This window comes from Vitis riparia, chromosome 16, assembly GCF_004353265.1.
Source record: "Vitis riparia cultivar Riparia Gloire de Montpellier isolate 1030 chromosome 16, EGFV_Vit.rip_1.0, whole genome shotgun sequence".
Classification (NCBI taxonomy): domain Eukaryota; kingdom Viridiplantae; phylum Streptophyta; class Magnoliopsida; order Vitales; family Vitaceae; genus Vitis; species Vitis riparia.
Window position 1 is genome coordinate 21,035,870 of NC_048446.1, and position 59,275 is coordinate 21,095,144.

General features: G+C 34.8%; 1 protein-coding gene and 1 pseudogene across 1 annotated transcript; both read right to left on the reverse strand.

Moving 5' to 3' along the window:
- Positions 1-13,003: 13,003 nt before the first annotated feature.
- On the reverse strand, positions 13,004-44,928 carry LOC117933693 (ubiquitin carboxyl-terminal hydrolase 25). The gene is made up of 10 exons (XM_034855180.1): positions 44,424-44,928; positions 43,881-44,343; positions 43,713-43,788; positions 43,518-43,610; positions 33,746-33,832; positions 32,865-33,628; positions 31,008-31,136; positions 13,724-13,855; positions 13,514-13,612; positions 13,004-13,413 (listed from the first exon to the last, which is right to left on the reverse strand). Exons 1-8 carry the CDS (start codon positions 44,596-44,598, stop codon positions 13,735-13,737), a joined length of 1,908 nt encoding a protein of 635 aa, XP_034711071.1. The 5' UTR covers positions 44,599-44,928; the 3' UTR covers positions 13,004-13,413; positions 13,514-13,612; positions 13,724-13,734.
- A 9,925-nt stretch (positions 44,929-54,853) lies between these two features.
- LOC117933402 lies at positions 54,854-56,622 on the reverse strand (annotated as a pseudogene).
- Positions 56,623-59,275: the final 2,653 nt, after the last annotated feature.

Below are 59,275 nucleotides of genomic sequence, written 5' to 3' on the forward strand. Positions count from 1 at the left end.
TCTGATAACCAAGCATACCAAATTGATGTTGTATTTTCTACAAAACTCAACCAAGAAATTATTTGAAAAATATTTTAAAAATGAAGAAAAAGAAGAATAAAAAGGAAAATTGTGTACCCTCACCCGATCCACCGACCGGCGCGACTCGCTATTTTAAAAAGTAAAAGGGAAAGCTGATTTTCGAGTTTTGAAAAATTTGTCCCAGTAAGGAACGGTTTTGTTTGGAGTCGCCACTTACTTCTTATTTTTATTTTTAAATGGGGAAAACTTAAGTAAGAACAAAAACCCCAGCATGACTCCAATCAGGAAAAAGCGGTCTGCGAAAACTAGATTCTGGGTCTGGGGATCAAGTTACCTATTGGGAAGGTACCTCATGCGAGGTAGCACCCCTCTAGGCCTGGAACTCGGTCTCTATTGATGAACTGGGTATATGGGAGCATATGGGTCAAAGATCAAACAAGCCTTGGACTAAACAAATGACATGAATCATACAATCCAAGCTAGTATTCGGCATGCATAGGAAATCAACAATCAGAACAATAATGCATGCCTATTCTAATTCAGTCCAGATCCCATTTAAAACTCTAAAGGAGGCCCACAAGTGCCTTGGAGCCTAAGGGCTCAAGCCATAACAAAAATACGGGTCAAAACATGCTAAAACGGGGCTGGTCATGCAGGGGCTGTTGAACCGGTTCTCGACTGGTTCAACCAGTTGAGAAAAAGTCTGAAATTTTAACAGAATATTCCTCAATGAATAAGGAATCCAACAAAAGAAACGGCGCTCAATTTCGAGCTCGGATGAGGGAGAACCGGCCGAAACAAGGCAACGTGTTTATAAAACGGGGCTGGTCATGCAAGACCGGTTGAACCGGTTCCCACATGGTTCAACCGGTTGAAAAAAATTCTAAATTTTAACAGAAGATTTCCCAAAGAATAAGGAATCCAACAAAGGAAATGGGGCTCAATTCCGAGCCCGGATGAGGGAGAACCGGCTGAAACAATGTAACATGTTTATAAAACGGGGCTGGTCATGCAGAACCGGTTGAACCGGTTCCCAACTAGTTCAACCGGTTGAGGAAAATTCTAAAATTTTAACAGCAGATTTCCCAAAGAATAAAGAACCCAACAAAGGAAACAGCGCTCAATTCTGAGCCTAGATGAGGGAGAACCAGCTGAAACAATGTAACGTGTTTATAAAACGGGAGAATAATTCAAAACAGATTTTTAACATGAACAAAATCAAACAGGATCAATGACATCAATTGAATGAAGATCATGGCAAACACACAAAGAAACAATTTCAAAATAAAAATTTGTGGCCCTTTTCGTCCACACCAATCAATAAAGCATCAAGCATTCTGAAACGACCAGAAAGAGGAACCGAGTGCAAGCAAGAATTCTGTGAGTAACCAGAAACGTACCTGAAGAACCAGCCTTTGAGAGGTGCTCCTTAGCTTCAAGTGAGATTGATTCTTCTTCTACAAAATCCGCCCAAGATCGGTGATCACGATTTCCTTTCCTCCTTTCCAAAGCAGACAAAAATTCCTCTCTTCTCTTTTTTTTCTCAAGATCTTTTTTTTCTTTCATTTCTCGTTATCTCTGTTTTTCTTTAAAAACCTTCCCCATTTTTTCCCTCAGACCTCTCTTTTTTCCTTCTTCCTCTTTTCCTCCAGGTCACCCAAACCCTCAGAGACTCTTAGGAATTTTCCCCCCACATTTTTCTTAATTCCCCTTTTACAGTGTCTCTTCTTAGGATCTCTTTTTTCTTTTCCCTCTTCCTTTTTCTTCCTTTTCAAAAACCTCTTAGACTTCCCTTCTCAGCATCTGCACCACACCATTTTCCTTCCCCTTTTGCTCTAGAAATCCACCCTTTCAGCTTTGGAACCCCCCAACACATTTAGTTTTCCTTTTCCCAAGGTGGGCAGCTGCCCCTCATAACTTTAACATGCCTTACTCACCAAGAATCCACATGGGTTCAACATGGGTTACAATCTCTCCACAAAATGGCCCAAATCGGACCTAAAACTATTCCCCAAACCTATCTGGAGCACCCAGGCTCAAACCAACTAGAAACAGGGCATCAAAAGAGCCAAAAATAGTGCCTTTTACCAACAGCCCTGACGAACTGGTCGACCGGTTGGCAACCAGACAACTACCACAAAAAAAAAAAAAAAAAAAAAAAAAAATTGTCAAATCGGTCAACCATCCAATTGACCGGTTGATCGACCGGTTGAGAAAAATTCTCAAATTTTGATACAATATTCCTTGAAGAATAAGAAATCCAACAAAAAAAACGGTACGCAATTCTGAGTTCGAATGAGGGAGATATGATCAAAACAAGCCCAGGTGCTCCATATTCAAACCTACTCCTACGAACTCCAACTGAACTGAAGTTTTGGGAGAGACCTCACTTCCTTTCTTTAGCATGATGTGAACAACTAAGGAGTTGGCCATGATAGCACTCCAAAATGAACCACACACTCGCACTACATTGGACCGTAGATGAACCTACACAAGGTTCAAAAATCGATCAAGCCCAAAATGGAGGCCATGACGATGCCATACGAAGAGATTGGGTGCATGTGACACCCTTAAGATAAATGCAAGTGTCAAAGGACAAAATTGAGGGTCTACATAAACCCCAAGACCAAAAATAAAACATGAAAAGAAATCTTCCCCTAATTTTCTTAGCAACCAAATAGAGGTGCGTACAAAACACAACAACAATAAATTTAGGCTTGCAAATTTCAATAAAATAGATAGAGGTGTGTAGAAACACCACAACAATAAATTTTAGGGTTACAGATTTCAACAACTTTTCCCCCTACATTTTCTAGGGAACCAAATAGAAAAAACAAAATACAAAATGAAAAAAAAAATTATAAAAACAAGAAAAATTTTTATTCATAACTCTGAAAATCTCCTTCGTAACTCTAAAAATATCCTTCTCCATGACCTAAATGAATTAAAACCTATGCAAAAAATTTGAATTCCAAACACCAATATAAAATGAAGTCTCCTTGTATATGGAGGTAAAAAAAGTGAATAGAAAGAGAGAAAAAAGAAGTGTGTTTGATTTGATTTTGTTTGAGTGAGGCTTTGAGAATCATAAAAATGGGTGATGATATGATTGGGATGTGGGAAATGGAAAACTAATGCAGAAATGATCAAAACTAGGGAGAGAATGGTAGTTAAGGGATAAAATAATCATTTTATGAAAATGGAGTAATTGTTCCATTTTATGTTATGTGGATAGTGGACATACATTATATAATCAAATATATTGTAATAGAAAATAATTTATTAAAAAACATAATTTTATAAATTTGAAGTATTTGCATTTAAACTTTTTATTTTAAAACAAGATTTTTTTTATGATGGTTAAATCAAAGAAACATTATGGATTGCACATAGACAACTCCATCTTGGATTTTTATTTTTTTAACTATTAATTATATAATAACAATTATAGTTTATCATACTATTTATTTATTTTTATTATTTAATAATAGATAAATAAAGATAAGTTTGTATTATTATTTTCTATTAGTCTTTCACCAATCAACTATTGACCTAGATAGAAGAGGTTGTTCTTTCATCGAACTTGATGCTTCTATTGATCTTCAAATTCAATACTACTTCTTTGAATTTATTTTATTTTTTTTAAATTAAGAATAAGTTCACTTTGAATTATTATAGTAAGTGTCATAAGATTGAGTCTACCTTTTTGTTTGTATTATAAATACTCTTACTTTCATGCCTAGCTTTAATACCTTTTTTTATATATAAAAAATTATTATTGAAAAAATAAAGGCTAAACTTATTTAGGAAAACACCCAAGAGGAGGGGTGAATTGGGTTTAAAAAATTTTTCTTTAAACACAATAAATTCAAGCAAAAGAAACACAAATATAAAGAGATAGGGTTAGAGAAAACAAACTCAGATTTTATAGTGGTTTGACACCCCTTGCCTACATCCACTTTCTTCAAGCTCCTAACCAAGTGAGGGTTCCACTATACTTGAAGCTTCAACCAAGTTTCCAACTCTTTTACACTTGGATTTTGGCTCCAATGGGCTTTTGCACAATCCCTTCAAGTCTCTATTCACTTGAAGCTTCTAACACTTAAATAACAAATTGAAATCTCTTAACTTAGTTCAACAACAACTCAAACACAACTCAAATGCTAGGATGAATAACAAGGGTGCACTAAAGAATACGCAAGTGAGGATTTTAATGCACCAAGGAAAGGATGAGAGATTTTAAGTTAAGACAGATAGATAAACAAATAAATGCAGGTCTTATTATGCTCATAAACGAAGTAGGGCTCTCAATTTATAGGTTTCTAACCTTGGGAGCTAAAATGCCAAAACGTAGCCTTGATCGATCGAGTTGGGGGTTGACTGGTTGACTAGTCATTAGACAATAAATGCATGGTAGGTAATCGTTAGGCATCGAATGGACCTCTACCGAGAAGGCATAACCATCAACTTGGAATGCAAGGCTACTGGAAGAGAAATAAGATTTTTGCATCTATCGACCAACCTTCAATCAAGAAATCAAAACTGACCAATCGATACCTTAACCGGTTGAATCGGTTGACCATTGCCTTGACCAATTCACCATTTTTAGCCTAAAAACCTATCTTTTTCTATTCCTTTCACATCTAACACTTAGGCAAGGTCTTTAGGTAATTGAAATTTCCTAAGTTTGAAGTGATTTTCCTAAGTTTCATATATTAAAACTCAAGTTTTAATTGAAATTTAACTTTAATACATAAACTAAGTTTCCTATGGTTAAGAGGTTTTCCATTTGTCTTGATCTTGCATCCATTAGGTCCTTCGATGAATTTCTCAAATATTCTTTTGAATTTTCAAACTGAAACCTGAAATTCTTTTCAATTCAAAATGATTAACAACTTGACCATTATTTGTTATCATCCAAACATAATTAGGAGAATCCTTGGGCTAACAAGCTCCCCCTTTTTTATGATGACAAACTTTGGTTATCTAGAAGGAACCAATCATGGATTATCAATAAATATTTAAGATTTTAAAACAAGATGATCAAGCATGTTTGAGAGTATTATGACAAGAGACATCCAATGTAAGTCATCAAATATATAGGCATATCATATATCATATGTCAGTAGTATCAGTCAATGCATCATTTGTCCAAGATGCTAAAGTATCACTATCTAAGGATAAACAGTATATGATCTAAAAAAATGTATATCACAAAAAAGATATGCGTGCATGAGTCTCCTATATCTAGCCTCCTAGATCCTAAAATATCTCCCTCTTTGGCAACATAAAAAATGGACAAGAAATTGGGGGAGGGCGGTGTCTCCAACTAATGATCAAAGCTGATGAGGAGGTGGTGGAAACACGAAATGTAGTAGGTCATCATCTCCTCATATTGACACTCCATGCGATCCTTAATATAATCAATCCTTTATTAGAGTTACTCAAACTAAGAAGTGAACCCAATCTGATACTGGTCCATCCTATCCTCCATGGAATAAAAGTGTGTCATTGACCACTGCAAGCTTCTTCATGCAGGTACCAAGAGAACTTATCTTAATTGAAAAATCCATCCAAGGAGTGTGATTATGATCAAAGAGGTGCCTGAGGCGGTAGTACATCAGTATAGGTGGGCTCGGTGTAAGTTGGTCTAGAGAAAGTAGGCTCAGCCTATAATGGTTGAGTAGATGGTCCCTCTGTAAAACCAAACTCAGTCATCATCGACTCAATCTAAAGATATCAAGCTCAGGCTCACTCGATTGGCCACTTTGAGGGTCTAAGGCACCTTGAGGGTCTACCCCACCCTCCATCTACTGAATCTCTACCTTCTCATTTCTAGGGTGTACATGTCCCTATCGCTATCCCTGTGATTGTGCTTTCTCTGCTTTTCTAATCCAAGAACTATCTGGAGCCTTCTCAAATTTCATCATCCCCATAGACTGATCATCGTGTGTCATATATATTAGGGGCCTCAAAGTTCGTCTCTCTACTAAGGTTAATGTTGACATCCTTGAATACTCTAGAAAGGAAGCAACCATAGGGGAATACACGAGTCGTGCTAACATGCAATCATGTGCATCATCATCATACATCCCAAATGAATCTATCTCCTAGTCAAAATAGAATCTATAAGGAATCCCTCATAATAGGAGACCTTATCTCAATGCCCACCCCACGGTAGGAAAATGAAACACAACATATGATGTAGCACTCTATTGATGAATGTCAAGCTGTGTGATGAGGGTTTGCCCATCTCATGGGCATTTGGTAGTCCACAAATCCTTTTAATAGCCTCCCTAGGCTCAAATCCCGACATAATGGGCCACATCTTGGACTTGCATACTCTGAGACCAATAAGAGCAACATTAAAGATGCGAAAAATACTCTCCGAGTCCATGCAAATCTCAACTCCTTTGATAGTGGATGTGATCGGGCCACCCATACTATAAGTCGCCCTCGAGTAGAATGCTCGTACTAGTGTTGAAAAAATTGTCTCAGAAATTGTAATAGCCAACAACTAGCCCATCCTAGTAAACTATCCCTCAAATCCAAAGTACTGAAGCTAAGCAAAGTTGATGTTTCTCCCTGAAACTACACGTTTGTGAGTAAAGTGTTGTTTGTATCATTGGTACTCCTCCACACTACTAAATAAGGTGGTGTCAAAATGCGCCTTTCGACGAGCCTCTAGCTATGAAGTCTCAGTAGGGCGCTTTCCCTAAGCCCTAGCAGCAGTTGACTCTCGTCCAGGATCCATGGAAGTCGAAAAGAAAGAAGGGAAAACAAAATGAAGCTCGGGTGGAGAGAGTAGGTACCTAAAAACCAGAACCCTAACCTCCAAATTAACCTTAGACTCGCAAATATGTGTCCTAGATGGCTCTATCAACAAGAAATAGCCTCAAACCCTCTTCCAAACCCTAATTGCGGCAAAACCCCTTGAAGAATAGTGGAGAAAAATATAGAAAATCAAAAGCGAGAGGCTCTTAAAATTCCCATCCAAAACTTTGCGCACATTTTCATTTCTTAATCCTCCCCCTAGCTTTGTCAATTGAATTCCCCAATTTTTTTATGCCCAATCCAAGGGGATTTTCATTTTTGGTCAAAAAATGACACTTCTATATGATGCATATGACATGAAATTCAAGTAATCAAAAGGCATAGACATCAAGCATTCATAATCAAGCATTAGATCATAATGAAATTACCCCTTCTTGTCTTCTAATATCAATAAATTGTTTTCACTTAGAGGTTTTGTAAAGATATTGGCAAAATTGATCTTTAGTGCTTACAATTCAAGTGTTATGTCACCCTTTTATGCATGATCTCTAAGAAAGTGATGTCTAATTTCTATATGCTTAGCCCTAGAGTGTTGCACGAGATTTTTTTTATATGCTTATGGTACTAGTATTATCACATTTAATAGGAACGTGCTCAAAAGATAAACCAAAATCACTAAGTGTTTGTTTCATCCAAAGATTTTGTGCACAACATAAACTGGCTACTATGTATTCGGCTTCCGTCATTGAAAAAACTACTGAACTTTGCTTCTTACTATGCCATGAAACAAGTGAGTGTCCTAAGAAATGATATGTGTCACTAGTGTTTTTTCTTTCAACCTTACAACTAGCAAAATCGGCATCCGAAAAGCTAATTAATTCAAAATTATCACTCTTAGGATATAATAAGCCTATGTCCATTGTTCGTTTAAAATATTTAAGAATTCTTTTCACGACACTAAAATGAGATTCTCTAGGATAAGATTGAAATCTAGCATACAAGCATACACTATACATAATGTCGAGTCTATTAGTAGTCATATATAGCAAAGAACCTATCATGCATCTATACATAGTAAGGTCAATAGATTTACCTTTCTCATCCTTATCAAGCTTGATGGATCAGGTCATTGGAGTCTTCATTGTCTTGGTTTCCTCTATGTTGAACCTTTTGAGAAGATTTCTAATATACTTTGTTTGATTGATGAAGGTTTCTTCCTTTAGTTGCTTGATTTGAAGTTCAAGAAAGAAGTTGAGCTCTCTCATCATGCTCACTTCATACTCACTATGCATGCAATTAGCAAATCCTTCACAAAGAGAGACATTAGTAGCACCAAAAATGATATCGTCAACATTTATTTAAACTAAGAATATATCATTTTCTTTGGTTTTTATGAAAAAAGTTGTGTCAATTTTACCCATTTTAAAACCATTTTCTAAAAGAAATTTGCTCAATCTTTCATACCATGTTCTAGGTGTTTGTTTCAAACCATAAAGTGTCTTTTTCAGTTTAAAAATATGATTCAAAAAATTAAAACTTTCAAAACCGGATGATTGTTCAACATACACCTCTTCACTTATAAAACCATTTAAAAAAGTACTTTTCACATCCATTTGATATAAAACAAAGTATTTAAAACATGCAAGGAGCATCCTAATGGCTTCCAACCTAGCTACGGAGGCAAAGGTTTTTTCATAATCTATACCTTCTTCTTGATTAAACCCTTGGTCTACTAACCTTGCTTTGTTTCTAACAATTATGTCATTTTCATCCATTTTATATCAAAAGACCCATCTAGTTCTAATAACACTTTGATTTGGAGGTCTTGGTACTAATTCCCTTACTTCACTTCTTTCAAATTGATTTAGCTTCTTTTGCATCGTAATCATCCAATTTTCATCATCTAAAGCATCATGTATATTTTTAGGCTCAATTTGCGAAATAAAAGCTAGATTATTGAGGATCTAGTTCTTACCCCACTAAATGGATTACCTATGATTTGATACTATGGGTGATTGATGAAAAACTTTCATTTTTTAGGAAGGTTTTAGCTTGATTCACGTTGCACTTGTTGAGAAGGGAGTAGTGCTAATCGTGATCTTTCTTCCTTGGGATTCACTTCTTTCTCTTCTTATTATCTTCTATCTTTAATTTGCAATCTTCCCATGTAGGTCTCCAAACCTAAATCATTATCAACACTCTCTCTTTCTTATAGAGAATTGTTAGATTCATAAAAAAATAACATGAATGGACTTCTCTACAACCATGGTTCTTTTGTTGAAAACTCTAAAAGCTTTACTTGAAGTTGAGTGATCAGGGAAAATTCCAACATTTGATTTTGCATCAAATTTTCCAAATTTATATTTGATGTTTAAAATAAAACATTTGCATTCAAAGACTTTGAAATAACTAATGTTGGGTTTTTTGTTTTTTCAAAGCTCATAGGAAATTTTCTTAAGTATGGGCCTTAATAAAACTCTATTTAAAACATAACAAGAGGTGTTAATCGCTTCCACCCAAAAATATTTTGGTAGGTTGTTTTCATTCAACATGGTTCTTGTCATCTTTTGAATAGTTATATTTTTTTCTTTCAATTACCCCATTTTGTTGAGTTATAAGAGTCGAAAAATTGTAGTCAATTCCATGCTCATTGCAATAATTTTCAAAATCAACATTTTCAAATTCTCTCCCATGATCATTTCTAATACAAGTAATTGCAAAACTTTTTTTTTATTTTAAACCTTATTGCAAAAACTTTGAAAATTCATAAAAGGCTTTATTCTTTTGGCTTAAAAACAAGACTCGTGTGTATCTAAAGAATTCATCCACAATAACACAAGCATAAGATTTTCCTTCAAGACTTGGTGTCCTAGAGAGACTAAATAAATTCATATGCAACAACTCAAGTGGCCTAGTTGTGGAAATGAATTTTTTGTTTTTAAAACAGTTTTTTATTTGCTTTCCCACTTAACAAGATTCACAAACTTTATTTTTTTGAAAAATTATTTTGAGAAGGCCTCTAACAAGTTCATCTTTGTTGAGTTGTAAAATAAGGTCCATGTTAGCATGTCCCAACCTCCTATGTCACAACCAACTTTGATCATGCATGTTTGAAAAACATCTACCATGGCTATCATATTTTGAAATATTTATAGTGTAAAATATTGTCACATCTATAGCCCATGAAGATAATTTTATCATTTTAAATATCCTTAATAATGTAATGAAATGCTTCAAAAATCACTTAAAAACCTTTGTCACAAAATTGACTAATGCTTAAAAGATTATGTTTTAAACCATCTACTAATAAAACATTTTCAATGAGGGAGGATGTGTCATTACCAATGTTGCCTTGACTAATGATTTTTCTTTTTGCATTGTTTCAAAATGTAACATATCCTCCATTTTTCTTTTTAAGAAAATCAAAATTGGATTCATCTCCGATCATGTGTCTTGAGCATCCACTATCCAAGAACCACTTGTCTTTCTTTAAACCCTACAAGACATAACTCAAGTTGATTTAGGTACCCATATTTTTTTGGGTCCTTGAGGGTTAATGACTTTAGATTTTTCAACCCAAATCTTCTTAGCTTTTGCATTTAAATTCTTTTGAGAACTATTTCTTAGAGAGCACGTACTACTAATGTGTCCTCTTCTACAAAAGTTGCAAGTAATGGAAGGACTTGCACTTGTGGATTCTTTTACAAAATAGTTCTTAAAATACTTTTCATTCTTTGAGGATTTGAATCCTTGCCCTTATTTTTCAAAGATACATTTTTTTTCTAGCTAAGATCATTTCAAAAGATTTTTGTCCACAAAAAAAAAAAAAAAAATGAAATAGAGAAGGTTAACCATTCATTTTTCTTTCTTAAAATGTCTTTTTTTTCAAGATAAGTTTTAGAATCTTCAACATTTGAAAATTTTTCTTTTACTTATCCAAGGTCTTTTTCAAATTGTTGAACTTTCTTTTTGAGAAAAACATTTTTCAAAATCCTCATACAACTCTTCAAAAGCATCATGTATATCTTCATAGCTAATGTTAGAGTTTACCTCATCAAGTTCGTCTATTTCCATGAAGCACATGTTTGTCACTTCTTTCTTCTTTTCTTCTTCGGAGGATTCATCTTCATATCACTCCAAGTTGTCATCATTATCTTTTCTTTCTCATCTTGGCTTCACTTTTGTAGAGGACAATCATATTTAATATGTCAATTTCTTGCACTGGAGATAGTGGTCGACCGATTGACTAGCTATTGGGTAATAAATGCATGAGAGGTGACTATTAGGCCTCGACCAAACCTCGATCAAGAATGTAAGGCTACTAGGAGAAAGAAGATTTTTTCATTTCTTGATCGACCATCTACCGAGACATCAAAACTGGTCAACCAAGACCCTAATTGGTTGAATCAATTGAGCAATGCTTTGAGTGGTTCACCATCTTTGGCCTGAAAATCTATCTTTTTCTATTCTTTACATTTCTAACACTTAAGCAAGGTCTTTAGGTAAATGAATATGTCAATTTTGAAGTGATTTTCTTGAGGTTCATATATTAAAACTTGGGTTTTAATCAAAATTTAACTTTAATGCATAAACTGAGTTTTTAAAGATGCATGAAAAGATATGAAAATTCTAAGTACACCCATGCATTCAACTTACATATGTTTCTTATGATTAAAGAGTTTTCCATTTATCTTGATCTTGCATCCATGGGTCCTTTGATGAATTTCTCTAATATCCTTTTGAATTTTCCAACTAAAACTTGAAATTATTTTCAATTCAAAACAATTAACAATTTGATCATGGTTTGTTATCATCAAAACACAATTAAGAGAATCATTGGGCTAACAATTATGATTGAAGTATAATTTCTTTTCATTCTAATTTGACAAGAGTTGGAAATCTCTCCTAAATAAGATTATTATTTTACATTTTTCAAAATTTAGAAAATATTATGTGATTAATATTTTATTATTTTTTAAAATTTTTGAAAAAATCTTATCAGACAAATCCTATTTAATTATATCATACTCATCAACACAAACTTCGAAAAATAATAACATATGCTTGTTTATTAAATAATATAAAAATTAATTAGATATAATTGTATTAGTTATAATTAATCAATTTAACTAAAAAATAATTAATTACTCTTTATTTGATATCTAGATTTTTATTAAAAGAATAATTATGTGCACTAAGTTGTGATGATACTACAATATATTTTAAACCCGAATATTTAAGAGTTTACAAGTTTTATTTCGCTTAAATTTTTATTAAATAAACACATTTGAGTTGTGGTTGTAAAGGAAATAATGAGGTAGAAAAGAAACCAAAAGTAAAGTCAAAGGCTATTTTTGGGGTATAAAAGACCAAAAGGCGTGGACCCAAAAATCACACCAATTATGAGTATATGAGTATACCCATGATTTCAACAAACTCCTAAGAAATAGGGCTTTCTAAAGAATTTTCTTTAAAGGGTTTAAACTTTCATAGATCAACTGTAAGAAGTTGTGGAGTCAAAATTATTTTGAATTCTACCACCACTCGTGCAATTATCTCATTCCTTGTATCAAGAGTTCTCCTTGAAAGATAATAATAAAATTATAGAAATTTTATCCAACTATTTTTTTTCTTTTTTTTTTCTATAAGTAACTCATTTATTTGCATAGAATTATGAATGAAGATAAATTAAGGTAACACTTATAAATACCAATAAAAATATAATCTCTTTATTTTAATGTAATAACAATTAGATTTTTTTCATGTCAAGAAAAACAATTAAAAATATATATAATGGAAACTATCATTGGTTTAATTCTTTAAAAAACCCTTGAATGTTTTTCATACTTCATTTATTAGGTGGTTTCAAAATATTGAACTTGTACAAGTTGGCGTCTTTATTATTCTCTTTGTGCGGTTTCCTTCCTACGCAAGCAGAGAGAAATTTAAAGACAATTAACAATACATATAATGGAAATTATCATTGGTTTAATTCTTTGAAGCCAACCTTCAAATGTTTTTCACACTTCCAATAGCTTTTGAATTTATTAGGATGGTTTCAGACTATTGAACTTGTAACAAGTTATGAGGTGTCTTTATTCTTTGTGTGGTTTCCTTTCCTACGCTAGCAGAGAGAACTATAAACAATTAAAAAAACATATAATGGAAACCATCATTGGTTTAATTCTTTAAAACCAACCTTTAAATGTTTTGCAGACTTTGAATAGCTTTTGAAGTTATTGGGTAGTTTTAAAATACTGAACTTCTACAAGTTATGTAGTCTTTATTTGGTAAGCGGAGGAGAGAGAGAGAGAGAGAGAGAGAGAGAGAGAGAGAGAGAGAGAGAGAGAGAGTGAGTGAGAGTGAGGAGTTACTTGAGATGGAAAAACTAAGGAAGGCATATGACTGTCGAGATCCTACCAGGCCACATTCTGCAGGAAAATTTGGCGATGTACTCATAAAATTGGGATAAATGCTAAAAATACTGCCAAAAAGGATATATCATACAAATGAATAAAATTCATTTGGACTTTTTCTCTGCCAAAACCAACTGCAAAGGAAAATTTCTGGCAAGATTTGGACTCAGCTTTTGATCTCAATTCCTGGCTGGTAAAGCACCTACAAGTAAAGCAATATTACCATACCAAAGGATTAAATGATGCAGAAACAATCTCCTGTCACAGCCAGCATTTGCTTGAAGATACAGGATATAACATACCCAGAGTTACTGTTCCATGGAAGATATCGCCGTCACTGAAACATCTACTAGTAATACAGATTATATACCAAGCTCCTGGCAGCAACAAATGTCAAGAGTCTGCAAAAATTACCAATGATAATAATGTTATAAAACTAGCTTCCTAATCTGAACTGTTTGGGTTCCAAATTTGAAATTCTGAAAATTAACAGAGGTTACTTCCACAAGTACCATGCTCTTGTTCAAGGACCTGAAACTTGTTTCTCCTGGCTGAATGATTTTAGACGTTCAATCAGCTTCTCTTTCAGTGACTCAGGAATTTGTGAGATGAAAGATTGTTTTGCATCAGCAATAAATGACTTCCTGCATTACAAAGATAGCAAAGAGATGAGTTAGAGTTTCTAATGTATGCAAGTACAAAAAATACAGTTAGAATCTTGTAGTTGTTGATAATAAACAATCCATGAAGCAAAACATTTTTTACAAACAAAAATAGAATTTGAACCTCCAAAAATCAATAAATCAACAAATAAATATCAAGCCATATGATAATATTAAATCAGATCCCATGTTGATTTGAATGGTTTCTCCCTCAACCTCTATTTCTAAGAATTTTCAGAAGAAAAGGAAAAGGGAAAAAAGAATACGACTCCCAACATTTATTTTTGTAACTAGACACTAGTGTCTTCCTTTCTAGAGTCAAATCCCATGTGTTACATTCCAAGTGTCTTGCATGCATCCTTCGAGCATCTAATAAAGGAATGGCAATATTAGAATACACTGGAAAATGCATAATATGAAGAGAATATTGTATTAACAGTTGATGCTTATTTTTATACTCATTCATTTGAACATGATAAAACCATTTACTAAACAAAAGGGTTTGCTTAGGCCTGCTAAGTTCTTTATCTGAAACAACCTGTATTACAATATCAAAGATGCATCAACATGTAAAACATATTTTTCAACAGATTCAATGGATTATTGATGGGCAAAAAAGCAAAACGGGAAAACTGTGAAATTGTTTAAATGCCCCAAATTTGGGGTGCAAACAGAGTAAGATTGTAAACTCAAAAGTGTTAGGTCATTCACGTCTTTTGATTAGTTGATGCTAGGAAAAACCTTGTATGATATGCATTTGCAAGGCTATGAGGCCATTGCAAAGAGTATTTGAGGATGAAGATAAATAAACTTTTTGACATTTGTAAAAAGTTTGAAATCTGTAAAAATGATGTCCATTCCAGACAAAAGTAGAACTTTCACTTTTTATTCAGACAAAATTGTCTTAAAAATGTACTGAGTTTAGAAACAAAGACTAGTAAACAATCTGAAGTCTAAAATAAAATTCAAACTTAAGTTCAAAAAAAAAAAGAGCTTAGTGTAATCGAGCCTTCAGAGGAAAATAAAATACAAGTCACTAAGGCCACCAGCACTATCTCCCTGGAAGACATAGATGAAAGAAATGAAAGGTTGGTTGGAGGAACAAAGATAGAGAATCTGCAGAATCTGCAAGAATAGAGGAGGCAAGCCTAGATACTAAAATATATATCAAGATGTACTTGTGGGCAACCAGAAATGGCTTCTATCACTTGGTACTATCCTACATCACCAAATCTAGTTGATGGAAAGAATTTTGGAAGAAAGATGAGTAAACTGTGGACCTCAAAATTTTCAACTTCTGATTTGCTCAAACATTGGGGCATCCACTTGAATTTGTAAAGCCAAGATATACCCACAGCATCAAAGTGACATGAGAAGAACTCAACTCCACTTAGGAACAAGAATCAAGATTAACTCTTTTTAAACTGAAACTCCTTGCAAAAGATAAGATCCTATCATCTACTTCAACTTTAATATCTAGCAAGTCATCTGCTGGCTTCAATCCGACCTGGGCAATTTCCAACTAAAATGTACATGCAATACTTTTGCCAATAATTCATTATAACTAGTACAAGCCTATGAATTTCACTAGTAAGATATAAGGTGCTAGAAATATCCTTGGAAGATTTACAAGTAGGGAAAGGCTGGTTCAAATGCCCAAGACTTGATTTGGACACCAATGATGATTTAAGTTACTCTTGGAACTTACATAATTTTATGTTAAGCTAAGCCTTTGTTAAGTTTTATTTTGTGAAGTTTCTATTTCTTTTAGTCTTCATATTATATTTGGAAAATTTTTATTTCTTTTCATTTCTAAATGATATTCCATTCCTTTATTTAAGCTAAGCCTTAGTTAAGTTTCATTTTGTGAACTTTTTTATTCCTTTAGTTTCTATTTCTTTAGAACCATTCAAATGACTCCCAGAATTCCCCTCTCAGATCAAAAGTTTATCTACAATCAGCCTGCTCAGGATCTACAGCCAACCTTATTCATTACAAAATCATTCTGTTGTGTAAACTATCCATGAGAATCTTTAGCTCCCCTCCCCCTTTAGGCTCTTAGCTCTTACAACTTATAAGTGCATACTCTTCAACATTGGCAATTAAAACTCATCCATTACTCACTTATGTGCTAGGCATATTAGTTAATTTGAAGATCAGGAATACCCACTCATATAACTTATCCGAATTCGTAAGCAAGAACTCCATAAAGAGAACCTTTTCTAGAGTAATTGTCTTTTAGGAATTAACTTGCTTCATAGGATGTGGCAGAATGAAATTAGGGAAGTTGTGATTTTGTAAAAGAGAATTAGGTAATCCTGTGATCAAAGGGATTTGTTATATTGAGCTAGGAAAGTTTCTGATTTAGGTGTTAGGATTTTTTGTATGTATATATGTCTTTGTAGAAAATTTTAATTAAAAAAAAAAAGAATTTTTCATCCTTTTCTTCCGTCTCTCTTCTACATGGTATCAAAGCCCTAGGCTCATGAAATTGGAAGAAGAATTTTCTTCAGCCTTCATTGTCGAGTTCAATGTCGACCTTCATTGTTGACTTTCAAAGGTTTGTTTTACTTAAATCACGGCCCCTTCTGCAACAAGTGTATCGAAGCGAAACACGGGTCTTTTTCAGTGCCGCTACCCTCGTCTTTGCCTCGCCTCACCATTGTGCCACTAAGGTCGCACCGTTGCCTTCACGCCATCACAACAAGCACAGGTTGAACAGCCTCAGCCTTAGCATCTCATAGTGCCTTCATCTTTGCATCATCCAAAAGTCGTCAATCTCCTTGCGTCGGCGAAAAACCATTGTCGTCGTCATTGATCGCAAAACAGACCCTCACCATTGCTGCAAACAAAGATCACGAACACGTTGTAAGCGCAACAGAGCCCTCATCAAGACTTCAGTCGTTCCTATGTTGTCAATATCATCGAAAATCATGGCCCGATGTTGCTTCTGTGGTCGCCAAGAGAGTCAAACCTCCAACACGTTGTTGTGGCTGTCTCCATCTCACATCCATAAGCTCTACAAGAGGTTTTTGTAGGTTACCCCCCACCTAAGAGCCTTTTATATTTCCAGTAACAAGTTTTTTTTTAAGTTACCCTCTTCTTAGATTTTATATTCCCAAAAGAAAAGAAAAGAAGAAAAAAAAAAAGTTTGAGATAGCAAAGACTACCCCTATCACCACTCAATCTGAAGGAGTGATTACTAGTCACAACACAGGAAAATTGTAGAATATTCTAGCAACATACAAGCTTAATGGAAAAAATTATTTAAAATGGTCACAACTTGTTCAGACCTTTTTGAAAGGAAAAGGAAAATTAAGTCATCTCCTGAGAACTAAACCAAGAAGAGGAGACCCTTGACTTGATGCTTGGGGTGAGCAAGACTCAATGATTATGGCATGGTTGTGGAACTCAATGACGCTTGAAATTAGTGACACTTGTATGTTCTTAACAACTATTAGAGACATCTGGGATACAGTTCACCAGACATACTCTTAAGGCATTAGATTCAACACAAGTGTACAAAATTAAAGTCAAGACTAGAGCAACGAAACAGGGAAACAAGACAGTCATGGAGTCTGCTAATATGTTAAAAAAACCTACGGCAATAACTTGATCAATATTGATGCATTGAGACAAAATGTCATGAGGATGCTGCAATCCTAAAGAATTATATCGAAAAAAATCAAGTCATGAGTTCTTAGTTGGTTTCAATGTTGAGTTTGATCAAATTAGAGTTCAAATTCTAAGCAAAGAGCTTCCAACTTTGAATGAAACTATCTCTATTATTCGAGCAGAAGAAAGTAGGAGAAGTGTCATACTTGAACCCCGAATATGGTAGGCTTGGCTATGATTGCTAACAAAGGGAGTGATCAAAAAGGCTAGCATTGTTGATAACAAAAAGACTGATCGATCAAGAGCTTCAAACCATGAAAACAAGGATAACTTATAGTGCACTTACTGCCAGAAGCCTAGACATACACAGGAGAAATTTTTTTGGAAACTTCATGGCAAGCCAACCACATCTAGTAAAGAGTGGGGTTACAATGGAGGGCAACAAAGGGATATAGGCAAACCAACTTGTCCTTTGTGTAACCAATTGAAGAAAAACCCCTAGAACAAGGTGGATTCAATCAGGAAGAGAATGAAAAATTAAGAGCTTTGTTGGGAACCCTTAAGAAACCTTCAAGAAATAAATCTTCAAATACCTACTCATTGGCACTTTCAGATAAGTTTCTTATTTCCATTGGATTAAAAGTCTTCGATGAAACCTTTGCCAATTCTTGGGTTTTAGATTCAAGTGCCACAAATCACATGACTCATTCATCACACCGATTTAACAACTATAACCCTTGTCCAAGTAGTAGGAAAAAAGCCACAGTCAATGGTTCATTAACCACTATCGCAGGTGTAGGAGATGTCCACATTAGTCCTACACTCACACTTAGAAATGTGCTTCATATTCCCAAGTTGTCCACTAATCTTGTCTCTATACAAAAGCTTACACAAGATTTAGGTTGCAATGTAACTTTTTACCCTACTCACTGTGTATTTCAAGACCAAGACTTGGAGAAGATGATTGGACTTGCTGAGGAACGAATCCGACTATATTACCTTGAAATATCAAGTGAGTCATCTTAATCTTTTCTTTCTGAGCACGATCTTGTCAATAAAGAAAAAATCTAGCTTCATCATCGTAGACTTGGACATCCATTATTTAGAACTCTTAAAATTGTGTTTCCTTCTTTATTTAGGAAATTAGATGTTGAGAGTTTCCATTGTGATGTATGTGAACTTGCCAAACACAAGCATTCAACCTTCCCCACCAATAATAATAAAAAAAGTTCATAGCCATTTCATCTAATTCATAGTGATATTTGGGGTTGTGAGTGTTCAGCTAAGTTGGCAATTCCAAACAAAATTCCTAAGTGTCCCCTAACTCGGCTTTCTTATTCCTATTCGGACTACTTGACTTTGAAGACTAAGACTTTACTAAGAGGTCGAGGTATGTAGCCGAGTGTGGAGTGATTGGATGTGAATCAACCCAGTTTTTAATCTTTAAATGTGTTAGAAAGTTGGGAAAAATGGTTTTTGGTGCAAGGCTTTCATTTCCCTATTTCTGGATCGATCCAGGTGCAGGGGTGGATCGATCCAACTAATGTTTTTTTGATCAAATCTCAACCATTAGATTAAGGGCTTCTTTTTACACTTTAAAAACCAATCTTCTCTCATTTTCTGGAGAGAGAGACTGCAGAAAACGTGGGGAGAGCAGCCACACTCCTAGTGTTCTTCATTTTCTCATTTTTGTTTTCCTAATTTGGGGTTTTTGATTGCAAAGAAAATCCACTTCTCTTAATGTTTTCCAAACTAGTTTTTAATGGATTTTCTTGAGCAATAAATGGGTTGATTCATTCCTTCATTCACATCTCAATCTCTCATTCTATTTGGGCTTGGGTACATACCCATTTTCTTCTTGTGTGGATTCAAGAAGACGCCGGGATTGAGCTTGGTGCGGACTCCAAGTGTGCTCTAAAAGAAGAAGGGAGAAGCTGAAAATGAAGGTACTAGTCAAATAGTCCGAGAAGGATTGGTTGGCTTGAGCTAGGTAAAACTTTGTACTTAGTTTTTATTCTTCATAGTGGAGTTTTTCAATCGGTGATAGGCCCGTGGTTTTTGATCTCTTTGGAGGTTTTCCACGTTAAAATCCGGTGTTCATTGTCTCTTTCTCTCACTCTACATTTTGATTTATTTTTTAGGAGTGTTGAAGCATTTGCATGTGTTTTGCATTGATAAATTGTTGGGAGAGTGTTGATGCATACATTCTTGCTTGTGGATGTTATGATTTGTTGAAAAGTTGTTGGAAGAAAAGTTTCTTGACATTAAGATAGTCTAAGGTTAGGTAATATTTGTTGGGAGAATTTCAAAATTGTTATAAAACACCTATTCACCCCCCCCCCCTCTAGGTGTATTCCATTATTGAGATTCACATTTTCAAGGGCCCTTCCCTTGTTCCTAACGTAATTGGGGCACGTTGGTCTGTGTATTTTATCGATGATTGTACTAGGGTCTCTTGGATTTTCTTACTCAAACAAATATCTTATGTGAGTTCGGTTCTTCCAAACTTTCATAACATGGTAAAAAACCAGTTTGGTGTCACTATCAAGAGGTTTCAGTTCGACAATGCTAGAGATTATTTCAATCAAATCCTAACCTCATACTTTCAACATGAGGGAATAATTCACGAGTCATCATGTGTCAACACCCCATAGCAAAATGGAGTTGTTGAGAGGAAAAATGACCACCTTCTTAATACAACACAAACTTTTTTATTTCAAAAACATGTGCCTAAATCTTATTTGGGGGAAGTCATCTTAACCACCACACCTCATAAACCGATTACCTTCTAGAGTCTTAGGTTTCAAAAGTTCTATGATATACTTTCATCATTTTATCCTAATATGAGGACCATAAACCATCTCATTCCTAAGATATTTGATGTGTCCTTTGTGCATGTTCACAGTCCAAACAAGGGAAAAATGGATCTAAGAGCAGTCAAATGTATTTTTATAGGATATTCCTCAACTCAAAAGAGGTATAAGTGTTACCATCCACCATCCAAAAAAAATTTTGTCTCAACAAATGTTACATTCAACGAGAGTGAGTCCTATTTTCCCGCTCCTTATCTTCAAGGGGGGTACTTCCATCAAGGAAGACAAGGATCAAGATTCCTATCTCATTGAGCCTCCTACAATCTCTGATCCAATACCTATACTCGTAGCCCAATTCTCTGAACCTCTAGTATCTAGACCAATCAGGATCAAGATTCTTATCTAATCGATCCCTTTCTCATTGACCTTCCTACAATCTCTGGTCTAATGTCTGATCCAATATCCATACCCGTACCCTAGTTCTCCGAACCTCTAGTATCCGTACCCCACTTCTCTAAACCCGAGTCGTCACCACTTGAGCCTACTCCTAAGAATCGAATGATTGGCAAAGTGTACTCAAGGAAGAAAGTTGCAATTCCTACACTTATACAAATCTAAGGATCTAAACCAGTTTTTGGAAATGAAACAATTTCTCATCCTTCCTCACAAACCGAGTCAGTCTGAAAAATCTATTGATCAAAATCTCTCCATTGCCATCAAGAAGAGAACGAAGGAATGCACTAAACACCCTTTGTAACCATTTTCCCATGTGTCATTCGAAAAGTTGTCTTCATCCCATAGAAGTTTTCTCACAAATTTGAACAATATTCATATTCTTACCACTCTATCTGAGGCTTTATCTAATGAAAATTGGAGACAAGCCATAAATGTAGAAATGGATGCCTTGGAGAAGCATAAAACTTTGGAGATGGTAGATTTGCTTGCAGGAAAAAAACCAATGGGATGTAAATGGGTTTATATTGTTAAGTATAGAGCATATGGGACATTAGAAAGGTACAAGGCAAGACTGATGACTAAAGGATACACTTAGACATATGGTGTGGACCATTTAGAGACATTTGCGCCGATTGCCAAAATGAACACAGTCAAAATTTTGTTATCCCTAACAACAAATTAAAACCGAATATACAACAATTCAATATCAAAAATGCATTTTTGAAGGGAAATCTAGAAAAAGAGATTTATATGGAAGTCCTTCCTAGATTTAGCAGTGACCCAACCACAAAAAAGGTGTGTAAACTGAAGAAATCTTTATACAGATTGAAACAGTCTCCAAGGGTATCGTTTGGAAGGTTTGCAAAAATGATGAAAAACATGGGATACAAACAAAGTCAGAGAGATCATACGTTGTTTATCAAGCATTCACATTCAAGGGGAGTTACGGCTCTTTTGGTATACGTAGACGACATCATCATGATGGGAACCAATGAACTAGAGAGGCAAACTTTGAGACAATGCTTGACTAAGGAATTTGAGAATAAAGAACTAGGAAGGTTAAAATACTTCCTAGGAATTGAGGTTGCGCATACTAAGCAGGGAATTTTTATTTCTCAACAGAAATATGTAACATACCTTCTCAAGGAAACAAGGAAGTTGGCACGGAAGTTGGCGTGTCAACCAGTAAACACACCAATAGACCCTAATCATAAGCTTGGAGACACTAAGGAAGATATTGTGCTGGATAGAGAGATGTATCAATGTTTGGTAGGAAGACTCACTTATTTCTCTCACACAAGATCAGAGCATATGTGGTGAGTGTGATTAGTCTATTCATGCACAATATAAAAAAGGTTCATCTGCAAGCTGCTAACCGAGTACTACATTATCTTAAAGGGTCTCCAGGAAAGGGCCTCCAGGAAAGGGGCATCATATTTAAACGAAACTCAAGATTAGTACTTGAAGCATACATAGATGCAGATTATGTTGGATCTGTAGTTGATAGAAGATCAACTACTGGGTATTGCACCTTTCTTGGTGGAAATTTGGCAATATGGAGAAGAAATAGCTTGGTAGCAAGGTATAGTGCAGAAATAGAATTTCGAGCAATGGCCTAAGGAGTTTGTGAACTACTATAGTTGAAGATTATTTTGAAAGATTTGAACATTGAATGGGATAGTTCAATGAGACTTTACCATGACAATAAATCTGCAATTAGTATTGCACATAATCTAGTACAACGTGATTGAATGAAACACATAAATTGACAGGCATTTTATCAAAGAGAAACTAGATAGTGGATTGATATGTACTCCTTATACATCTATTGATCGTCAACTAGCAAATATACTCACAAAAGGTTTAGACAGTACAAAGTTTCAAGTAGGTGTATCCAAGCTAGGAATGGAAAATATCTAATCACTAGCTTGAGAGGGAGTGTGGAAGAATAGAATTAGGGAAGTTGTGATTTTGTAGAAGAGAATTAGGTAATCCCGTGATCAAAGGGATTTGTTGTAATTGATTTCATGATAAGTTGGATAAGGAAGCAGATCCTACAATTTTCTCAAAGAAAGTGGCTACCACCAAGGATAAGGCTCAAAGATGAGTGGAAAACTTTTGAAACAAGGAATGGCCTTTATAAGTGGATATTTATGTCCATTTGGTCTCTTTGAAGCATAGAGCACCATTATGAGGGCCATACCACAAGTACTCTTAAACCTTCATTAGTCAATTTCTTGCTGTTTATTTTGATGATATACTATTGCATTTCACACATACCACAAGCAATGGTAGGGAAAAGTAGTTCAACACTTTAAAAAGAAAAGTTTGTTTATGACTCATGTTATATTTTTTAGCTTTGTTATTAGGGTATGGAAACTGATCCTTCAAAGGCCCCAACCTTCAAAATTTGCATGAAGCTTGTAGTTTCCATTTTCTATAGTAGATTATTAGAAATTTCAGCATAATTACAGCTCCAATAACTGCTTGTATGAAGAAAGGCATCTCTTCCTACACTGGCAGCAAGCAAAGCCTTTAAAGAAGTGAAACAAAGGATGAGATGGAAACACTTGTATGTCACCTATTCTAAAGTTTTTGAAATAGCAACAAATGCTTTTAATGTGAGAATTAGAGGGGTTCTCAGGGAAGAGGGACATATAACTGCATCCATGAGGTTCTCTTCAAAGGAACTCGGTTGTGTTTGCATAACGCTTCCCTTAGAGAACAAATGGTACAAGAACTACACATGTAAGGGGTAGAAGGTCATTTTGGGCATCATAAAATAATCACCATGTTGGAAGTTCCTTTCTATTGGCCTAGCTTAAAACGAGATATTGCAAGGATCATCTGTCATTATCGTAATTGCCAACTCTTCTCAATACTTTTTCCTATTCTGCATGCCCCTTAGGAAGACCTTAGTATAAACTATGTCCTAGGCTACCATAGACCTTTAGAGGTCATGATGTCATATTCATGATGTTGATCGACAATCAAAGATGGTTTTCATTCCTTGTTCAAAGACATCAGATACTGGCAAACTTGCTAAAATATTTTTTTCGAGAAGCCATTAGCTTATATTGTTTGTCTAAGACTATTGTTTCAAATAAGGATATAAAGTCTATGAGCTATTTTTGGAAAATTCTATGGGGGTGGCCTAATACCAAACTAAATCTCTCTTCATCATTCCAAACCTAAACAAATAGGCAAATTGAAGTTCTTAATTGTAACCTTGATGATCGTTAACATAGATTGTGACCATACTAAGCATTGGGACCAATTACTTACCATGGGAGAATTTGCTTATGACAGTTCAATAAAATGGGCAATGGAGTGCAGTCCTTTTGAACTTGTAACTAGCTTGAAGCCTCCAAGCCCATTTGTTTACTTCCTTTGCCGCCAAATGCAAGATTGATAGCAGAAAGTGGAAGCTGTTGCAAGTCACATGAGGGAAGTTTCATGCTGAAGTACAAATTTGCACTAAACAATCAAAATACAAGGTTCATGTTGATTTTAGGAGATGTTTTGTTGAACTCAAGGAAGGGGATATGGGCTGATTCATATAAGATTCAATGACAAAGCTAGGAAACTAGTCCAAGGGGGTGAAAAATCCAAAACTCCTTTTGTAACTTAGGAGATAACTGTAGAATCCCTGCAGAATTGTTGGGAAGGGGATCAAATCCCTAATTGTGCAAAATTTCTTTTTAAATTTTAGGAATTGCAAGATCCTACATCAAAGTCAGTCTCATGTAAATACATGGTACTTTGGGGACAAAACAACATGGTATCAAAACATTGGGAAAAGAATTACCTCTACAAAGACACAAGCATACAGAAGTGAATTCAGAAAAGCACAAAGAAACCCTCCTCCCTCACCAAAAGCCAAATCCTTGGTATAAGGATTCAATAATCTTCAAGTTCTTGAGGCCTATTTCAAGTGATAAGGGGTTGGGAAGGATTGAGGGAAGTTCCATTAAGTATATATATTATTATTATAACAATAATAATAAGGGTCAAATCCCAGAATTTTATTCTTTGAATAAGGGTCTTATTATTATTATTATTGTTAAAAAAATCTCATTTTTCTATATTAACTTAATTCAAGTAAACATATTTATAAATATTTTTTTCTTTTTTATTTTATAATGAGTAATATAAAACATAAATCTCAATGGACAAGGTTCAGGAATAAAGCTGAATGATGAAGAAAACAATAAATATGTAAAGACATTATTTGCGGACAACAATTTTGGATAGTTTGGAAAGAAAGGAACATGATTGTTCTTGATAATGTGGAGCTTTTGATCCGAAGGATGAAAAACTCTTTTATTTGTAATTTGTGGTCTTGGTCTAGGGTGTTTGTGGATGAGGGCTTGTTGTCTCTAATTAGCTCTATTGATTGGCTAGGATTTAAATGAGGGCAGGTGATGTTTTTTGTTTTCTTCCCCTCTCTATTGGTTGTGCCTCTTGGTGGGCAATGTATACTTCTTGTATACTTCGGGACACTTATTTGGTGCCTCCTTTTTATATATGCTATTTGTTTTTACCTATAAAAAATTTTAAATAAAACATTTAATTCTTTGAAAATCACTTTAAAAAGGCTACATTTTACGTACTTCTCAAAACTGGTGCCAAAGTGACTCGGATTCTTTAACAATCATTTTTATTTATTTTACCTTTTTTTTATTTAGGTAAATGTTATGATAATAAATTTTTTTTTTTTTCATTTTTCTTGTAGGTTTCAAGCATGGTTTCATTTTTATTTATTTTACTAAACACATTAGTCATAAAAATTATGCAAAAGTGATTTTGAGGTACTCAATATAAATAAATGCAATCATCACCTAAATATTGGCACCATAAGAGTTATACATCTTGAAATATCAAACTCTTAAGACCTAGTACCAACTTTAGCATAACTAACTTGAGCCAAAAATATAAAATAAAAGTAATGTCAGATATCACAATCAGTTTAATAACTTACAAGAAAAGCAAGCTTGATTTTCAAGGGTGGACATAGGTTTAAGTGTACAATATTACAACCATAGTCCTCAAAGGTAAGAAATGGAGGTAAAAACTCTTTCCCCCCTCATGAGGCATAAAATTTAGGAATAAACTATAATGATTAAATCAAGACACAGAAATAAAACTACAATAGAGGAAATACAAATAAAATAAAATAAAGATTAACTTAAAAATGAGAAATAAAATTACAGTAAAAGATCATAGAAGAAGTGCAAAAAATAAAATAAAAGAAAATAAAGATTAATTTCATTGCATGACATAGAAGAGTAAACACAAGCTTAGAATAAGATTACCCTTCTTGGATTGTGGTTCTTAGAACTTTTTTATACCACTCAATGTTTACTGTCAATTAACCACATTTCTGGATTATAACCAAGTATGCAAAGTTAGGAGCATCTCTTTTTATAGACCAAGGGTCTAGATAAGTACATTATAACAATGTTTAATGATATATATATATATATATATATATATATATATATATATATATATATATATATATATATATATATATATATATAGCATTACAAATCCCAAATGTCCTAAATGACATCTAAGTTTAATTGAACAAACATTACAAGATTTCTAACTCTGAAAAAGGGAGGTTCTCTATCCTAATTATATGATGCAATAGCTTTATGTTTAATAGGCACATATAGGATATATATATATATATATTGATAGGTAAATGTAGATTATATTAAAATTAAAAAGTGCACACATACACAATGCAACTAAAAAACCAGAAGTTGTGAATACACAAACACGAGCAACCCCACCCTATGAAGAGTCTAACCAATTCACAAAATCTAATAGAGACAGAACATCCTCAATATACAATCTAATCCAATCCCAAAAAAGATACAAAAAAAAACTTTTAATCGCTTAGTCCAAGCTTTCACAATTCTCAAAGGTTCTCCTATTTCTCTCCCTCCAAATGGACCAAAAAAGGCATAAAGCAGCAATATCTTAGCCCAAGTTACTTCCCAAGCAAAAAAGCTAGCTCTTCTAGGAGCCCAGGAGTTCCAAATTGTACTACGAGGGAATGGCTTTGCTCTCCTACTAGCTAAGGAGTAGAAAGACTTAACTGAAAAGTCGTCATTCCTTGTCTCCAACCATATCATAATAACATCAATACCCAAAGAGATGGAGTAATCATGCAACCTCCCAAAAAAGGCATCTACTTCCTCCAACTCTCAGTCATTCAGTTATCTAATAAACCTAGGACCCCAACTACCACCATCCCAAACATCAAACCACCCAAGCATCTTTTATAGAGGCTATAGAATAAAGGTTCAGGAAGGAATCCCTCAAAGGCAAATCCCCTCACCAGTTATCCATCCAAAACTCCACCTTACTCCATGAGCCAACATGAAAGCTAGTTTTATCTTTGAAAGCCTCCCATCCATTCCCAATTGCCTTCCATACCCCCACTCCATACCTCTCTCTCACCTATTTTGTGCACCAATCCCCATCATCTTGCCCATACTTACCAACAATTACCCATTTCCAAAGAAGATTCCCTTCACTCACAAATCTCCAAGACTATTTCCCCAAAAGAGCCTTGTTGAGGATCAAAAGGTTTCTTAAACCTAAGGCCCTTTTCTGTTTTTCCAAGCAAACCACCGACCAATTCACCAAATGGGGCTTGTTAACCAAAGTCCCTCCTCCCCAAAGGAAGTCCCTTTGAATCTTTTCCAGTTTAGCTACCATACACATACACACACACACACACACAATCTTGTGTCAACTGAGCATCAAGGATGTCTCTCAGGGTATTTTTAAGCAACAAGGAAAAGCCTGCAAAAACATATAATAAATATGTTTGCAATGAATTGCTAGGTATGCCCACAAGAACAATACACTAGACAATAGTTTCCAATGCTAGCTTTATTGCCTTTGTCCTAGAGAAAGCTTGGAGAAGAAGGCCTAGAGGCCACCACTTATAATAGAGGCAACTTCACCAGTAAGTTCAAGGTTGATGGGGAGTGGTTTTCAAAGGTATCCAACATTAAGTTATGGGTCTTAAACTACTTTTAGTAGTTAAACTACTTGGCATAAAGAGAGATGGTTTCAAATCTATTGACAAGATTGATAAAGGGCTTGAGGAGCATTTGAGTGAAATGTTTTTGGTTGTCATATGCAACTTAGGATGGGATAAAGCTCCAAGTCTAGATGAGTTGTCGAATGCTTTTTGGCAAAATGGCAGTAAAGGAATGCGATGACTTTCCTTAGTGATTTTCATTTGGATGGACCTTTTGGGCAGAGTTTGAATACCATGTTTGTTTTGTTGGTACCCAGAAAGGGAAGGTGGAGGACATCAAAGATTTTAGGCTAATTAGCTTGGTTAGTTGCATAAATAAGCTACTTGTGAAGATCTTGGTTTGTGATCCTGGTCATAATCCTCATTGCTAATGTTTAACTCTAGAAACTAGACGATTGAGGTGGCTTGCAAATTGAACAATGAAAAGGTCTACAACTACTAGTGTTGTCAACAATAAAAGGCATTGAGAAGGTGATAAGAACCTTATTTGCCCAAGGTGAAAGACAAAAAAATAAAATAAAAGAAGGCAATGCAAAAAAAAAAAAAAAAAAAATAGCCTATGTGAAGCAAGGCAAGATATTTTTTTTTTTCCTTTTAGTTTGCCAAAACAAAATAAACATAATGCTTACCTATCAAAAAATAAATAAATAAACATCATAATTACCATCATTATCTTGTTATCATTCTACAATCAACACTTTATAAGAGTTCATTTCTTGTGTTGTGGATTTAACTAAATAATACTACTCATAATGGTAAACATCCTCCCATAATCCATATCATAATTTTACAAACATCAAACAGTTCAAAATACAAGAAGACAAAAATCCTAGATGAACTTTAGGCGTCATCATCATAATCATCATTGAAAATCAAATTCTTATCACTTCCATCAACACCATGTTGATGACTCTTCTATCCCATTATCTTCCCATCCAATGTCCTCTAAATTAGCCTCCTTTTCAAGATTGGGTTGTGAAGTTGAATCCATGGAAAGCCAGTTCAAGAAGAGATAAGAGAATTAAGAAAATTATTTCACTCCAATTATGAGGGAAGTCAGATAGAGATGCAGACAAGAGCGATAACGATCAGTCTTTGATTCCAATTTCTAAATGAAATTTGCATATTCTTTCTTAGAATGTGAGAAGCCTTCATGATCCAAATAAAAGAAAGGCTATCAAATCAGTGATGAGGAAGAAGTCGGATCTGATATGTTTACAGGAAACCAAACTTAGTGAGATGTTTGTACAGGTGGTGAGAAATTTGGGGATGGGAAGGAACCTGGAGAGGGCCAAAGGGGTTATGTATTGGTGCTAAATTGAACCCCACTTGTTATGTGTTGTGGAGGTTTATAGTTGCAGAACAATTTATGGAGGAAAGTTATTATGGACAGGTATTGAGTGGAGAAGGGAGGTCAGTGTCATCTATCAGGTAGAGAATTGCTCAAGGATAAGATCTTTGGGAAGCTATAAACTCTTCCAGTCTTGCCCTTGCCTTTAAGTAAACAAAGGTTCCAAAACAAATTTGGGAGCTCCACTTTGAATCACTTCCTGGACTTAATCAACAAATATGATTGGTGATTGGTTTGTTGTATCCAGAGGATGGCCATGGTAACTAGAACTCAAGGTTTGTGAGGGGTTATCATAATTGGGAGTTGGAATTAATAGTCATTCTTGAGTCATAACTCATGGAGAGAGTAAGGATATGTTGATGTCAAGGAACAACAAAAAGGCTGCTTCTTTATGAAGTCTTTCTGCAAATATTTGTCTTCAGGAGCCTATGCCTCATCTCTGACTAGGGAGTTGTGAAGTTCTACAATCCTAAGGTTTGATTATTTGTTTAGGAAGAAATGCAAAAGTGGTTTATAGATCAACTCATGAAAAGAGGTTAGCCTCTTGATAATAGGTGTTATTCATGTGAAGAAAAAGAGGAACCAGCAAATTATATTCTCATCAATTATGGTCATATGGGCAGGTTTATGGTCTTTGTTATTTGCATTGCTTAGGCTGCTTGGGATTTACCTCATTCTGTTTAAGGTCTTCCTGCCATTAGATTGTGAGTTTTGTTGACAAGGAAGGTTAGACCCTTGTGTTTGTTTTGGAATGTTCTGAGGATTTTGATCTGTATTCAAGGGTTTCCTTTGTAAATCTCTATTTCCGTAATTAAGAAATTCTTTGGTGTCAAGAGTCTCATTTTTAGCATGTGCATCTATTTGTGTAACTTTCTTTTGCCTCCATAGAAGAAAGACCCAGGCCCATTATTATGGAGGTTTGAACAAAGACAACTAGTTTAGTTCCATTTCATCATGTTATGGCTCAAAGCCAGTGCAACTATAGCTTCTGGAATGGTTCTCTCCAAGTGTGTTTGATTTTGTATCTTAACTTTTTGATAGGTAAAATAAAAGTGTATTTAAAAAAGGGGGCACCAAAAGAATGTCTTAACTTGTTCTCTTAAGGGATAAGATAATTGTTAAACAAGAATGGTTTGGAACATTTTTAACATGATAAGAGCATAAACTTGGTGTAAAAAGATCACTTTTGATCAAGTTTCAGGCAAAATGTTACAAGGCATGTGGAAAGATGTCATACATGTCATGGTCCAAGGACACAACTACTAATGCAGGACTTTATATTTCCCTTTAGGAATCAAATCAACCATAGGTAGCACTTAGCATGGATCTTTTGCATTATAATCATCCAATAAAGGTCAGCTTCTAATATAATAGTGGTATTGGACAGGTCTTCAAGAATAGCTGACTTCAATCCTTGTCAAAAAACAACACACACACACACACACACACAAATCTTTTTCCTTTTCTGGAACTGCATCACAAGATTCATGTCCACAGTTCATACCAAACAGGAGATATATCATGTTATAACACTAAAATTCCAAATTTGAGATTTAGAAAATTATTTATTAAAAAGCATATAGTGCATGTTAGTAGTGTCAATGAGTTTCGTGCAATTTGAATGATTGATTAGTTCCACAGAAATAGAATTTCAAAACAATCTTGGTCTTGTATCAATTTCAAATATTAGCCTGATTTGAAATACAATCCCATAAAAAATGTAGGCTATATACCATGCAAAAACTTTTGCATAAGAAAAGATGTATTTGAATTTTGAACTAAAAAGAAATTTCATAAAAGAAACATGTAATGTAAAAACCTATAAAGACTTACTTTGATTCATTGCTGCTTGGAGGGTCTCCTGATTTTTGAGCGCATAACCTCTTCCTTGAATGCATGAAAATATAAAGCCTATCCGTCCAACCACAAGATCTCAGAACCAAAGAAGCTTCCTTCTTGAGACTGAGACATACACAAGACACACACATATAAAGAAAGATGTTAAGAGTCAGAGAGGACAATAATTATTTTGGAAGGATAAAATGAGTAACCAGTTTTAAAGCTAACACAAGGAGACAATACATAGAAGTAAAATAAATTATCAGACAAGACAATCTGAGACATTGAGTTCATAAAATAGCATCATAGATATGAAAGAAGCAAGGTCTTCATAATATCTTAACAAATAATAAGGTGGAAATAACCATCGAAGTACATATGACATCAGTTAAAATGCAAACCCCCAATATAACAGGAAATATCAGGCTATCCACTCACATTTTCTTCAGTAAATTAAATCCATTAAATAGTTTTTTTAAACAAGGAATGAGAATATCATTAAAAGCAAGCTTGTTAATGAGAAAAACAATACTGAGTGCTTCATACAAGTTAAAGAACCCAATATAAAATCAACAAAGATCCTAAGCCCAAACTAACAACCAAAACCTAGGCCAAAACAATAAAAAACCAGCTGACAAGGGACGAAATGCCTCTCAAGAAGGTAGAAATGCTCTCTTAAGAACTTCAAAGGACAAATCTAATCATTTAGCCTAGAAGTCAACCTCCAAAACTGACATGTGCACTCCAGAAGAAATATGAACAGCCTAAAGAGGAGATAAGATCATTGATCACCCATAAGAAAGTGCACATCTCTGAAGGCAATGAGGAAACCAAGGTTGCCTAATTAGTAACCACTTGATGAGACCCCCTTCAACACCTCAACATTTGACATCCCCATACTTAAATTTCCATTGGTTCAATTAACATAGCCAACAACTCCACCTTGACAGCATATTGGAGAGGATTAGTTAGAACACAAAAAAAAAAAAAAAATGACATCAGAAAACCTTCTTCCACCTAGTGTATTTGGAATTACCAAACAGCATCACAAAAACTTCATCGACCCCAATGGAGGTGCAATCCAGATACACAGACTTACTTGTCACACCATAGAATAAATAAACCCAAGCAGAAATGAAAAGATAGAGGGGACACAACTTTTTTTTTTTTTATCAGACACAATTAAAGACTTTGGTAAACCAAGAAAGAACAATCTTTGTCCCAAAGCTAAAATAGAAGGAAAATGAACCTACATATGCTACAAAACCTTTCTTTTCTTTTTTTTTTTTTTTACAATAAGAAACAGAAAGAGAATATATAAACAGAATTACCATACATAGATAGCCTTAATCAAAGGATACCAGAGACATTGCCACATGCTCCTCCACATATATCATCCACCCTCATCTCTCCCACTTCAGCTATTTTTAGTACCTCACCAGGGAGATTAAAGGGTAGTTTCATCCTGTGGAGTGGTGCATAAGTTGGCAAATTTTGAATGTATAGAATAAGTTCACTCTTTGTCACTTCAACTAAGAAAACAGAATCTGTATTTTAGTAATCTACGTCATACAACCATAAACAGACTTCCCTATTATAGAAGTAGTTATAAAATTTCAACCAGATCATATTCCATGACCCTCAATTAGAGAAACTATTATAAGAATCAAGAATGTAGGATACACGTATAAGACAGGCATGGTAGCTTTGAAGCTTTATGAAGATGTTAGCAAAACAAAGTCGATGCATAACTAGGGCAACTTTAGGTGCAGTTTGCACTTATATCCTACTCAACAGAAGATAAATCAGAAAGGAACACTTCAGAAGCATTTGAAGCCAGGCATAACATACCCATCTTTGAATTCTTCAACTTTTGCCAGAGAATGAGCATCTTGTGCAAGTAAAATGCATGAACCCTTGTCCTGTGATTTTCTCTTAACCCCTGAAACACCAGGGGGACATTTGACACCACCATTATGCATTTCATGGAAGTTAGACCTTCCTTCTGCTGTCATCCTGCTTTTCACAACATTACCCTCATACAAATCCACTTTTCCCGAATTACCACTAATATTCTGAAGTTTATCATTTTCATTTGCAGATACAAAGCCATTCACGCTATCAGCAGCATCAACTCTTTTATTTATACTAAAACCATTGCTGTTTGCTAAAGATGGCGTACCTTTCTCGCTTTTCTCCACCACATCCCCATTCTTTTCCAATATTTGATTCTTATGCACATCAAGTTTTCCATTACCAGTTGCAAGAACCCTCTTGGAAACAGTTTTTTCAAAGCTATTCGATTTAATCTGTAGGCTAGAAGGCACCTTATCAACCTTAGATATAGTGGAAGTATCCATTCCAGAGGAATGTTCGACATTTTGTTTTGTATGCCTTGTTTTCACTGGAAGAGCTGTCCTTGGATTTTTAGATGTATTGTTGCCATTGCAATCTCGGTTCTTCACATTATGGGACGCAAAAGCTTTGCTGGGGGGTGAGATCCTTGCATTAGTACGAGAAAAGAAAAGAATGTAAACCTTCTCTGACAAAACCCCCTGCAGGGTTGAAAGTGAAACATAAGAATCGTTGCAGCAATACCAGCGACCCATTGCATCCTATACACACACAAGTGGAACCAAAAATCAGGGAAAAAAAAAATGACAAAGCTGCTTTGTCAAACCTGAGTACCAAAAGCAAGAGTAGAGAATAGAACAGGACAGGTGAAGAGATACCTTGATATATGCATAATAGTGTCCTGACTCAGGTGAGTAGCCTGAATGCACAATAGTAGCAAAAAGGTTATACTCGGGATGTGAATCCTGCCAAAGACAGTACCAAAATAGAACAAGGTAATGAGCCATACATAAACAATAACAAACAAGCAAGTATTCCATAGCAATGCCCTGGCAACTAGAGTGGAACTGAAGTTCTCTCACAACAAAGCAGTGGATTTCTAGCAGGTAAAAAACAAAAGCATGACAATAAAAGCAGTAAAACAGCCATAAATTTGATAACACAAAAGATAAAAAATAAAAATATAAAAAAATTGTGTTTCTCCTTATTCAAACATGAAAGCATATATGTAAAGGATAGATCTAAAAGAATTACAAACCCAAGTCCTTTATGGATGTACCAATGGAAAATTCACAAATCAAAGTCATTAAGGTACTATTAATGAACCAATGTTTGAGATTGGCATAGTTTATCAGATTATTTGTACAATATAATAAATCACCGTTTTTTATAGGTAAAAGAAATACGTTAAGGTGCTTGCAAGAAGGCACAAAAAAGTAAACACAGAGCATACAAATTAGGCCTAAAAGCAAGCCAGAGAAGGAAAAGAGGAGAAAAACCCACCACCCTAACAACAAGCAACCCCAACCAACAGAAGGAGAAACAAAAACAACCCTAACTAAAAGGCTAAACAATAGAAAAACTCTGATTCCAAATGCAACCCCTTCCACCAAACCCTGGCACCACTCCCCTTTCCCTTAGAAGTGAACAAAGAGCTATTATAATTAACTGAACACTCTAGCTTTTAGATTTCCCTCTCGAAACAGGAAGAAGACCTTTTCTTACCCCCTAACACCCTCACCCCACATCCTTTTCTTGAATCTAATCTTCTGACAAGAGAACAAATTTCCTTCTCAAAGCTCGCAATTGGCATCCCCAAACAATTACTAAACTTGACAAATCTACTAGGAAGGCAATTAAAATCCTCCCCCTCTAGGGTATAACCAAAGTCCCTTGGATGTTCCAAATCCTCGACCCTAGACAAGATGTTAATGATGCCACTAGACAAGGCTCACTACCCCCCTCACACCTCTCAGTCACTAGGAAAAGGACATTAGAACCACAGGATGACTCGACTCCAAGTGCCTCTTGTGCCAATGTTGTGCCCTGCCCTCGTCTCTCGACTGAAATTCCATTTCTTCTCCCCGGCACGCAAAGAACGCACCCCTCCTATGCCTTCACTTTCCCCTCTACAGAGAGTGCAAGCCTTAATAAGCCCACATCTCCTTTTGAAGCTTCACTTAAAGGCCTATCCTCCTCTAAGGCCACCCCCTCATTTCCCCTAGAACAAACTTAGGCCAGGCCCAAACTTAGTGGACCCTTCTCACTTAAACCTGAAGAGGTAGAGGCAACCCCAGTTTCAACACTGCCTTTTGGGTGGGCCTATCCTAACCCCTATCAGCCCAAGCACCACCCCACCAACCTCCACATTGAAGCACAACCCAACTACACCACCTTCTCCCATGCTAGTTATGTTCATCTTTTCACCACCTAGGAATTCCCCCTCCCCCAAGCAGCTTTAGCTACAATGGAAACTATACACTCTCCTACCAACTTTGGCCTGCAGCAAGTCAACCCACCAGCATTAGCTTTTGCATCATAGCCTATTGCACCCTCACTAGCCACCCAAAACTTGCAACAAAGCAACTTGACAATGACTAAAAGACTCAAGGGTTGCAACCCTCTTCAACTCCCTTTGTCAACGTGTGAAAACTCCACTCCACCTCCATCTTCATGCTTGTTGGGCTCTTCTTCTCGGCTCCATAAGCGAAAAGCTTAGCAAAGTTTCCCACCACAATTGTAAGGAGAAGTTAGAGTTGCCCACTACTACTTGTAGTGAGCTGGGCAAAATTCTCCCAACATGATGCACCAAAATCCTAGCCCAATGTAGATTAGACATTAAAGCAATGCCTTCATCAACAACAACAAAACCTCAGCATTCATCCAAAATCTTCTTAAACACCACCCAACTCCACAGGTGTAACAGGAAACCCAACACCCTCACCCACATCTCCTCGGCATGACCCCCCTTACCTAGGCATCCAACCTTGGGAGTCCACCTTACCAAGTGCAACATTCTCTCCTTAACTCTTCGCAAACCTCTTGCAAACACCCTTTCTGCCTCAACAAGATCCTCAAAATAAAACAAGAGCAAGGTATCTCCAAAACCTGAAATTTTCAAACCACCCCCTCCCCTTCAAAGACCAAAGAGTGGTCGCAAAGGTTTTCAAAGAGGATAATTGAGGTGGTTGCTCTGAAACCTCACCAAACCAATCGACCAAGCATCTACACAATGAATCCTCCCTGCCTCACACCTCACTTTCTCCAAGCTAAACCCAGATAGCTTCGCCTACTACTCCACGACCCTTCCTCACAACATCAGCAAAAGACCCAAGGGTTGTCTCCTCCCTTAAGACACTCCTACCCTAGCAAGGGAGCCCACTCTCCTAGCCTCAAATGAGGGGACAACTCCTAAAGAATGCAGCTTCTCCACCAAAACCAACCATCCATCATGAAAACCTCCCTTCAAGGAAAACCAACGAGAATCTCTTCGCCCCTTCAACCACAACAGAGCAAAGTAAAAACCTCCCTGCCCCATTCAAGCGTCGTTCCAACTTGAACCTCCTACCCCCTTCCACCCAACCTTTGCTCCATCTTTCCAAGTCTTCATCCCTGCAACAAGCTTCTACCCCTTCCAACAAGTAACACAAACTCAAATCCCCAAACCTAATCCAACCTGAAAAACCTCTGCCCTTTTCCACAATAACACCCCCCCCCCCCCCCCCCCCCCCCCCCCCCCCCCCCTCAACCTCCTCTACAAAAAGGTCAAAAGTTTTTTAATCCACTACAAACTAGCACTAACCACCTTTCACAACCATTCTTTCAGCTCATTCTTCACTCCCTTTTAAATCCACCAAAATATACACACCTTTGGCATCCTTGAAGCTCCTTCAAGGACTTTGCTCTAATAAGGAAAGTCACATTTTTGGGCATTCTAGAATAAATCAGCCATTCTGATTAGTGAAGAAGCACATTGACCTCCATAACCTTCTCTTCCATGCAATTTAAATGCATGTGGAAACATCTATATAGATACCAGCCAAACTCACCAAAAAGCAACAGAATAGAAGAAAAAGCAGTGTCACAACTGCCAAACAATATCCATTTCACTTTTCAGAAAGAAGTGCAACCGACTTGAATTTGGTGCCTTCTATTACGTCATGTACCTCAAACCTTTTAGTTGTCACCTTGTTGTCTTCTTTTCACTAAATTCCCTTCTCACTTTACTAAATTCTGAGTACCTACATCTTTTACCTTTTGCCCCATATGTAATGGCGTAGCCTCCACTAGGGTACCTCAAAAAAAACAAAAGAAGAAAATAGGAGGGGGAAGTGTAACACCGCAAACCGAATTATTCACCCCTTTGTAATTTACCTTGATTTAATTAAGTGGGGAATTAATAGGCATTCATGTAAAAGAAAAAAAAAACATTTGATAAGAGGCCTAAACTAGTAAATCAAGCCTTGGGGCATAGCAGTGATTAAACGGTGAGGACAAAAAAGTAAAGTGCAGAATTGCACTTAACCTAAATCAGATTTCAGAAGCTGAAATTCTCTTGTAGCCATCTGAGAGAGAGCACTAAAGAAAAACAGTTTTCTCCGTCAAATTCATCAATTTTGAGGTACAATATTTGCAACCGCCGATTCTTTTCCTTTCAACTAAAATTTGCAAACTTAAGATTATATATCTCACATCTAATAAGGGAAAGAGGTTCTGACATTATATATACAATGGTTCTGCTTGACTATGTAAACGTATTTTAAAGTCGTAAAAGCTCTTTAAGCCCAAAGCGGACAATATCTACACAATTGAGAGTAGATTGTTACAAATGGTATTAAAACTAATATCCAACCCCAATATGAGCCTCTATTTGTTCAAGCCTGCACGGTATACCAATTTGTTTGGCCCCACAATCCTATGGGACATGAGTCCACAATGAGCACATCATGTCTACATGGAAGGTGATTGTGATATCCCATGTCAAATAGGAAAAAAATTTCTAACACCATATATGTATAAACTCCATTTAACCATATAGACATGTTTTAAAGTTGTGATAACCCTTTGGGCTCACATGAGTGTCTATTTGTTTGGCACAACAATCCCGAGAGACATGACAAGGACGTTCTGTCTGCATGGGAAGGTGATTATGATATCTCACATCGAATAGGAGAAGAAGTTCCTAACACTATATATATATATACATATATAGGGTTTCTCTCAACTATGTAGATGCATTTTAAAGTCGTGAGAGTTCATTGGATCCAGAGCAAACAATATTTCCATGGGAAGGAGTGGGTCATTACATTTAGGACCATAAGTGCTAAAAAAAATGGGGTAAATTGGGGCTTGATCAGGTTTTAGAAATAAGGCTTGTTTGGTATAGTTTAAGTAGTAAATAAGATAAGATAATATAATAGATGATTTAAGATTTGTTGGTCATGCCAATACTTATTTCAAGCTTAAATTGTTATGGGTGGTTATGGTTTTAAAAAATGGGTTGTAGTTGCAGAAAAGAAATAATGAAATAGGAAGAATTGATAAGAAAGAGAAAACTACTCACATCGCATTGGTAATCCAAAAGAACTACACCTTCAATCCTTAGGTATCACACCAAGAGTTAGTTTTGCGTCATACTTTTTGATAGGCAATAAGAAAATCTATAAATATAAAAGTATGTAAACCACATGAACCAAAGGCACTACAAAGTACACAATGAATACATTTGATGCCAAACAACAGGTGAAGTTAGTTTTGTATCATACAATCCTTTACACTATCCAAAGTTGCTAAAACGCCAACCATAATGTGTCCTCCCTTTTAAAGAAAGGCTCACAAGCTTAAATGTAGTCCACCAATTTGACAAATCCGAATAGAATGAGAAAAATAGTCAAGCTAACAACAAATTCTAGCAAAGAAACTAATTGATTTAACTAAAATTAAATAATAAAAATAGACCACCGTAAAATTAGATAAAAACTAACCAATCCAACCAAAACTCAAAAACTAATCCAGATGAAAAAAAAAGGTTGGGGTTAAGGGATTTCCCAAAAGAACTCCTTTGTGAGCTCAGAGACTTTGTCAAAGTAAAAATTTCCTAACTAAGCTTAGAGGTTGGATTCTTTGAATATGTTGAGAAAATTCCTAGCAAAGCTCTGCAAGCTCTCATAGAGGCCTAGCCATGCTTTTTAGTGGACTTGGAAAGAAGACATAACATTTTCTAAGGCAATCAACAAAGCTTTTGTCATATTGGTTCAAGCTTCAAACCCCTTGAGGGACACTGTTCATAGGCCCTCAGGTTAGATTTGATCAGGGAGAGCTCTGAAAGGCCCATTAGATTGGACAACACATGTCAATCTAAAGTTAGGAGACAAGGCTTTTCCCCTAATAATTAATAACTCAAGTATTAGACTCTATCTAGAAAACTTCACCTTTTGGAAACACCATTCACTTTTGGTCTAGCTAGTGTATTGAGTTGTTTTAATGACTCTTCTATTACATAGTCTATTAAGTTACACATCATGATAAGGGAGCACATCCTAATTTAAATTATCATATGCTTTACACAACAACTATAGTACACCTTCCATACCATCATGGATCTAGGTAATCTTAAGGTTTTACTCTCATTATCTTAATGGGTTTTTGTGGTTGGGTCTACTCCACTATAAAACATTAAACTTAACCCTAGTTAGAAAACTTTTTTTAATATTGTTTGGAAGAACTAGGATTGGTTGCCTCTCTATTCTTGCTTGTCTTCCTTCTTTCTCTTTCTCTTCACCTCTCATTGGTGGCTCACATTGTAGATCACAAGCTTGTTTTCTTGCATCTGTTTCATTGTGTTCCAAGAGGTTCAATGCACTATGTTGCACCTACTCTCTTCATAAAATTTCACTTGCATTCTTATAGTCCTACATCTGGTTTTCCCCATTCTTTCTTACTACCACCATTTCACCACCACCAAACTAATTTCCTTTTATCCTTGTCAAATTACTACATTGCTACTCACTTGACCCTTCTTCCTCATTTGGCTCATAAATTGAAGCAATGGCAATGGTCTATTCTTTCTTAGAATGGGAAAAGTATGAATAAATTATTCTCATTCCAGTATTTAGCAATTACAAACTTCACATTTGTGAATTCATTCCAAGCTTATTGCAGTATTTGGTTTGTGTAGGAATGGAAATCAAATGTATACTAGATTTTTTTATTTTTTTTTTATCAGAAACAAAGAAGAATATATTAATAGAAGAAAAGATACAAGAGAAAGAAAAGTTACAAAAGAAAGAGAAGAAAGCAAGGGAAGGATGAGAGGTCCTTCCTACACAAACTGAACAAAGGAGAAAACTCCCAACAATAGAACTCTAAAAACAAAGAGAAACCCCAACAATCTTCAAACTTTTGAAGCGCAAACCGCAATCTAATTGAGTTGTAAAACACTTAGAGGAACTCCTCTAAAAGCTTTAGTACAAGAAGCCCATAGAGATTTTCAATGACAAACTTTCAACACCATATAGATTATATGCATAAAACCAAAATAAAAAATAAATCCTTCTAAAATTACAATAACTAAATCCCTGCATACCTATATAAACTCATAATATAAAACAAATAATTAAATAAATAATATATTTCAAAAAATAAAGCAAATAGTTGATGGCAAAACATAAGATGTATCTACTAGTTTTAGGAGTATGGAAAATGTCAAAAAAAAAATGAGAATAAAAAACAGAAAATCTGTATCAAAGATGAGAAGAAAATAAACTTTTAAGCATGAATTGATAATCAAGGCTAATCTCAATAAAATGAAATCCTAATAACCTTTATATAATTGTTATTTTAACTTAATAAAATTTATAATACATAAACATCAAGAGTAAAAAAATTTATTAAAAATAAATAATAAAAGTTAAGGAGTTGGTGATTTTGACTCGAGTGTGTTTGCATGTTTGTGTGTATTCACAAGATGAATATCTTAAAGAAAGTCAAAAACTTATATCTCATTTCGTAAATACTCGAGTCTATTCAAATTTTATTAATAAAAATGGTAATAACAAATTTTCAAGCAAAAGGAATTGGATACACAATTAATAAAAGAGAGAATTGATAATAAAACTAATAATAATTTGTTATACAGAAAATAAAATAACATCCAAACTTAGGATACAGTTCTAATAATGGAGAAAGGATTGAGAAGGTTACTTGAAATTCATCAAATCCACATAAAATCCATTGATTATCAATTTATCTATATTTTTAAATTTTTCATTACTTTACATTTTTGCACAATGAATGAAGTTCTAATTGAAGTGGTAATATTTAATTATAACAAAATTTCAATTATGTTAGGATTGATTTATCTCAACATAGATTAAGTTGGAATTGATTAAATTATGAAGAATGGTTTAATTAATGTCTTCTAAAATATTTTTCTAATTTGTGATTTTTCTAACCAAGTTGAAATTATTTTTTTCTTCTAAAGAGATGAAATTGCATTCATTTTCTAAATGGATGAAGATCATTTGATGATGATAATGGTATTTTTGTAACTTCAATGACAAAGACAAGAACATGCTTGTCTAAAACCCTTTCCTAGGAATTGTTTTTTGCAGACTCATGCACATAGGTGGATTTCCAGCCCTCACATCTTATGGTGTTACAAACATATTAGAATTCCAAAACAAAAATTTCATGCAGAAGCAAACATTAGAATTGGTAGAATGGAATGCAACACCCACCACATTCCATGAATCAATATGCAAAAGGGATCATTTATCCATGGTTTTACCAAGTCCCGGCAAGGGGGCTAGTGTGTTTCTCCCCAACATAATGCCAACAAGGAAAAGGATATACCATCTCTTCTTCGCTACTAACCTCTCTAAGGAAAAAGAGATATAATGTCTCTTCCTCATTCAAAATAGAATCATATTTTTGAAGATCGTACAGAATCAAGTGATCAATTATATGCAAAAAGTCAACAATCCAATGGTGAGCAAGGATTTACCTTAAAGGACTTTGAGGATAATATGTGGTCAATTCATTACTATAGACAATGAGCGATGAAGTGTATTTGATACAAGAATATCCAATAGGCTTACCAAGGCAAAGGGGGCCGACCAATTGACTTAGCTAGGTTCACTAGTTAGTGTGAAGTCTAATTTTAAAATTTTATTTTTTCTATTGCTTTGCTTTCTTATGTATTGTATTAGTTTTTATAGACTATAATTTGGATCCTAGTTTAAGTGATTATCAAAGAGTAGTATAAATATTTTTAGAAGTTAGTCTAAAGACATACAATGTTCAACACACCTATGCACCTCCTTCCAAAACCAAATTATTGACAAATATACCAAGTGAGTCCCAATTGACATGGCAATAGGTGTTTTTGATATCTAGATTATACCGCTTACACTGCACTCCAACTTTGGTACTCTTCCATCTGGAACCAAATGTCTCGTTAGCAATTAAAATTAGAAATAAAATCTATCTTCTTTCCACTTACGAGCATTAAGACTCAAACACCAACAATCCAATCACCTCCCAAGTTGTTCGATCAAAATATTACCAATTGACTCATACTTTCCACCCACCAAAAACTGTTTGGTGTAAAATCCCCAAAATCCTTTTTTATAGGAAAAACATCCCTTCTATCCAAAACGTCCCTTCTATCCTCCAGCCCACCTTTCTTTGGAATTAACACTTTTTTTTTCACAAGTCTTTCTTTGGAATTAACACAATATAGTTTACATTTAAGTTCTTTCAAAAAATCAGTGCATAATGGAAATCAGGTATAAAAGCCATGTCATCCTCCCTAACCATTGCCCAGTTCCAGAATGTTGTAGTAAAACAATCTGATCATGGCACCTTATCCAACCCAAGATCTTTCAAAAATCAATATTCTCCTGAAGAGGCCCTGTCCAACCGTTCTCAGTCCACCCCCTAAATAGACATAAAGCTAGCCCCCTTGAGTCTTGGGTGACACACCCCTTATCCAAATATAAAACCTGAAAATTTTGAGAAAATCCACTTTGTCCTTTTCTCTAAATTTCACTTCCCCTGGGTCCTAACTTACTAATGCTATTACCCTTCTACAGGTGTTAGCCATCCTGTTAAAAAAATTATATAAATAAAATAAAATAGGAATTACCATCTCATCCCCTTTCTTAAGTCATAAGACTATAAACCTTTGCCTTTAACTTATCTCCTCCAAGCTAGTGGGTTATAGATGCAAGTTTACAACCTTACAGCCTGGAAGGTTCTAGAATTCCTCAAGCACCATTTTGGAAATTGGAAACTTGAAACTAATAGCATCACACATGAACATCAACTAACATCCAAAAATGAGGGGAGAAAAAGAGGAAGCTTATACCCTAATTTATGGAACCATGAAATCCCTCTATAGATCATAATATGTATTTAATTTCAACAACTTGGACAGCAACTCCACAAAATTAAAAACTGCCAACAAACTAGTGAAGGTTTGAAAATGAAGAATACTGACCAAATTCATTCCAATATTTATTAGAGAGATCAAGCTCATAAACTATTCACCTATCAATGAAGGCATATAGGAAAAAGCAATGAAATTCCAAGATAACAAGCCAAAGATGACAAGATAGGTGAAAACAGGAGGTTCACAACTTAACAAACCTGGCTTGCTTTGTTCATATAGCTCGAGAGCACCAAAACTTCTTCAAATGCAATCAGCTTATCAATCTTCCCACCATATAAGCCCTCAAATCTCTGCAAACAAACCCAAAATTAGGCCATCACACAAAAGCAGAATGCTAGTAACTGAACTAAGACAAAGGCAAAAAAAAATGTAAATAAACATAAAAAGAAAACCTTGAGCTGGATTACAAGGACATTGGGTGCTTGAAGAATAGACATTTGCTTCCTTGCTGACACCAATTTCTTACAACTAAATAAGCATAAGTCTGTGATTAACAAATTACAGGAGGAGAAAGAAAGAAAGAAAGAATAAACAATATTTGAAGAAGAAGGTAATCTTACTTGTCACATTTGTACTTGTTGTTACCGTCCAAAACCTCAGGCTGGAAAAAGTTTTGTAATGCTTGTTTAAGAGAATTGAAATGCAAGACATCAAGGCTTATATCCATAATCTCATCGGTCTTGTTGGACTCAGCCCCGCAAGAGAGACACTTGACCTGACTCTGCAGAGCACCCCCAAAGATGTCCTTGACCACACTAGTAGTAGAGGGCCCATTATCGTTGTTCCCCTTGCGCCTCAACTTTTTGAGACGAAGGCAAGTGTTGTGACAGGCGTCAATTACATAACGCAAGAACTCGTGGGCATCCTCTTGCCGCCCCAATCGAAAGTGTTCTGCAAATATCCGGAGACAGCTCTGGATCTTGGAGGGAGCGTCCTGGGTGAGATCCATGCTCAAAGACCGAACAATTCGCTTCTCCAGTATGCAGAAGGGGCACTCGCGTTTTCGATCCACAGCGGAATCGCCTGGAAAATAAATTAGTGTTAGAAGTGTCTCTTGTTGAGGAGGAAAAAAGAGAGAGAGAGAGAGGAAGAAATTCATTTACAGAGCGAAGAATGGAGGTGATTGAGGCAGAAATTGGCGAGGGGAGGTGTGTATGTCAAGCACTGTAGGACGCTGTTGAGATAGCAGGAGTTGCCGAGATTCTTCAACCCTAGAGGAGGACCATTCTTGCGTTTCTGGTGGAGGAGACTCGGCTGCCAAGTCATTTGCAAGGCCATTAACGACCTCTTTCCTCCTCACTTCCCTCTTCTTTTGCCGCATCGGACGACGTCCTTCTGATACTACTCCCCCACCACCACCGCCACAACCACGATCGCATCTCTCCTCCCTTCCTATCCTCTTCTTTTTCCCTTTGAGGGGTTTTTGCCCCTTCTGTTTTTTCTCTTTTCTTTTCCCCCTTTTGTTTTGTTTCCTTTGAGTGCTGGGCCGTCCGGTTGATTGAGGCTCTTCCGGGGGACTTGGGACTTCTTATCTTTCTTGCTTTCAATTTTGATTTTCCTTTTTGTTACGATGGAAACAGGCAGCAGCCAGTGCAGAGGCAGTCCCACCGGGCAACGATCAGCCCCTAAATCGCTTCCAGACCATTATGAATCGAGTTTTTTTTTTTTTTTTTTTAAATACTATAATTTTTAAAATATCATATTTTAAAAAATGTGTCCAAATCTATGACATCTTGAACCAACAAAGTCTCACTTAGATTTTTATTTTTTTTTTTTTTTGTCTATTTCATCGTCGTGATTTAAAGACATAATTTTAGTGCATTTTACTAAAACTATAATTTGAAGACACAATTTGGTGTATTTTATTCAAATCGTATTTTTAAGATACAATTCCAATACAAATTATTAAAGACTCCGTTAAAATAAATTAAAATAAAAAATAATAAAAATTGCACATGAGGTTTAGGAAATATTAATAGTAACTTAATTAATAAATTTGTTAAAAAATAAATTGAAAAAGAAAAATAAACTTTAGTACCTTCTTAGAAATTACTATGGTGATTTTGTAGTCGTGAATTTGAAAGTCTCTTATCTTGATATTTTGCATATTAAGTCAATATGTGATTAGAAAATAACAATAATTAAATTCATAATATAAATGGATAATGACACAAATCCTATATCTCATTATTCTTTTTTCTCTCATTATGTAAAATATATCTACATTTGTAATACACTTTTTAATCAACAAAAAAAGCTTATTCCTATAATGTTGATGTCTTGCATCCCAATGATCCACGTAGCTGTCAAGTGGACGCACGCTTTCAACCCAAATTGAGTTCTGGTTCAGTCTTCCCTACAAAAGATGTCCGGACAGGATATCCGGACACACCCTCCGATGGTTTTGTTAGCCATGACTCAAGAGATTAAGCTGTCGGCCTTTTTTTGGGATAGCAAGCTTACCTTCCTCCTTGTGTGAAGGCCCTTTTATATAGTGTCAGAAGTTCTGCCTCCCTCTTTAATGGTGGGAAGACTTTTTGGCTCGTCATGATGCCTCTAGGTGGTGGCAGGGTCATCATCACCCTACGAACGGCTATCAGAAATCGTGGGAGGCGACTTGCCATCGCTCCTGTCCTTTCGCTCTGCGGGCGGCGGAACGTGGGTTGTGGCAGGCTGTCGGAATGACGTAGCAAGGCTTGCTCACTTTAGTCAATGATCCGGACAACATATCTAGATAGGATATGCTATCGTCCGAGTGTGATGCTCGCAAGTGCTGTGTACTTCTCCTTGAGGGAGTCCGGATAAGGGAGCGCGCCATGTGTCCTCTTAGGGAGTCCGGATGGAGTTGCTCTGGATAGCGATGCGCGTCACGTGTCATCAGGGGGAGGGGTCCCTACATATAAGAGAAAACCAACACATGAAATACTTGAAGTTTATTCATGGGTATATAATATTTGCATTTACTTTTTTAAGCATAAAATACCCTTTGATGAAATCCTTAAATTACCCTCGTCTTGTTCATTCACTTCTTATCTTCTACTCTCTTCATAACTCTAACAAAATTTATCAAAAGTTATATTTTTTTATCAACGAATAAGCAAGCAATCATTTCCAATGATGATACAAGTGCAAAGATATGTTCATTATTATTATTATTATTATTATTATTATTATTATTATTATTATTATTATATTGCATTTGTTGAGCTAAAAATAAAAAAATAAAAATAATACTAAAAAAAAAAAGTGTTGTGAATGGTGTTCCAAACATACTTAAAATATTTAGAATTGTAAATTAGGACACTCTTTTAGGTGTTTGAAACTAGACCTCTATATACCCAATGTTTGAAATATCGACAAATACGGATATATCAGTACTTGGATTTTACGTATATATCGGAAATATCGGAGAAATATTGATGGATCCATAAAGTCTTCCACTTTTCTCTTTGAATATTGACATAAATTTTCATGTCTTTGTATTTCATATTTAAGTACTTGTGTTTAATTTCATAAGGAGATGGTGGTTCTATACCCATACCTACCATCTATATATAATTAAAGTATATAAGAATATTTTTGTCATTCATACTTTATAAATATTAATGATATTATTAAAATAAATAAAACTTTTAAAGTTATAGTAATTACCTGCATGTTGTGCACCAACAATTATGTTCTTGAAGTGGCGAAAGTTTACTTTATTGAGCACAACACTCTCATATATGAAGAACTTAGTGATCAATCATCCCATGGTTTCCTTGATGGCACCACCTTTGAAAAGATTTTTAAATTTTTTCTGTCTTGCTGTTGAAGATTTGTACATTGAGGGTGCAATAGGCGATGATGTATTTGAATGTCGAACACTTTGCGATCTTCGCATGTGCCTTGTTGGATTAGTTGGATGTGAAAACTTACCTATTGCAATTATTGAAATTAAACATATATGTTAATTTAATATTATTGATAAAGTTGATGAGAAACAATAATAATTCAAATTGATAAGTTGATTTTTCACTTTGCATTACCTGTTTTTATTTTGCCTCTTACAAAATGTTATTCTTGTCGTTGATTCCATTCACTAGCTTTTGATGCTTAAATTGCCGCTCTATAAGCATGTCACTCATCAGTGTGCATGTTAGCCAGATACATATACACATCATCATCATCTTCTTCTTATTCTTCTTCATTGTTCTCCTCATCCTCTTCATCAATTACATGTTTATATTTTCCCCCATTGTGTCTCACAATTTAGCTTGGATCTCTTCTATGTCTACAACTTTCTTCGTTTTTGCCTTATTTTGTTCCTTTACAAATCGTCTTATTTCTTGTTTCACTTCTGGAGGGACATTGGGACACTTTTTTATATTTGAATTATGGTTTATATGTGATAGGTGAAATCTAAAACAAGTAATCCCACCACTTTTTATTGTCAACCCATAGTAATTGCATATTGTTCCATTTTTTCCCTTCCACAGGTGTACAATATTTCCAATAAGGATCTCAGACCATGACACTGCTTCCACTAGCCATTTCTAAACATGTATTTAAAATTTCATATGAAACTAATATTAAATTTAAAATTATTGACGATAGACATCTAAATTAATTTAATATTATTCATGAAGTTAATAAGAATCATTACTAATAAAAATTGAAATTAAAATTGAATTATACATATATGTGATGTGATATCAAATAGACAAACATTGTAACTAAATTTTCATATGAATTTAATATTAAATTTAAAATTATTAAAGATAAACATCTAAGTTAATTTAATATTATTCATGAAATTGATAAGAATTGTTACTAATTAAAATTGAATTATACATATATGTGATGTGATATCAAATAGACAAAATTATAACTAAATTTTCATATGAAACTAATATTAAATTTAAAATTATTAAAGATAAACATCTAAGTTAATTTAATATTATTCATGAAATTGATAAGAATCATTACTAATTAAAATTGAATTATGCATATATGTGATGTGATATCAAATAGAAAAACATTATAACTAAATTTTCATATGAATTAAATTAAAATTTAAAATTACTAAAAATTGAAATTAAATATGCATATATGTTAAATTAGGTAATATCAATTAAACTATACATAACAAACAAAATTGAATTATGCATAATAAAAATAAATTTTATGGAAAGTAAAACATACCTTAATTAGCCTTGATTTGGAGTTAGTCCAACCCTTTACCACCAAATTCCCAAATTTTAAAAATTTTGATGGCGATAAAAAAAAAAAAATTATGTATGAAATGGAAGGGATTGTGGGTATTTATAGATTTTTGTTTTTTTTTTTTTTTTTTTTTTTTTGTTAAACTAGCCATTAGATGGTCAAATAGCCATTGTAAATTAATTATAGTCATTGGATCGAAATTTGGTTCATATCTAGCCATTAAATCTTCATATAGCCATTGCAAACATTTCTTAGCCATTAGATCAAATCAAATTTGATTTTCCACCATTAGATCACAAATCTGACCGTTGGATGTTTCAACAAAAACACAGGTGAATTATGGGTCATTGGATCTTCAAAAATTCAAATTTCGCCATTGGATGTAGGGGAGAAGCGCAAAAAATCACCAATTTTTCCAAACAGTTGTCAATATATTGTCAATTTTTTCCACCACCCTTCTATGAGGCACTCGTCACCTCACACTCAATTATTTTGCCATACAGTCGATATTTCGACAATATTTTAACGATTTTCTCAATTTTTCTTCCAACCGATAATCGGTGGCTGATTTCGGTTCGGCCACCGCTGATATCCAATATTTTGGCCAAAAAAACCAATTTTTTAAACACTGTATATACCTTATCTAGCAAATCATTGAACTTTGTCAAACTTTAAACATCTAGACATTTTAATTATGTTCAACCTTCCAATTCTAGATATTTACTCATTGTCTGAACTTCTAAATCTAATCTTTCCACGATGTTCAACCTTACAAGTCCAAATACTACATAATAATTTTTTTTCATTTATATTATAGTTTTCTGTAATTTCTCACTTCTAAATCATTTCTAAATTTGTCATAATAGTTTTTCAACTATTTTTATAACTAGTTTTTCATAAAAAAATAAACCCTAAAACAAATTCATGTGGTATGTTATGTGGATTCAAACAAAATATATTAACAAATTACAATTGTTTAAGAAAGTGTTTTCAATACTTTTCAATTGTCAAATGAGTTTTAAAGAAGATGATTTTCTCCTAGGGTTTGTGGTTGAGAAAAATCTGGCCTAAAGAAGAAAAAAAAAGATAAAAAAAAAAAAATTGAGTTTAGGGAGAGAAGAATGGGAAGGATGTTTTGGGTATTTTCAAAATTATAGGGTGATTGTATTAATAAGATTTTAATTTTTAAGTGAATATGAAATTAGGGTGGGTGCAAAAAGAATTTCAATAAATGCAAATATAAATTCCCTTATTTATTTTTAATTTTGTGCATTTATTTTCAAATTTTTACTTAATTATTTAAATTTTTATAAAATTATTAATGGATCAAGATCAGGGATGATAATTTCAGCGAAATTTCGCATATCGTTGACTGATGAAATGAAATAAGCAGGCGAAAAATCTACATGTTTAGTCGAAATTTCGACATTTGCCAATTAATTGGCGAAACAAGGAAAATATCTCCAACTATTGATAAATTTTCGATGAAATTTTGAAAAATTGTGCTAAAGTTTCTGCCAAAAAAACGTTGCTAGCTCCGACACAAGTCAAGCTGCCAATCAAAGCTTAAAATGACTTATTTTCTACTTGCAGTTGAGAGGACTTGAGCCGCAAATAAAATATTCAACCTACACCTCACCCACCATATATATTATATATATATATATATTATATATATTATTATATATATATATATTCTTATTATTAAAAGTTATCATATAAACAAAATATTAAAAAAAATATTTTAATGAACAAATTAATTATAATTATTTTATAATTAAATGAAAAATTTTCATTTAATTAATTACCAAAAATATAAAAATTATCATGATAATTTTCTTTATTCATCATTTTATTTTATATCATTTAATATAATTGAATTAAATGTATCATAATTTTAATATTAAATATTTTTAAAATTAGACATTTTATATTCAAATATCATAATATTATTATCGGATAATATTTAATGTAATTTAATAATGAATATACACTTATAAAATTTATATTTTTTTTATCAACACATACAATATTATTATTAAATATGATAAATTATATAATACATATATCAAACTATTCAACAAAACAACTTTAAAATGTTATTATACGTCTAATTACATTTCTATGAGGTTTTTCATACATTTCCGTGAGTTTTGATGAATTTTAGGCTTACTAATTTTTTTTTCCAAAATATCTGTCGATATATTTGTAAAATCAAAATACTGATATATCTATGATTACCAATATTTTCATCATTAATCAAGACAATGATTTTATGTGGCCTTTATGTGAATAACTAAGTTCCTTTATTTTCAAATTTTTATTTTTATTTTATTTTTTATGCTTATTTATTTTCAATTTTTATTACATTATCCCAAAATAAACTTCTACAAACAAACCAGTTGTAATATTTGTACGCACAAATTTCACAAAAGTCCTGCAACTAAGCAAAACAATAGGAAAAATAATGCAAACAAAATATTTTTATTAAAATTGATAAATTGTAGGGTATAAATTTATGGTAATATTATTTTACAAAAGAATATATCCCTTTGATTCTTTCATCTTGATCACAATTTGAGAGACAACGACGACAACGTTTTTTTTTTCAAATATCAATCAAGGGCCATAAGTGGCTTATTCCCGAATGAACTCGTTCAACGGTGAATGTCGTGTGTGATAGCAAATATTTGAATTCTCAGTACTCGACATAGGCACATCAAGTATGACTTTGATTTTATTTAGATCAACCTTTATGCCCTGCTCATTGACCATTTGCCCCAAAAATTTCCCATAAGTCACTCCAAAGGTGCACTTCGTGAGGGTTTAGCCTTAATTTGAATTTTCGAATCCTCTCAAAGAATCTTTCTCAAGCTATTAGGTGGTCTGCTCTATCTCAGGATTTCACAATCATATCATCCACATATACCTCCATATCCCTATGCACCATGTCATGAAACAAAGTAGTAGTGACCTTTTGATAAGTAGCTCTTGCATTCTTCAACCCAAATGACATAACTTTGCTATAGTGTATACCCTACTCAGTGATGAAGACAATCTTCTCTATATCCTATAAAGCTATCAAAATCTGATTATACCCAGAAAACCCATCCATGAAAGACAACATCGAATGGCCTACAATGCTATCAATCAACAAATGAATGTGTGGGATGGAAAACTCATCCTTAGGATTGGGTTTATTAAGGTCTCTGAAATCAACACAAACTCTAATATTGTCATCCTTTTTGGGAACAGGAACAACATTAGCCAACCACTCTGGATACTCAACCACCGATATAAAACCAACACTAAATTGCTTCAAAATCTCCTATTTCACCTGTAGACTCCAATCCAATCGCCTCAACTTCTGCTAATCGATTTAGCATGTGGCAGAATAGGCAAGTGGTGTTGAACTATAGAGGGATGAAGGTCAGACATGTCCTCATAAGACCATGTAAAGACATTTAAGTATGTCTGTGGACTCGCATTTTTCACGTGCGTCCCCACTTGATCGATGAGACTCGCTTTTTATTTGTGAAAAAATTATTTAGTTTTGGAAAAGTTGGAGCCACCACTTTTTTTTATTTTTTTATTTTAAAGGGAAAATAAAACAAGAAAGAAAAACCCTAAAACATGACTCCATAATTTTTGGAAAGAAGCATGTCTTTGAAAAACCCGAGTATAGGTCCGGGGATCAGGTTACTTATTGGGAAGGTACCTCTAGGAGATAGCACCCCTCTAAGCCCTAAAGAGGTCTTTACTAACTAAATTGGGGAAATGGGGCAATTTATTGATTAATTGTAGATACCTAAGTAAGCTAGGTGATTTCAAAAAGTAGCATGCTAAATAAGGAGATCAATCACAATAAAGGAAAGTTAGGGTATGTACCTGAACCACTTCTTAAGCGCTATCATAAAACATCAATGGTTAATTCAGAAATATGACACATGACATGCATTTTATCAAGGATGATCAAACAAGCATCGAGACAATCAAGTATGGCATCAAACAAAGGCAATGACATGCATATTCATGAAATTTTGGGGACGTACCTGGATAGCATTTATAACTCCTAATGTGCTTCCTCAGGACATGGGGTTAGATAATAAATAATAAATAATAAATCCCAACATGCTTATCTAATTAATTAGCAAAAATTATAAAATTCGGAATAATTAATTATCATACATATCTTGTATACCATTCCTAAAAAGAAAAATGTAAATATAATTACAATAAATAGTAGGGTGGTAGCAAAAATAAATTTTGAAAAAAGATTTTCTTATGTAGGGGTTTCACCAATTCCCCAAATTAATATACACGAATTTAGCCTAAAATTATCCCATTTATTTGGGACCACAAGCTTTGATTCGCGTTTTGTTTAAAACCAAAATTTTTGTTGAAAATTGAGAGGGATGCAAACCGACTAAGATATGGTTGCATGTTTTTTTTTTAAATAAAAAAGAGATTTTGATTCTAGAGGCTTTAAATGAACAATAAAAATTTCTTAAAAGGTTTTTTTTTTTTTTTTTTTTTTGAGAAAAAGAGTTTTGTTTTAACATAAAAGAAATTAATTTTTAAAATAACAAAAATAGAAAACAAAATATCAATCAAAACAAAAGGAAACAAAGATCACGAAATAAAGGATTTAGAAAATCTTGTCAATTAAAGTGGTGAGGGTAAAGGCCAACCTTCATGGGTTTTCCAGTGGCCCTCAAAAAAAAATTTGACCAACAATCACTAAGGCAACAAATTTATGACCTCCTAAACTAACAAAATTATCATCCAAAAAACTAACATTTAGATTTCAAGAAACACATGATTAATGACTAGAATTAAACTAATTGGAATTAAAAAATGTAGACTTTACCTCACAGGATCAATTAAACTAAAGAATCAAGATTGATAACACGTTCAAATTAAAAATAAACTAGGATTAAACTAATTGAAATTAAAAATACGAATTTTACCTCACAAGATCAATTAAATTAAAGAATTAAGATCATTAACATATTCAAATTTAAAATAAACTAGAATTAAACTAATTGGAATTAAAAATATAAATTTTTCCTCACAAGATCAATTAAACTAAAGAATTAAAATCAATAACATATTCAAATTAAAAATAAACTAGGATTAAACTAATTGAAATTAAAATATGAATTTTACCTACAAGATTAATTAAATTAAAGAATTAAGATCAATAACATATTCAAATTAAAATAAACTAGGATTAAACTAATTGAAATTAAAAATATGAATTTTACCTCACAAGATCAATTAAATTAAAGAATTAAGATCAATGACGTATTCAAATTAAAAATAAACTAGGATTAAACTAATTGAAATTAAAAATACGAATTTTACCTCACAAGACCAATTGAACTAAAAAAATTAAGATCAATAACATATTCAAATTAAAAAATAAACTAAAATTTAACTAATTGAAATTAAAAATATGAATTTTACCTCACAAGATCAATTAAATTAAAGAATTAAGATCAATGACGTATTCAAATTAAAAATAAACTAGGATTAAACTAATTGAAATTAAAAATATGAATTTTACCTCACAAGACCAATTGAACTAAAAAAAATAAGATCAATAACATATTCAGATTAAAAATAAACTAAAATTTAAATTAATCAGAATTAAAAATATGAACTTTATTTAAACTTTCATGTAGATTAAAATAAACTAGCATAGAACTAATGAATTACGATCATAAAAGAGAGACATTTAATCTAAGAAAAATAAAAGATTGTTCAACATCGAGATTTAAAAGAATTTATCACAAACAATTAATCAAACCAATCAACTAAAACCCAAACTAAAAAAAAGAAATACTGTATCAAAAATCGAAAACTAACCTGTATTGTATCGAAAAAAATACTCTCTTGATGTGTCCTCTCCACCCTTGTATGTGAATTTCCGCTCCAAAAGAAAAAGTCTCATCCCTCAAAAGCCCTTGTCCTTCTCCGTGTCTCCTTCTCTAAAGAGATTACTTTCTTTTTATGTGGATCTCCGTTCCCCCTAAGAAAAGCCTTTTTCCCGTCTCTATCTCTCTGCTAAAGAAAAAAATATATATTCTCTCCGTGTCCCCTGCATTTCTGCCCGTTCCTTCCCATATTTTATATGATAGCCCACCTTTGTATGGAATATTTTGTTTCCTTTTTTTAATGCGCGTGGATATATGGAAAGTGCGTGCATGGTGACTCACTTAGAGATTCTACCACCCCGTGTCCAATTTGGTAAGTGTCCCAATCCTCCTCAATTTTCTCCTCAAATAATATATGCCCATATGTTGCTGGACGTTATGTTTGGCCGTCACCAGAAGTTAACAGCAATAGTCAAATCATTATTATCCACTTGATGGAACCGACCTTTAGGAATGAACGGTGCGTCTCTTGCAGCATCAGTAGCATCAGCAACAACAATTCCAATATCCGCCTTCTTCGGAGCAGGGGCATCATTGACACCATCTCCAGTCATTCCACAGATGTGCTTCCTCTCTTGCAACTTCTTCACAATTTCATACTTGTGTTCTGGAAATACACCGGCAAATCCATCAGCCTTCTCAATCAACTCTTCCACTGGGAGTGCGGCTATGGAGGCATCCTTGTCCTGACCAAGCAAAGAAGCAGAAGGGTACATGTTTGTTCCCATTCTAAGCCTGCGGCCCGTCTCCTTGGCAATGGCAAGTTGGTCACCAGTAATCATCTTGACATTGACTCCAAGATTGAGGGCTCTGCGGATGGTTTCTGCACTGTCATGCCTTGGAGGATCAAACAGGGGCAACAAACCAACAAACTGCCATGGACTGCCCAGACTTTCTTTACTTTTCTCTGGAACTTCCTGTCTTCCAACAGCCAAGGAGCGAAGCCCGCGTTCAGCAAACTTGTCAATGATCGAATGGGCCTTTTCCTTGACGTCTTCCTTGCATTTGCAGAGTTCTAAGATCTGTTCAGGAGCACCTTTGCTTGCTCGGTGCCACTTGCCATCAACATCAATGTAGGTCAAAGCAGTCCTCTTGTCCACTGGATTGAAATGAAGAAAGTGCACTTCTCTGATACCATCTTGGGCCTCTTTTGGGTCAACAAGCATCCCAACAATGGCAGCATCAATGGCATCTTGATTTTCAGTCCCAGAAGCTCTTGCAGCAAGCAGGAGCACATGTTCCTTATCAACACCCTTTGCAAAAAAAACCTCAACCAAGTTTCTGTCCACGCTCAGCTTGTTAAGAGTAAGGTCCCAGTCTTGTCACTACAGAGAACATCCATACCAGCCATCTCTTTAATAGCAGTCATCCTCTTGGTGAAGGCACCCTGCTGAGACTGTCCGTGTGATCCAATAGCCATTGTCACTAACAAAACAGTGGGCATGGCAATAGGAATGCCTCCAATCAATAGAACCAACAGATTGTCAATTCCATCCCTGTACTTCCTGTGCTGAATTGGGTACATGACAATAATTTCAACCAGCATTCCAACCGCAATGGAGCGTATACAGAAGTTACCAATAGCAGTAAGCACTTTCTGGAAGTGCCCAACTTGGCTGGTGCTGTCCACAAGATGTGCAGCCTTTCCAAAGAAGTTATGGACACCAGTAGCAATGACCACAGCTTCAATCTTACCTTGCTTGTAAGTAGAACCCGAGAAAACTTCATCAGAAGGATGCTTTGTCACTGGAAGGGACTCCCCTGTGAGTGCAGACTGATCAACCTTCAGAGGATCAGCCTCAAGAAGACGAGCATCAGCAGGGATGATGTCACCCAACTTGATGCTAATAATGTCTCCAGGGACCAGAATTGCAGCATCCTGCTCGCTCCATCGCCCATCCCTAAGCACCTTGGTTTTGGGAGCAAGACCAGCCATGAGGGCAGCAGCTGCATTGCCAGCATTGTTTTCTTCAATGAAACTGATAGTTGAGTTGATCACCAGCAGGCAGACGATACCAACAAAGTCCTGCCAATCCAGGGGTTGCCCATTTCCACTTGCGGGGACAATTGCCATTAGAGCTGCAACTTCTATGACCCATGACAAGGGGTTCCACATAAAGCCCAGAAACTTGAGAAATTTGCTTTCCTTTTTCTCTTTCTCTACTCATGGAATCGATTCCTCCCCTTTCCTCTGTACTCCCCAAGATGGTGCTCCTCATGCAAAACAAAATAAGATAAAATTAAAAATTAAAGGAAAAGAGAAGAAACTAATGAAAGTCATGAAATCGGTAATAAAATGAAATATGATTAAAAGAAAATGAAAGAGAATGTTGTACAATTCCATCATTCAATAAGGGGGTTGTATGCACATTGTGAAGTCTAAACAATTCAAGCAATTTCCTATTAGATAAGTGAACAAAAAAAAAAAAAAAATAGTGATAATAATAATAATAATGATAATGATAATAATAAACAAATAAAGAGTAAAAATGAACATAAATATAATTATCGAATGCATGCAATAATGATGAAGAGATTACTTAAAAAGTTAAGCCCAATGAAGTGTTTAAACGGGCCTAAGTGGGTGCCTAATGAACTAAGTGTCCTAAAGTGATCGGGACATTGTCTAAGCGACCTAAACATGTCTAAGAACTATCTTAAAAAGGAATGGAAAGCTTAAGTCTAAATCAAAACTGCCAAGGGTCACAATAAAGAGGTTAGGTGATCCCTTAACCAGTCTCCAAGGTGGCTCAAGAAAGGTAAGTAGCGTGAGTAGATATGGGCCACCAAGGAGCTAACGTAAAGTATCGAATAAGTATCTAATAGGGCATGTGCTAGGAGGACAAAATTGTGGGTCTACAATGTCTTGAGTAAATAAGTTTATCCATCTCATCTAGGGATAGGGGTAAGCCAATCTTTAGCTCTCTAGGCTGATCCCTTGTACCAAAATCAATAGTTTAAACATCCCCTATAGCAAGTGAAACTCTTTCATCTATGGGATCTGAAGCATCAAAAGAATTTCTCTTTGAATCAGGTTATGCAATCTCATCATCTATATGAAATATCTGTGGAGTGGGTGAGTGGGGTGTAAATATAGAGATACTATCACAAGAGACAGACGAATAGTTGAAAATACTCAAATCCATAAATGAAGCAATAGAAACATCATTAGAGTGTGAGACAAATCTCGATAAAACATTAAAAGAAAGAGGTGGGTCCACAAAGTTAGACGTTCCCTCAACATGGCTAATAGTGCCCTCAAACAAACTACCATCATCTTTTTAAAACTCTAGAATAAGAATAGTTTGGATCTCCTCAGCAACCTCAATAGTAAACACCCTAAACAAATTGAATGGTGAAGTGGGCTCGGGTTGAACAGTAATAGTAATTTGACTCATACCCATCATATTCATCTCATCTCACTTCTTGTCATGGGAGACAACTTTATCGATCATCTCAAGAAGTTTAATGACCACTTCATCAGTAGTGACTCATCTAGAAGCATAGGGATAATAAACTAGCTCGATCTGGAGACGGGGAAGCAATCACCACAGAAACAAATGTGCCAGGAGTCCCATCACCTAATTGTAACTAATGAAATAGATGTTGCAACTTAATCTCTCCATCCATAACAATCACATTATCAATCTTCTCTAAATGAGGTCGGATCTCTGATCCTCTGACAAAGTAATCAACCAAACTCATTCCTATAGGGGGTGAATAGGATAATCATATGGTGTGTGGGACAATCTCACCCTCACCTTCTCCTTTGTAGTCACACCATGTATCAATAATCAACCCTCAATAGGAATGAACCTAAGTCCGAATGGTGTATCATGATCAATGGCCACTATAAACTCACTAGGCCCATGCTGACATCGTTCTAACTTATGCCAGGTAAGAAAGACATACCCCTCATCATGTCAAGAACTACTATACTGTTGTGCTTATCAAATGACATAGTTATGAAGTCTCTATAGAAGCCTTCAATCTCAAGTGTTTGTACCTCATCCCAATGTAAATCTAGTCAGAAATAAGTCATCATCACTATGACTAATTTGAAGCACTAGCTTAGAAGAGGCAACCATATCTCTAGTAGACTATACTATGATGACCTGCCCATCATGAATGAACTTCACCTTTTGATGAAGGGAAGAAGGAATGGCTCCAGCTCTATGAATCCAAGGTCACCCTAGTAGTAGGTTAAAGGATGTGAGAATCCTCAAAGTCTATAACAAAATAGGAAATGTGCTCGGACCAATCAATAAATCAATTATCAATGTACTTATAACCTCTCTCTTGGTGTTATCATACACTCTGACTGTCTAATTAGAAAGACCAAAATCTGAAGGTGAGAATCCAATGGCTATAGCAATGGCTAAAGGACAAACATTTCAAGTCGAGCCATTGTCCAACAGGACATATGGAACTTTATGGCTTGAACAACCAATTGAGATGTATAGAGGATGTGTATGGTTTGAACCCTCGAGTGGCAAATCATCATTTGAAAACATAATGCAAGTGGCTTTGTTAGTCGTCATCATGTAAATCAACTCCTTTGGAGTGGTGGTAGTCTCAACCTTGATCTGACTCAAAGTTCGAATCAAAGCATCTCTGTGAGTACTAGAGGATACCAATAGACTCCAATAGAGATATGAGCCTAGGTGCTCTACAACTGTCTCATAACCTCATCATCCTCTTTCCTAACCCCTTCTAGAGAGGTTGCTTCCTCAAATGACCTAATTGTTGGATGTGGTAGCTAAGCTATCCTCCCACTATGGGTCACAATCTAAACATCTCTATCCTCGAAC

Bases quoted from the DNA above. Each gene is read 5' to 3' on its own strand.
- LOC117933693 (XM_034855180.1), bottom strand. From the start codon at position 44,598: ATGGCCTTGCAAATGACTTGGCAGCCGAGTCTCCTCCACCAGAAACGC. The intron at 44,344-44,423 runs GTAAATGAATTT...TTTATTTTCCAG, and splicing joins TCACCTCCATTCTTCGCTCT to GCGATTCCGCTGTGGATCGA. The intron at 43,611-43,712 runs GTTTTCTTTTTA...GTTTGTTTGCAG, and splicing joins TCCTTGTAATCCAGCTCAAG to AGATTTGAGGGCTTATATGG.